The 58,942-nt window shown below is 42.0% G+C and overlaps 1 protein-coding gene across 4 annotated transcripts; it reads right to left on the reverse strand.

Moving 5' to 3' along the window:
* Positions 1-4,856: 4,856 nt before the first annotated feature.
* LOC115657801 (putative P2Y purinoceptor 10) lies at positions 4,857-18,446 on the reverse strand. 4 transcript variants are annotated; one of them, XM_030576047.1, is made up of 3 exons: positions 18,374-18,446; positions 9,374-9,458; positions 4,857-7,072 (listed from the first exon to the last, which is right to left on the reverse strand). In XM_030576047.1, exon 3 carries the CDS (start codon positions 7,026-7,028, stop codon positions 6,048-6,050), a length of 981 nt encoding a protein of 326 aa, XP_030431907.1. In that variant the 5' UTR covers positions 7,029-7,072; positions 9,374-9,458; positions 18,374-18,446; the 3' UTR covers positions 4,857-6,047. The 4 variants fall into 4 exon arrangements, with proteins under 4 accessions (XP_030431907.1, XP_030431909.1, XP_030431908.1 ...); XM_030576049.1 differs by lacking the exons at positions 9,374-9,458; positions 18,374-18,446 and adding exons at positions 16,967-17,048; positions 17,144-17,180; XM_030576048.1 differs by lacking the exon at positions 9,374-9,458 and having other exon boundaries at positions 18,374-18,407.
* Between the last annotated feature and the right edge of the window lie 40,496 nt (positions 18,447-58,942).

Genomic DNA, 58,942 nt, shown 5'->3' on the forward strand with positions numbered 1-58,942 from the left:
CTCGTTTAGGCCCTCTAACAAGGGCTGAAGTTCACCATAAAGGATATAAATAGTGTTTACAGGAGTGGCATTCATTTATACTTTAAAATAAATTTAAGTAATTAATGGCCAAGTTATTCTTTACCTTTTGTGTTTTGACACTTGCACACACGTTGGGTCAGGGACTGCAGAATTACCAACCTCAAGCATTCACAAATCATGAGTCAGGCCCCACAAATCATGAGATCTTCTTAAAAAGCATGAGCTTTTAATAAATTAATAAATTTGGGGTTCTTTTTATTTACCTGGTGGGTGATGAGCTTGTAGGGTGCACTCAGGTCATATTTTCATAGTTTTGCTCTGCAACAAAGGCTAGAAACTTGCATTTTAAAAAATAAATAAAACTGAGATTCTCACCAAAACCCTTGACTCCAGTAGCAGCAGCTTGAAGAAAAACACAACATAGTGTGACACCCATGATAAAATTGTCAGTTGGCAACACTCTCTTACTCTGTGTGCGCCTAGCACAACAGGGTTCTGATCTTTTGGGGGAGAGGACCACCACTTACCTCTGAAATTCTGGTAGTATTTCACCAGGTACTACTGAAATACTAAAGGGCACATCAGGTGAGAGATTGTGTGTTCAACCTGCAAGGAACAAGCCCTCTCATAAGTAGCCTATAGGCGTAGGTATTTTCTAGGTAAGGCCTGGGTATAAGTTAAGACTGTAATGTAATGAGCTTAAAAGGCATGTAAGACAAGACAGTAGCTTAGCTAAACAAGGCATAAGGCCCAAAAAGCCTCAGCATAAGCAGCTAACCAGGAGTAACTGTAGATCATAAGATATCACAAGATAGAAGGCTGGAGTGACTGAACTGCTGATAGGTAACCACAAGCTTACTAGTTTGTACCTGTTTGTGATATTTTACTTTAGGAACATCAACAGATGTCTGACCATAAGAATGCCATGGTAACTAATGATGTATATGCTAATAAGCTTGAGGTAAATGGACTCGTAACCTATGGGAAAAAGGCACCCCAACATTAACAAGGTAAGGAAGTACAAATAAGGAAAAAAGGAAAAACTTATAGAAAACTTTGTGTTAAGCCTTGGTATAATGTAATAGCTCCTAAGGATAGTTAAAGTAGAAGAAAAATGTCTTTTTGCTAGGAGTAGAATCAGATTCCCCCTTCCCACACTCCCTTAATCAATTGGCATGTTGAATAAATGAGGTGTGAATGAGCAAGACATGGAAGGCAAGCCTCTCCAGGCAGCTATTTGGAGAGGGGATGGAAGCCAGACCCAAGGACAATCAAACTTGTCAAGTGGGCTCACTAAAGAAGCCCAGACATATTGATGGCCTGCGGGGCGGGGAGTTAGAATCAAGCATCTTCTTTTGGAAACACCCTCTTTGAACAGTATTGGGACAACACCTAGAAGGAAGCAGCACAAAGGACCAATGGACGCAGATTTTGAATCTCGCACAGATTTGCATTAAGCTGCTATAAATGTGAGGTGTCTTGCAGAGGACCCTGGGTCTTGTCAACATTGGAGCATTGATCCAGATGGGCAGAAGCCCAGCTCTACCCCTCCCCAGTCTAACTCACCTGGCCAGTGAAGTTAAGGGGAACAACTTGTTGGTAACAACAAGAAGACAGAGTGTGTTTGTATGTGTGTATGTGAGTGCATGAGTGTAATATAGATCATCTGCTTATGATACAGTGCTGATTGATACATGTATTACTAATGAATGTGGCCTTTGCCTTATTCCCCCTGAAAAGATTCTGTGCAGTACTTTAAGTACAACAACCCCACCTCCCCTGCACCCAGATTCCCCACACACATACCCTGGCTGAGCTCCAACCACTTTCACTTGGTCCCCACTGCAGACTCCCATTGCCCCTGCACCTGGAACCTCCCTGTGCATCCAGATCCCCCACTGAGCTGCCTGCACCCAGACTGCCCCCCACAGAACCCTCTTACCCCCCACACAGGACCCTCTTACCCCCATCTGGATACCCCCACACTAAGTCCCTCTGTTCTTGCATCCTGCTGCTGAGCTGAGACTCCCTGCCCACATTTGGCGTGCCTGGCACAAAAGAGGCAGGGTCCCAGGGTGTTTCTGGGGCAGGCCTGGCCCTTGTGCTGTGTCAGGGTCAGGTTCAGTCTCACTGCCAAGTCCTTGTCCCAGGGCGGTGGGGGAGGCTGCAGAATATTCTCCCACCTCCATGCAGCCAGTGGCCTGTGCTCACCACTGCCATGGTGGAGCTTCCACATTTATTTATTGTAAAAAAAAATTAGAATTTTAAAATATTATGCACAGAGTTTGATGCAGAATTCCCTGAGGAATATGGGGTGCTGTACAGCTGTGATGGTGGGACTGTGAAGGGGATGCTGGACAGTAGGGGATCTGTGGGTGGGAGAGCTGGGCAGGGGGTATGGTGTGCAGGGTACTGTGTAGTTGTGGTGGGATGTCAGAGGGAGGGGTCTCTAGGCAGGGGGTACTGGGTATAGGGATCTGTTGGGGAAGTCTCTGGGTGAGAGGGCACTGATATAAGGGCAGGGCACTGGGCTGGGGGGTAGTGTGGAAGGGGCACGCTGGTAGTGCAGGGCTGGGCAGACCAGTGTGTGTCTAGCAGTTTGGGGGTTGTAAATAGTGCCCTTGTGCTGGGCTGAGTGAGGCCACTCCTGCTGCGCTGCATCTCATTGCCCCCAACCAGCCCTTCACTCTGCGGACTGCCCCCGTCACATGCCCTATTTCCCCAATGGGGCCCACAAATATGTTTGGTGCCAGACCCACAAAAAGTTAATCCGGCCCTGGTTCCAGGGAACTGAATATGAAAGCAATTTTCAGATTGCATATGAAGCAGACTTACTGTAAAAGGAGTGGAGGGAATGACAAGTAAACCTGCTGATGCAACCCACAAGGTCTCACCCATGGGATGTGTGATTCTAGATCATGTGATTACCATTTCCATTCATGAACCACCATCTCTCAACCAAGTAGGCGTAGAAATGCTGAAGTGTGAGCCATACTAACCAAAAGGGTCATGAGGCCTGGGCCTAAGGAGAAAATGAGTTGGGGATGCTGTTTAATGTTGTACGTCTAAACCAAATAAAAGCCCTTTCATTCCTGATTTTTACTTTCAAATTTTAGAGCAAAAGGAAATCAGTGCAAAACTGTAGATGGGACTTTCTAAAAATGAGAGGGGAGAGAAGTCAAGTGTTTTCCCATGGGGAAAGACATAAGTCTCATGTCATATTCACATATTGGGTGTAGACTGTGATATCTGACAGGGGTCACTTTTACTTTAGTCTATATAGGGTCAATATATGATCTCTTCCAATATGCAAGCCAAGGAGTGAGGCAGGCAGAGAGAGGAGCAACAGCTTTGAGAAGAGACTGGTGTTCTGGGAGTGCTGTCACAGTGAAAGGGGAGGATATCCCTTGCAAAGACTGCCGAGCTGTTAGCCTTTAGAGCAATGTAGGCCCATAACCCACAGGAATCGGGGCAGAGAGCACATCAGTTTACCAGTGTTGAGAAAACTTTGTGAGAAAATAGAAGTGGCCTCACTTTTCAACTGCAGGCCTATAAAAAGGAAGTGAAAAAGAAGAGACGACATGTCAGAAGCTATTACTGGGATGGCTGCTCTCAGAAAAAAATGGCAAGAGACCTTGAGTCTCACAAACAAGAAGCTTCGTCTTTAGTTCTCCTTCTGGCACTCACAAAGGGCCTTTTGGACAACAGGGCAAGAATAAGAATGGGCAATTTTATTTGCTGACACAGAAATTGTAACATTAAGAGAAGTCATCAAAATTTTCTGCAGAGCAAATAAAAGCAGACATTCTCCCTAGAGAGATCAGCCTGTAACTTTATTTTTCTATAGTTTAGCAATCTCCACCTTATTTGAAGTGATGTTGATACATTTTTAAAAGCACAATTTGAACACTGCTGTTTCTGCAGCGACACAGATTCTGATCTTCGCTGATTGTCACTCCAAATACGGACCCTTTCACTGCTGAGGCCTTGTCTTCACACAACAAATCTACTGCTTTAATAATACTTCTGTAGTTACAATAATATAACCTCCACTGGTGTCTATATCAGTATAAAGGTACTTATACTAGTGTTGCTATTCAGGGGTGTCATTTCCTGTGGAGCAGGGGAGTAGAAGGGGGAGGAGCAGCTTCCCTCTACCATCAGACTTTTCACAGGTCTATATGCTGCACTTCCCCCTCGCTACCCAAAGACTTTGCAGCTTACAACATAGCCACATCTAGTGTTCTCTATGCTGATACAGCTCTCATCCCACCCCAGAATTTCTCTGAAAGGATGCCCCAGTTGCAATTCCTGTACAAGAAAGGCCATTAAAAATATCAGTAAAAAGCACCTGAAATCCACACTAGGGGTTGCACCAACTTAACTATTCTGGTAGAAAAATCAACTTCCTGATAGAAACAGTTAAATTGGCATAAAAATGGTGTTTACAGTTTAAATGCAGCTAAGGTTGGTAGTAAATCAAATGTGTAGCCCTTTGCAGTCTTTGATCTATATGACTGAGTGCTGGTCCCAGTCCTATTCTAAGGCCTGGGCTACACTAGCAGGGGGGTTCAAACTGAGATACGCAACTTCAGCTACGCTATTTGCATAGCTGAAGTTGAAGTATCTTAGTTTGACTTACCTGGCCTTCCTCATGGCAGCAAGTCAACTGCCACGGCTCTCCCATCGATTCCCCTTACTCCTTCTGCCGAGGTGGAGTACGGGCGTCGATTAGCGGATCAATTTATTGCGTCCAGATGAGACACAATAAATCGATCCCTGATACATTGAACACTACCTGCCAATCCAGCGGGTAGTATAGACGTACCCTTAATTTGTGTATTGGTCCTGAGCTGGCCTTCTCCACAGGGAAGAATTTCACTCATAGTGAATAGGCTGTTGGAACTCACCAGCAAAACTGTATTGTAAATAACCAAGGATCGGAAAACACACTGTTGTCTGAGACATTAACATACCTTTGTGAAACTTGTGTTACATTTGCAAATGTGCATTTATTTTTAAAGCACGATTTTGCAAAGAAAAATGGAAGACAAGCTGTTTGAATGTCATTGTGATACCTTAAACATTTGTTTCTCCACCAAACAAAGCGCAAAACAGAAGCTTGAAGGAAATTACACTAAACACTCCCCAATAGCTGACTAAGATATATAAACATTCTCAGAGAAATAATTACAACTATAGGCTGAATCCACATAGGATAGTAAATAGAACAGTTGATAGCACAGGAGAAAAAATTGATTGGAAAAAAACCCCTAGTAACTGCATTGTACAGGCTTGAATATACACTTAGTCCCCAGGCCTGCAAAGACTTATGCATGTGTTTACATTTTGTTTCAGTTGGAGTACTTGTAATGCATAAAGTTAAGTGTGTGTGTATGTCTTTGGCAAAATACAGTGTCTAGTTAAGGCAATGGGAGTCTTTCCATTGATTTCAGTGGGCATTGTACTGGTTACTTATTGAACTTTGCCACTAAGAAGCTAGGAATAATTCCTTTAATTAAAATATATTTCCTTGTTACATGTGTGAACACTGAAATATCCCTTTAAAAACAGCTGCATGTATATAAACTATAACATTTATCTTTGTTGCGCTATATTTCTGTTGCAGAAGAGCAGTTGCTGAGAGGAGGTCACATTGGGCCTCAGTGGTTGGAGTGTCTTTGGCTTGATCCTAGAACCACACAAATTAGGAAAGAGCTACTAGGCCATTCAGGCCATCTCCCTGCAAAGGCAGCACTGCTCCCTGCAGCATTTTCTAGTTCAGGTAGACCAGATGAGGCACTCCACCAGTTCACTCCAGTCAGGGGTTCTCCAGTCTCAAACACCCATAATATTTGACTGCTGATTTTAAATGAACATTGTTTTCTATATTTCAAAAGATTTTCAGCATCACAAACCCCATCAAATAAAGCTGCAGGTGTTTCTATTCTACCTGCTTGACTACAGGGTTATAGAGCAGTCCAAGATTTCATATGTTATAAGGTTAAAAAAAATGCTTATAGTTTTTATTCCTTAATCGACGAGGCACTCTCCTTGCTCATCAGGCGACTCCTGATGATTGCGCTGCTGTGTCTTGATAACTGATCCTGAAATTCTGCTGTTGTAAAGAAGTACAGGATTGGATCCAAACAACAGTCCAGACTTGCTAGGCTTAAGCAAAAGGGCTGAGAGTAAAGAGTGCTTCTGCGTATGGCACAGTGTGTAATAACATTCTCTTTCACCATCATGTAGAAGAAGAAGTTTATGTGATATGGTGTGAAACACACAAAGAACACAGCTGCACACATAGAAACCATGCGTAAAGCTCTCCGTTTTTCTCTGGTATTTTGCAAAGGCATTTCGTAATTCTGAAGCGACTCTTTTGTTTTCCAGGTACAGTATACAATAATAATTAGAGGGCCCACAAATCCTAAAAGCTCAGCTGTTGTGACCATAATCACAGAAGCTGTCTTACTGTCAATTTTCCTGACTCCAAGATCTGCAAAGCAGAAATTTGAATTGTTGGTTAAATCAGAGTTTCTCATAACTGGAAATGGTGAGCAAGCAGCCCCAACCACAATCCATACTATAGCACTAATGGTGGCATCGTACCTGCGTTTCCAGTCTTTGGCTTTGAATGGATGGAGGAGGAAGTAGTACCTTTGAATACTTATGCAGGTAAGGAAACAAATGCTTGCGTACATGTTGAGATACTTCAGGTAGAAACATAACAAGCAGAGGAATCTCCCAAAAGGCCATGTGTGGTTTATATAATAATATATTCGTAGCGGTAACGAGAGAACATGAGCAAGATCAGCTGCAGCCAAATTAATCATAAAAATGACAGCTTTGTTTTTCTTGCTGATGAAGCGACATAAAACCCATAATGCAGCACTGTTTGCCAGAAGACCAGGAATGAATATTATGGTATAAGCGGTTGCGTATAGAGAGTTTTTAAATGTTATATTAGGATCAGCACAGTTTTCTGAAGATCCGTTGCTCTGCATCTTGATTGTGTCTGAGCAATCATTTGGAACTGGATGGAAGATTTCTGTAAAGAATAAAAAGATAATCATAACATCTAGCTCTTACATAGCATTTTTCATCAGTAGATCATGATCTTCATTTTGCACATTGGGAAACTGAGGCTCAGGGAGGTAAAAGTGACTTTCCTAAGGTCTCCTAGCTGGCCAGTGGCAGATTCTGGAATGGAACCCAGAGCTCCTGAGTCTCAGTCTAGGGCTCTAGCCTCCCAAAACAATTACTGTAAAGGCAAAGACAATGCAAGATTGATCAATATTAATATTTGCATCACATGTATTACATATCTTAGTTACATTAGTACATTTTGTACAGTGTAGAGCCTAGAACATGTCCTCTGTAAATCTTCTTCTCACTCTTCAATGCTTTTTCACAAGCAGTAAGATACTTTGGGGCTTATGAAACCTCAAAGACTGTTCCCTCTATCTAAGGTATTTACCTAGTCCCAATTACCATAGCATCTGAGCACCTTACAGTCAATAACATAGTTATCCTCACGATGCCCTGGTGAGCTAGGGCAGTGCTATTACCCCCACTTTACAGTTTGGGAAGTGAGGCACAGTAAGACTAAACAACTTAGCCAGGGTCACACAGGAAGTCTGTTGCAGATCAAAGAATTGAAATTGCGTGTCCCAGGTATCCAGTGCTTAATTTGTAATGAAAGATGTGCCGGAGCTCAAGCAATTTTTTTACTTTCATAACTGATGTGGCAAGCCCAGAGGTGCCAGGGCTATGAACTGCCAAGCCCAGAGATGCCAGGGCTATGAATTTCCGAGACCAGAGGTGCTGAGGCTATGAACAGCCCGTCCCAGAGGTGCCGGGGCTATGAAGAGCCAGGCCCAGAGGTGCCGGGGCTATGAACTGCCGAGCCAAGAGGTGCTGGGGCTATGAACTGCTGAGCTCAGAGGTGCTGGGGCTCAGCTTTGGCACAAATTAAGCACTACAAGTATTAGTCTAGTACCCTAACCACTTAATTATTCTTCTCAAAGAGAGCCAGGTCCATGGGACCCTGACAAAGCTGTAACCATCCATGAAGAGAGGATTGATTTCCAAGCAACCTAGAAAAAATGCCTGTTTCTGACGGCCCAGGATAACCTACAGTCTGGGCTAGACAAATGGAATTTACTTTGTTACTGCTCACCAAACACACTGAGGTACACTTAGGATGTGGTCATCCTGGGTCTCCCCACCACCTCTACACAAACCTGGGTCATGATTTTTATTTGAGCAGTTTAATTTTGAGGTGATATTTTCCTTTTTCAGACTCTCCTTTGAATCAAACTGCAGACTGATCAGGGTGGGGTGAGGAACTTCCGATTAAATTGTTAAATTAGGTGTACTTTTCCTTCTTTAAACCAGACTGGGATTTCTCCTCAGAGGGGGTAATACAGGCAAGAAAAGTGTGGTTTGGGGATATTTCTGTACTCAGAATCCTGGGTGAGCTTGATTTACCAGCTCATCCAATGTAAGGGTAAAAATGAAAACTGGCTTCCTGTTTCCATGTAAATGTCACATGATGGCTGAAGAAAGGGATGAGATTCTCACTGCTTTTCTACATTCCTTCCATGGCTCCACTCAGGGGAGTCTCTGGCAGCAGGATTTTATTGTCTCCCTTTTGCCAGGGAATGAGGAGCACCAGAGGCACAGAGCCAGTAGGAAAGCACAGACTTTCTGCATGGCAGCTGCAGGCCTTCTGCTGATTCCCATCCCCCTATGATCCACCAGAATCCATAGGATCTTCTAGGTATAGAGGTGGGCATCCCAATGGAATGACGGTGGAGGGATTCTGTGAGGAAATTTTCTCCACCTTAACTCCCTGCAGGGAGTTTTACTGTGAGGATACAGCATTGGAGATACTGATTCACTGCAAATGACTCATTTTCTGCAAGGTACCACCTACAGGAGGCATCTGCCAGCAGAAGTGTCTCTGTAAGTGAATGCTGGCCTGGTAACTTGTAGCATGTTACTCATACATGACTAAGAAGCATATGATCTATTACAGGCTATGGTCCAAATTCACCACTGGTGTAATCATTGGCCTGCTATGCCAACAGTGCCTATGACCACCCATTTTCTATGCCAGCAGGGCCTGGGAGCAGCAGTTGTTGCTCACTCTCTTTTTTGCCCTTCATCTGAAACGTGTTTCTATTCCTCTGGCTTTTCTTTTCTCTCAGTCTTAAAGAGTAGCCCAGCAACAGACTAACGCCATATAGCACTGACAGCCACCTACATACACCCCACCCAGGAAACAGCCCTCTGAAAGGGCTGACTGAGATCAGTGGGAGTTAGGCATTTTGAAAATACCACTAACCTGCTCTGTGTCTTTAGGCATCTAAATACCTTTAGCAATCTGGCCCAGGGACTGCTGTTCTTACATGAATTTCAATTCCATTGACCTGAAATTAAATCAAAATGGGATATTTCTGTTTCAGTTACTTTGCATGCAGATGCCCCTAGGTGCAGTTAGCCTTCATTAGATTTTATGTAATAACTAAGGAATTAGAGTTCATAAGCACTATTGATGTAATCAAGCACAGCCTCCTGGCTCACCAGTGAGACCACTCCTGCTGCAGGTCTTAAAAAGAACCCATGTATTAAATAAGCATTTGAGATAACTTATTATCATCCTTGCTTCAGCAAACCATTGTCTGCACACAAGTGATTTCCAGCAATGCAGCCTTCATTTTCTAATGGCAAAATATACCTTCTTACAAGCATTCCAGGCATAAGGAAATACCTATCCCTCCAAGGTTTTCTCACTGTTTGAGTTGCTTCTTGTCTATGTAGAATCATGTTTTCTCAGAGAAAAGCTATAGGTGCAGAATGATGCAGGTCTAGCATTGCGGATGGATAGAGAATAACGGAATTTTTGTGCTATAGTTTTCATCTCGTCCTCTAATCTGTTCTTTAAATGGCCACAAGGTGTCAGATTTAGACAATGTTTCATTTCTTTTTGCCTTTTCTTTAGAGATTTCTAACCTTGCTAAGAGAAAATAAGGTGTAGACACCTGGATAGATATGGTATGATTATTTTTAAATTATGTTTTATTGGTTTTGTGTGCCTTGATGTCTTCTGGGATTATCTCAAATTGAAAAGCTTGTGTTCTGATTTTAGACAATTGACAGCAGAATAATTTCAGAGAAAAATCCCCTAACTTCTTGATGTTAGGGGAAAGTCCTGATTTAGGGAAATTAAACAAAGATAGCTGTTCAGAATCATTGTGGGCACAGCCACATGGTTACAAAAATACCCTTAAAATGTGGTTAACAAAAAATAAAAATTTAAATGTCTGTATTAAATTAGCAATTGAATGATGGGCCTGTAAAAGGCTCTTTATTGATTTCAGTGGTCTCTGGGTCAGGCTCTGTATGATGAAATATGGACTAAGGAGTGTGAAGTGATTGGCAGTGCAAAATTATGGGTAATATTTATACAATAACAATGCTCAAGTATAGAGCATTCTCACACACCAATTCCCTAGACTTGCCAATAATTAATCACTTTATTTAAAACATGATAGAACTATCCTCTAAGCTAAAATACAGAAGAATCCTGCTCAACACCTAGCAGGACTGGACCCTTACTGCAAAGCTACTGACAAAGCAAGGGCACCAACAGCATGTTGCATAGCACCGGTGGCAAGCTAACATATTCCATTCAATTATCTCTTTTCCCGTATAGTGAAGACATATCACAGTAGTTTGGAAATCACGAATGAACAGTGAAAGCCTCTGCTAAAACAAATTCCTACTGGATCATTTTTTTCAGAATGTGCCATTTCAATAAAACCAATAATGAAGAAATACAATATTGACGTTTGCTTAATTGATTTGCATTTGTAAGACTGTGGCAACAAGGAAAGAAATGGTCTGTACTGGTGCACACTGTTACTTGTAGATGGAAGTCTGCAAAATATTATTTCCATGGCAATATCAAGAAAGGAATGCTCAAGCTGAGACCAGCAAGTGTAGGACTGTTATTCCTTGGCCCTACTGTTTTTTTGTTGTGCCCAGCAAGTGGTGACCAGACACTATAACTGCTTTAACTATGTTGCAAAATCTTCCCTCTAGAATTGCTCCTGAGTGTTCCTGTATCTTGCACGTTGCAGCAGTTACAGTGAAAACGGAAACCTTCACAGTCAGCAGTGAAAAGCTCTTCAGTTGAACCAAAGAGAGGCTGCCTCTGGCTGAATGCTGCTTGCAGCTTCTTAGCTGTGATAAATATGTATGTCTTGCAGTGTTATGATGCATGGCTAGAAAGGGTTAAACAGTTTGCAGGCTGAATGACCCAAAGCTCACCTTTAAAGTCATGTTAGAAAGGTATGCAAATAATAATTAGGGCCATTCATGCTAAATAGGCTTGAAATGCAAACCTATATTGTTAGATGTAATACTAATTGTGTGTATCTTAGATATTACCCGTAAACAGACAGTTCCTGCCTGTCACTATAACTATTGATTCAGAGATCAAAAGGGAATATTAACATGTGGATGAATCTTGGGCAAAATGATGTCATTGTCTATATGTCTCTTTGAAGCTTGTAATTGATTACCTAATGGATAAATTTGTCCTATGTTAATTTATGTAATGAATTACTGGTGGTGTTTAGAAAGCAAAAGGCTATATCAAAAGCCTATTGTTTAACCAGGACTATGTGGTCAAATGAATGCTAGAACACTGTATAAAATGATCCTTGGGTCCTGATTCTGTCATCTCAGATCTGCTTAAACTTCATCAGGGAAAGTTTAAGTTGCAAAACTGAGGTCCAGGTTATGCTGGTACACCCTGAATATGAGATTTGGACATTGGACTATAACCTATGAACTATTTCTGAAAGAAAAGAACTCTTTGCAGCTACAAAGCTCACCATCTGAATCTGAACCTCAATGAATTGAACTTATGTCTGTATGTATATTGATCTTTTAATCATACTCTCTACACATTTTAGTTTAGCTAATAAGAATTGGCTGTAGCGTGTATTTGGATAAGATCTGAAACACTCAGTGATATGTCTGATCCTTTGGGATTGATAGAATCTTTTCTTTTTATGATGACATAAGATTTACAGAAATGTTCATCATATTTGACGGGGTTGGATGGAGGCCTCAGGCTGGATCACTTTAAGGGAACTGTGTTGTTTGGACTTCTGAATAACCAGTGAGGTAATAAAGAAGCTGTTTTAGGCTGGCTTGGTAAATCTAAGTATTGGAATATCCACCAGCTTTTGAAGGATTGTCTGCCCCATTCTTGGCAGTTCACTCTAATTGAGTGATCACAGCTGGCTGCCTACTAGGACCCCGGTCACAAGTGTCAGTATGAATCAAATGTCCACTAATGTATTCCATTATTCCCTTATGCAGTGTTGTTGTGTAGCTGTGTTAGTCCCAGGAAATTAGAGAGACTAATAACTCGTAGACTTTAATGTCAGAAAGGACCCACAGTATGGAGAAGAGGTGAGCATCCCTCAGTGGTGAAGGAACAGGTTAAGGACTATTTAGAAAAGCTGAACATACACAAGTCCATGGGGTGGATGTGATGCATCTGAGGGTGCTGAGGGAGTTGGCTGATGTGATTGCAGAGCCACTGGCCATTATCTCTGAAAACTCTTGGCAATAGGGGGAGGTCCCACATGACTGGAAAAAGGCAAATATAGTGCCCATCTTTAAAAAAAAGAAGGAGGAACATGGTCCTCAAGGAATCCATTTTGAAGCACTTGGAGGAGAGGAAGGTGATCAGAAACAGTCAGCATGGATTCACCAAGGGCAAGTCATGCCTGACCAACCTGATTGCTTTCTATGATGAGATAACTGGCTCTGTGGATATGGGGAAAGTGGTGGACATGATATACTTCGACTTTAGCAAAGCTTTTGATACTGTCTCCCACAGTATTCTTGCCAGCAAATTAAAGAAGAATGGATTAGATGAATGAACTATAAGGTGGATAGAAAGCTATCTAGATTGTCAGGTTCAACAGCTAGTGATCAATGGTTCAATGTCTAGTTGGCAGCCAGTATCAAGTGGAATGCCCCAGGAGTCAGTCCTGGGGCCAGTTTTGTTCAATATCTTCATTAACAATCTGGATGATGGGATGGATTGCACCCTCAGCAAGTTTGCAGATGACATTAAGCTGGGGGGAGAGATAGATAAGCTGGAGGGTAGGGATAGGGTCCAGAGTGATGTAGTCAAATTGGAGGATTGGGCCAAAAGAAATCTGATGAGGTTCAAAAAGGACAAGTGCAGAGTCCTGCACTTAGGACAGAAAAATCCTATGCACGGCTACAGGCTGGGGACTGACTGCCTATGTGGCAGTTCTGCAGAAAAGGACCTGGAGATTACAGTGAATGAGAAGCTGAATATGAATCAGCACTGTGGCCTTGTTGCCAAGAAGGCTGATGGCATATTGGACTGCATTAGTAGGACCATTGCCAGCAGATCAAGGGAAGTGATTATTCCCCTCTTTTCAGTACTAGTGAGGCCACATCTGGAGTATTGCATCAAGTTTTGAGCCCCCCACTACAGAAGGGATGTGGACAAATTGGAGAGAGTCCAGTGGAAGGCAACGAAAATTATTAGGGGGCTAGGGCATGTGAGGGAAGGCTGAGGGAACTGGGGTTATTTAGTCTGCAGAAGAGAAGAGTGAAGGGGGATTTGATAGAAGTCTTCAACTATCTGAATGGGAGTTCCCAAGAGGATGGAGCTCGGCTGGTCTCAGTGGTGGCAGATGACAGAACAAGGAGCAATGGTCTCAAGTTGCCGTGGGGGAGGTCTAGACTGGCTATTAGGAAAAACTATTTCACTAGGAGGGTGGTGAAGCACTGGAATGTGTTACCTAGGGAGGTGGTGGAATCTTCATTCTTAGAGGTTTTTAAGGCCCAGCTTGACAAAGCCCTGGCTGGATTGATTTAGTTGAGGTTGGTCCTTCTTTTAGCAGGGGGTTGGACTAGATGACCTCCTGAGGTCTCTTCCAACCCAAATCTTCTATGATTCTATGATCATCATCATCTAGTCTGGCCTCCTGCACATTGCAGGCCACAGAACTCACCCACCCACTCATGTAATAGACCTGTAACCTCTGGCTGAGTTACTGAAGTCCTCAAATCATGATTTAAAGACTTCAACTTACAGAGAATCCACCATCTACACTAGTTTAAACCTGCAAGTGTCCCTGTCATAAGCAGATTGTTAAGGGTTAATGTCTCTTGTACCTGTAAAGGGTTACAAGAAGGGAACTGGACACCTGACCAGAAGACCAATCAGAAGACAAAATACAAGATTAGCAAAAACAGGTGGTTTAGGCTTTTTGATTGTTTTTACTCTATTTGCAATTGTGGATCTGGCTGGTTAACTTTTATATGTGTAGTTGCTGGGAATATTCTGATTTGTATTGGTACTGTGAGGGGAAAGTCTCTTTTTGGTGTCTGTAAGCTATAGGACCCTGTAATATTTACATCTTGAAGTTATAGAGATAATTCTTTACTTTTTCCTTCCTTTAATTAAAAGATTTCTTTTTTTTTTTTTTTTAGAGAACCTGATTGATTTTTTCTTCCTTGTTTCCCTTGTGTTATTCCAGGGGATTGGGATAACTCACCAGGATGGGTTGGGGGGGGAGACGGGAGGGGGAGAGATAGAATCTCCCTTTGTTTTCCTTGAATCTGTTTGCCTCTTTGTGGAAGGGAAGGGAGATGCTTCTCTGTATGGTGATTTAGAGGTTAGATCAGTATCTCTCAGGATAGCCCAGGGAGGGAAATTCTGAGAGGGGGAAAGGTGGGGGGGAATGGTTTATTTCTCCTTGTTTTAAGAACCCAAGGGATCTGGGTTCTTGGGGTCCCCAGGGAAGGTTGGGGAGGTCAGAGTGCCCCAAAACACTATATTTTTGGGTGGTGGCAGTGCTATCAGATCTAAGCTGGTAATTAAGCTTAGAGGATTCAGGTGCTAATATCTCATTTTCTGAACTCTAAGGTTCAGATCTGTGAAGGAATGCTATGATAAGGTGTTAGCGGTGGGATAGATAAGAATCAAAAAGCCTAAACTGCCTGTTTTTACTTACTATATGAAAAGAAACTTAGAGAGCCTGTAGTAATGTCTGGTCTCTCTCAGACCCTCCGAGAGAAGAACACACAACACACAAAGAACACACACAAAAGCTTTCCTCCACCCAAATTTAAAAGTATCTTGTCTGCTGATTGGTCTTCTGGTCAGGTGTCCAGTTCCCTGCTTGTAACCCTTTACAGGTACAAGAGACATTAACCCTTAACAATCTGCTTATGACAGTCTCATGCCGCATGTTGCAGTAAAAGGTGACCCCTACCTCCCCAGGGTCTCTGCCAATCTGACTCTGGAGGAAAATTCCTTCCCAGCCCTCAATATGGTGATCAGTTGGACCCTGAGCATTTCAGCAAGATCCACCAGCCAGTCACCTGGGAAAGAATTGTCTATAATAACTCAGAGCCCTTGTGATGTTCCCCTGGTTCCAGATAACTCTGGACCAGTGATCTGCTAGGTCACTCCAATCCTCGACTCTGGGAGCCGAGCCAGCCTTACCCTGCTCTGCTTTAGGAATCCCCGCTCCTGGGCTGTTCATGCACAGCCTCTAGCATGTAAGCTGCTTGGATTGTGCAACCAAATGACACTAGCCAATATATCCAGTCCCAGACACAACCCTAGGAACCTCCGTCTTGCGGTGCCCAGTTATGCCCACTGGATGCTGCAAGCTTATACGAGTTCATCAATTTAACAAAGAAATTGATATTTACCAGGCTTATTATCCCAAGGGGAGTCTCTGATGCACTTCAAACCAAACACACTGCTTCAGGTAGAATAAACAAACAAATGTATTGACTACAAAAGATAGATTTTAAGTGATTATAAATAAAAGCACAATAAGTCAGGTTTGGTCAATGAAATGAACGCAAAACGCATTCTAAGCTGATCTTAACACTTTCAATGCCCTTACAAACTTAGATGCTTCTCACTACAGGCTGTCCGGTTGCCTTTCAGCCAGGCTCGACCCTTTGATCAGCGCTTCTGTCACTTGGTGGTGGTGATGTAGATGGGGGTAGAAGAGAGAGAGAGCATGGCAAATGTCTCTCCCTTTTATCACGTCCTTTCCTCCTTCTTGGCTTTGCCCCCCCTTTAGAGTCAGGTGAGCATTACCTCACTGTAGTCCCAAACTGACCAAGAGAAGGGGAGGGTGACTCTCTTGAGAGTCCAACAGATCCTTTGTTGCTGTCTAGGCCAGTGTCCTTTGTCCCTGGGAGGCTGGGCTGGGTTTGTCCCATACATGCCCTGATGAGGTGTTAACTGCCCCTCTGCTCTTGGAGAGTTTTGCCTGGGCCTCTGCTCCTGGAGAGTTTTTTCCTGGTCTTGTTTTAAGCCATGAGGACACATTTTCAGCCTCATAACTCTATATATGAAATTACAACCTATAAGATTACTATAACAACAATGCTCAGTGCATCATGAGCCTTCCGAAGACACCCGACATGACAAACTTTGCATTGGATACCACACAATCATATTATAAGGATGAACATGGGGGTACATGGTGTTTCCTCAAGGTACAGAGCATCACAGCCCTCCCCATCTAGTGTCCCATCACCGGATGTTGGAGGATATTTGCTGCTAGCTTTCACAGACCAGCTACATACCATGGTAGGCAGTGTCATCATAGCAACCCCCTCAATATCAAGATCAGTCTTGGAGTCAGTCAGTTAGGTTAATGGACTACTCCTACCTTGTTTGGTCCCTTACAATATGTGCAGACTACTTATGCTAAACAATCTGATTCACTTGGCATTTTGCTGTGACACAAGGAATATCTTTCCCAGACCTGGAGAAGAGCTTTGTGTAGTTTGAAAACTTGTCTCTTTCATCAACAGAACTTGGTCCAATAAAAGATATTACCTCATCAATCCTGTATCTCCATTATTCCACTGGTCACTCATGCTGATAGGGAAAAGTATGGCCCTGAGGATTTCACAGGAGCCTAGGGCGACCAGACAGCAAGTATGAAAAATCGGGACGGGGGTAGAGGGTAATAGGAGCCTATATTAGAAAAAGACCCCAAAATTGGGACTATACCTTTAAAATCGGGACATCTGGTCACTCTACATGGGCCGCAGCTATGTGCTGATTGGGCCGCAGGTTGAGAGCCACTGCTTTATTCCTTTTAAAAAGAAAACCCCAACATCCTTATTTCATATGCTAAAATCTCATGTGAAAGCTAAAGGTGTCTCCCACTCGAGTCTGTGGCAAGACTGGCTTTGCATGCTAACTGACTCACTGGAAAAGGAATTCCCTTTTCATTTACTTAGCTTTGGAACCCAGCTGTGCTGCTGAGTTTTGTCTGTAGTTACCTTCAGGATGCACAAACTTGGTCACCAGCCACCGGACAAGGGATTGCACTATTAAGTTCCCTCCGATGTCTAGCCACCTGTTGGAGCGATTGCCACGGTAGTGAGGAGACTTAAATAAACAAGCTTTAGAAAGCGTGATTTAAATGCATCCATCAGAGATCAAGCTATGTCTAATCCAGTTTAATAATTGCAAACCTAATCCACGCTGCAGTTTCCGTATCAGTGGCAATTGCCTGATAGTCTCTGAGAACATTGAGCCCCACTCTTCAGACTTTTGTCACATTGTATTTTCCACCACCCAGCTCAAAGGAACACTATAATTCTGCTCTCACAATTCAATTACAAAGCCTCATAGATTACATATAAACAGCAGCTGGGACAAGGAATCTTTTCAGTCTAATAAAAATCCTTCTCTAGATGAAATAGCAGTCTGCTGGAATTTCCGTTACCATCAAATACAATTTAAAAATAAAAGAGTTGTGCTGATTTTGACTCTGAAATTATACCACAGAACAAAATGACCTCTTCTAACAACATTTGATAGTAATTAAGGCACTATTAATTGCAAGAGCATAAAATTTCACTCTCTCAGGCACCAGTGGTTTATTACAACTACTACTTTAGCTCTTCCATGCTTGCAAAAATTTGGCGGGCAAACATCAAATCACCAGACTGCTTTTGCCTGTGCTTCTGCAATCTCTGTCTGTAGCTTTATCTTGATGGAAAGGCTATCTTGAGAAAACACTCACTGCAAATTTTTTTTAATAATATAAAGTTAGTAAAACAAAGAGCGCTGCAACAAATTTATCTCATTGTAATTTTCCTGCTTTGACAAGAGAATGGCCACGATGAAAAGCACAAGGAAAGCATTATTTTAATGTAGCATATTCCAACAGTGCAGGTTCATTAGTTTTTGCTTTAATACACGAAGTCAAAGCTTGAAAAAAAGCCTTACCGTATTGCACAGCAATCCTGCTGATAACTGAAGACTCGTGCAGTTAGAAGAGGAAGTAAAATATGAAAGCTTGTTTACATCTCAGAAAGTAACCTGAATGACGCCACTGACTGGTTGAAATAAGGTTAGACTGTGACCGCATCCAATGCAGCTGTAACAAACTTCACTGAGCACATATTTGGACTGGTGTACACAACTCGGACTATATACATGCTTGAAATCAAGACGCATCAATCTCACGTACACTGTGGCAAACCCTGCAAAGTGCTTATCACCTTAGGAGCACTCGCAACTCTCATTGCGATCTATTCCCATTAACTTCTACACTATTCCATTAGCTCTCATGGGCTCTCTCTCCAGGACTGTTCCCGTGCAGCCTCCCAATGTCACCCTTCCTCTCCCAAGAGCCAGGCTGCCACGGGAGACCAGGCAGAGCTATCACCCAGGATGAAAGCTTTTCTGTGGGCCAGGAGGGTTCCTTCCTCTGTAGGTCTCTGAGCCTGGGATTTGCATCTCCTGCCCTCCTCTACAGGCCAAACTCTGAACTGATGTTTACAGAGTTCCCAGGGCCTTGCCTCACTCTCCAAAGGGAAGTTAACATTTGGCCCAGGGTATTTATTTTTTGGGGGTGGGGGCACCTAGTCACAGAATGTATCCAGCTATTGCCTTGTATTTGTCGCTGCTGTTTGTGCAGTGTTTATTTCTTGTTCCATGTGTTTGTAATGTACAGGGCCTACTCCTGCTCCTACTGAAGTCAATGGCAAAGTTCCTAGCAGCCTCAGTGGGAGCAGGAGCTGGCCCATCATTGCTCTGCAACCTGAATAGACAGAGAAACTAAAACAGTTTTAAATTTACGGTGACAACCCAGCACTAGAATCATCCTGAAATGTGTCAAGCTAAGGGGTGGAATCTGGGCACCAGTGAAGTAAATGGCAAAACTCCCATCACTTCAGTGGGGTCAGGAGTTCACCCAAGATCACTGACGTTTAAAGTGTCAGAGGGCCCAATCCTGAGTCCCTTTGGGAAGTCAGTGGAGTTTTGCCTGCACAGGTGCTGCAGAATCAGACCCGTGGTTTGTAGCATGTAACTGTCACTATGAGTCAGCAGTAAATGCTCTACTGCATCCTGTTTAGGGCACAGCATTAGAGCACTGGTGAGAATATCCCAAGCCCTGTTTTCTCATGGAACAACAATTTAGTCATTGATCTGTCTGCTCAGAAGTCTAAGGGCCATCCCATACGTATACCTGATACATACACAAGGGAGGAGGAAGATGCAAAAGCCTTCCTCTTTTTTTCCCTATCCTCACCTGAGACCCCAGTGCAATTCTTCCTCCTTGTGCTCTCGGGGTGCAAATCACTCCAAAGAGGGAGCTGTGCAAAGGAGGTGGGTCTAAGCCCTCCCTCTCCACATCATCCATGCAGCTGACGAGCCACACCTTTCAACCAGCAGCACATATACCACACCTTTGCCCTGGGAATTGGGCTGAATTACTCATTGTGGCTTTGTAAACCCTCTGCCATTACTGATGCTTTACTGTTTGGGGCTATAAAAGAGCTAAAAGTAATGGCATCTAATTCCGCAAGACCCTAGACAAATACCCTTTAACAAGCAGATCTCTGGTTTATAAATCTCTCTGTTTCAAAGAGTTGTTGAGAAGGTTGTTAAGACCTGAAAGCTTGCTTTGCAATTATTTGCATGACTTGGTTGAAGAGAGGTGTCAATCCTTTGGACAGTACTGCGACTTATCTGCAAATCCTGGTTTTGGTTTTATTAAGTTCCTCATGAGAAGAGGGGAACAAATTTGCTTCTGGGTGAATTCCATTGAGGTAGTTTTTTAAATTAAATGACCTCAGAATACCCAGTAGTACAGCATACAAAGCAGAAAATATTTTGGAACAGCTATTTAGAAATAACTCACTTATCAAAACTGAGAAACAATTTGTGAAACACAGATGTTATCAGCTCTATTGCAGATGCTCTCCAGCCTACATGCTTACAGTTACAACACCTTCTTGACCTCTCACGTTTGTCACTAATGGACTTGGTTTATTTAGGCGAAGGCAAACCTCTTTGTAGAAAAGAGACATTAGATTCATTACAGTTGCAATTGTTTAACTTACAGTTGTACAAATATAAAGGGAGTGGTTAAGTGTTCCAGAGACTAACGGATCTGAGTTCTGGGCTCTGTCACTAACTTGCTGTCTGTCTAGTCACTGAGAGAATCTCAGAGCCTGGGTAGACAGACTTGGGATTGCAGGGCTCATGCTATGGAGATCAGTCTCAGAAGCCCACGCTCCTTTGCAGGGGGCAGAGCAGACTCTAGCAGGCTGGAGCTTGCATTAGGCTCTAGCATCTGCATTACCTAATGCTTAAATAAAAATTATATAATTGTTTAATACAAGCTCTTGTTGCTTTTAATGCAGAGAACACCACAAAATCTGGCTGACTTTGTTAGGGGGCAGGGATTCAAGGTGAGGGAATTGTACAGAGATAGAACACTCTGCATTTTCTTTCATGCTGATTTTACATTCATGCTTGCTTTCTGTGTTGCTTTCCATAATATAAGACCAAAAGTGCATGACTGATTTATTGAAGAGGGAACAACATTAATGAGTTTTAGTTTATATAGGTATTTGAGGAATAGCTGTTTTTTACACAGATATGTATATTTTCACATGAACAAAGGCACTAACATGTGAAGGAAAAATATTTACTCTTCTGATTAAAAAGTTACTGTTGTACAATTAGGAACCAGACACAAAAACTCAAGACTTATGTTCAGTCAAACACTATGGATAGTGAATAATCAAAGTGAACAAATGCCCAGAGCTTGAAATTTACTCACAAAAACACTTTATCAAATGATTGTGAATAGCTAGTAGATATTTTTAAAATTGATCTGTTCACTAACAAGAAAAAAGCTAAATTTGTAGTGAATGTTATTAACAATAAATCATTTGTCCAGTTCCACTACAAATATTTGCTACTGGTTTTCAGTATTCCAGTTGTGTACCCATCAAGAACTACACAAAAAATTGATGCCAAGAACTGAAGATAATGCACTGATGTAAAAATGTATAAACATGTTTATTCTCAAATCCAGATCTGTACCCTAAAGGTAGAATTCTGAGAAATAAACATACGAGGCAAGAGAGCTAAAAATCAGAATATGTGAACAAAATATAGAATCTCCAAATGCGTGCGTGAGTGTGTGTGTGTGTGTGTGTGTGTGTGTGTGTGTGTGTGTGTGTGTGTGTGTGTGTGTGTTAAAGAAAAGAACAGATGCGTGATGGAGGCATGCAAAAAACTTTTAATGAGGGGTTCAATTTTTAATTTCCTGGCTATATTTTTTTATGACAACTGGAAGCTTGTTGATTTCCACTGGACCTTTTATTACCATGTAGCTGGAGTTATATGTATAGTTAAATGATTGTATTGGTGATTCTGTTTGGCCAGGTTTTCCCTAGCCATTGTGCAGGTGCACAGATTTTACTTTACTTTAATTTAAAGGATACTTTTTAAGATCTTAATTTACTATATATACCAGGGGTAGGCAACCTATGGCACGCGTGCCGAAGGCAGCACGTGAGTTGATTTTCAGTGGCACTCACACTGCCCGGGTCCTGGCCACCGGTCCAAGGGGCTCTGCATTTTATTTTAATTTTAAATGAAGCTTCTTAAACATTTTTAAAACCTTATTTACTTTACATACAACAATAGTTGAGTTATACATCATAGACTTATAGAAAGAGACCTTCTAAAAACGTTTAAATGCATTACTGGCACGTGAAACCTTAAATTAGAATGAATAAATGAAGACTCGGCACAGCACTTCTTGAAGGTTGCCAGCCCCTGATATATACAGTACTTACTCTGCACAGAGCCCAGTTCTGCACTGCAGTAGCATACCAGTTCCCTCTTGTTTAATCACTGGGTATACCACAAAAGTAAAACATATGCAAGAGGTGCTACCATATTCACAGCCATGCAAAATGCAGCATGCACCATGAAATCTGGTCTCCCCCTGTGAACTCTGCTCTTTTGTGTGCTTTTACCCTATACTATATAGATTTCACGGGGGGAGGCCAGTGTTTCTCAAATTGAGGATCCAGACCCAAAAGGAAGTTGCAGGTGGTCACAAGATTATTTTAGCAATGTCGCAGCATTGCCACCATTACATCTGCACTGCCTTCAGAGCTGGGCAGCCAAAGTGTGGAGGCTGCTGACTGAGGGCCTAGCTCTGAAGGCAGCAGTGCAGAAGTAAAGGTGGCAATACCATACCATGCTATCCTTACTTCTGCACTGCTGCTGGAGGCAGCTCTGCTTTCAGAGCTGGGCTCCCAGCCAGCAACTGCCATTCTCTGGCCGCCCAGCTCTGCCAGCAGCACCATTGCTATCAGCAGCGCAGAAGTAAGGGTAGCAGTACCGCAACCCCCCTCCCACAATAACCTTGTGACTCCTGCACAGCTCCCATTTTGGTCAGGACCCCTACAATTACAGCATCAAGAAATTTCAGATTTAAATATCTGCAATCATGAAATTTATAATTTTTAAAATCCTATGACCATGAAATTGACTGAAATGCACAGTGAATTTGGTAGGGCCTTAGCTGTAATGTGTCGCAAAGCCGTTTGTTCATATAAAAACTGTTGTGTACGTAGTAATAATACTTAGCTCTTATAGTAACTATGGACAGGATGAACTTCAAATGCTTCAGAGGCTGAGCTAGGTTCAGATGAATGCCCAAAATCTTGGATGCTCATCCAGAGTTTATTTAAACCACCTTCTGAGGCCTGGAGAGCAAGGCTTTCTCACAAGAAGTCTGGAACTTTTCTTCTGGTCCAGACAAAACAACCACACCATGAGAAGAGTTTTTTATTTGTACTATTTTGGTACTTCTGGTTTGGGGCAGAAACGGGAAGTGGGAAAAACACGTGACATACACTCTCTGAAAAAGATTGGTTTTAAAGTGGATTCTAAAAATAGATGAAGTTTCATGAGGTCTTTATTAAACTTTATTTGGCCATGCCTTATGTGACAGTCTGTATCCCTATGTCCACTCATTTTTTCAAGACTATGATAAATGTTGTACAAACTATGCCTTGTAAGGTATAATTTGAAACCTCATGATTTGCTGATCATTATTGTCCTGGTAAAATATGTGTGACCACATTGTATGTAAAGTTATATGATTCTACTGTATGATGTTACTAAGACATATTCTAAATCTGGGGAAGCAGCTACACACCAGTTCCTCAGAGACAAAAAGCAAATTGATGCCTGAGCCAGGTGTCAACAAAATCATATGGACTATCACCTGGTTAAATGGCCATTCTTTGGCAGGAAAAAGAGAATGAGCAAGAAATTTACACCTTGGAAAAGAAACTGCTGGAAATTCCTGTCTCCACAGACTTTCTGTCCCCTGCACCCCAGCTAGCAAGGATTCTTAAAGAAGAGGAAAAGGTATAAGAATGGGATCAAATGCCACAAATTTTTCTACCCTTTCTCTCTACCCACAGCAGCCACAACACCTGGAAGAACAAAGGAAAAAGCTTTGGCCTGGGGAAGGAATCCTGACTGAGAAACATTCAGCCAGTAAGACTGCTGAAGCATGTGGTGAGAGAGACTATTGCTTTGAATCCACATAGTTTGTTAAGTTAGTTATTAGTTGTGTTTTCTTGTAACCAATTCTGACGTTTATGTCTCATTACTTGTAATCACTTAAAATCTTTCTTTCTGTAGTTAATATATTTGTTTTATTGGTTTAAGCTAGTGTGTTTGAACCCCACATTACACGGTTTTTGCATGTTTGAAGTGTTTGGGAAATGCCTTTTGAGATAACAGGATTTTTGCATATAATTTTCTATTAATAAAATGATGGACTTTACATGAGCTTGTGTTGTCCAGGAGAGGGCTGGGCAGTACAAAATGCACATTTCTGGGGGAAAGTCTGGGACTGGGACTTTGCTAATGTTGTTCTGCAGTGTAATTCAAGAGTGGTTTGCCATAGCACTTAGACAGTATAGCCAGGAGTAATTTACATGCTAGAGGCTGTGTGTGAACAGACCAGGAGTGGTTGCTGTCACAGCAAAGCAATGTAAAAGGCACCCCAGGTTGGAGAATTGAGGGGAAACATCTGTTCAACTGTCCAGACTGTACTCTGGGGATGCCACACCTTGTCATCCAGAATCTCTTGCTGCATTGCATCAAGAAACCCGCACCTTTGGGAATGAACATAAGATTTTTTTTAAATGTCATGGTTTTCACACTAGTGAAAATGGGCAAACAGCAGCTAACCTACAAAATGTAATAGCAAATGGAACAGGTTAGTTTTTAAAAGAGAAATCTCTTGTTAAGGACAGCAAAGGACAGCAAAAAGTTCAGTCCTGGTGAAAGAAAGCAAAGCATTCACAGAGAAACCAATTGAGTCAACACCCAGGATAAAGAGTTCAAAGGCAAATAGTCATATTTCAAGCACTATTCTGAACAGTTCCCATCCAGTGAAAGATTCCAAGGAAAGGCTGATTCACTGCGGAAAACTGATTCACACAACTGCGTTTGCTATAAGATTTCACTAAGAAAACTGGAAACCAGCATTGACAACATCAACACACGAAAGCATCTAGCCACAAACCAACATGGGTTTTGTTCTTATGAAATTGCAAAAAGACAGGAGGGTCACCCAGTGCACAAAATAGTCCAAGATAACCAAGTTTTCTTTAGATTATATCTTCTTTAAATTTAAAGAACATTGTAATACATGGGTCAGCAACCTTTCAGAAGTGATGTGCTGAGTCTTCATTTATTCACTCTAATTTAAGGTTTTGCATACCAGTAATACATTTTAACATTTTTAGAAGGTCTCTTTCTATAAGTCTATAATATATAACTAAACTGTTGTTCTGTGTAAAGTAAATGAGGTTTTAAAAATGTTTAAGAAGCTTCATTTAAAATTAAATTGCTGGTGGCCACTGGTGAGTACCACTGAAAATCAGCTGGTGTGCCACCTTTGGCACATGTGCCATCGATTGCCTATCCCTGTTGTAATATATAATTTTTAATATCAGAGTGGCCTAACATTTGAATGGTAAAGCTGAATGTTAAACTGTGGTGTTTTATAATGCTCTGCTTAAGTTTCTCTGTAATTCTCTGAAGCTGAAATTCACTCAAAAAAGTAAGACTGAATCTTCCCGTGTGTGTTGACTGAGTCTGGAATGTTGTGGGCACCAGAATGCAAATAGTGGCTGGCTGACACAATGTCCTTGGCCCCATCTAAGATCTTCAGAGGGGGCTCTGGACAAATGGGCCTAGGCGGTTTGGGAACAGACTTGGTGAATACATGTAGAATCTACAAGTACATGGATTGGGTGGTCTGAAACTGGTGCAGAAGGGCAGGAATAGTAGCCAAAAAGGGGATGTGTTGTAGCCTAGTGGCCTGCATTCAGTGTTGGGGGTGAATTTCCTCACTGCCACCCCCAGCTCGTTTGCCTCACAAAGTCTGATTACGCCAACTTTGTGCTGAAGGGGGTGAGTAAATGTGTCTGCCCAGCAGTGGTATCTGGATGAGGAAGTCAAGTTTCTTAGCAAGAGGAGTAGTTTATTGGATTTCTTGACTTGTAGTTGGCCTTCAGAATCCATTTCTCCTTTTAAGGATTTCTATCTTCATTAGTGCTCCACTATTCACTGAATCACTACTTCAATTGTCTTTTCTGCCTTGCATTTTGCTCACATCTGGGGAGGAAGTACAACATTTCAATATCCTGTTTAAATACATAGTGTTCCACAGTTTATCTACACACAGAGCATTTATAGAACATGTCCTTGACACCTGGAGGTGATACATGTTCATTTATATACATCTTTTTATTTTCTGATCTTTATCCTTAACGTATTACAGTGGCCAGATTGTATTTTAGTTGCTAGATCCATACACAGTATCTTATTTGTATTTTTATTATTATCTATAAATCTCAAGTTTTCTGAGCAATCTAAACAATATACTCTCTTCTCTGGGTCCCCATTCTCCGAGACACAAAAGTGTATTAATTAAATTCATATTATTGATGAATATTCTATATTCATTTTGTGCTATGCCCATCACCAATGCATCTGAGCAAGCTCTTTAAAACCACAGCAATGCCCCATTTTATTGATCTGATCATTTCCACTTGGGGCACCCATACACAGATTAGGATTAGTAAACTGACCATGTTTATGACTAGTGCCAGAGTTATACCTCTAGAAGCTGAAGGTTTCTGTGCACAGAAATGATCCATCACAAGCAAGGTCTCCCATTCTGTCTCACCAATATGCCTTCATCACCAGCTGGACGTACCACCTTTTGAGATGAAAGGGGAGTCATCACTCTTTTGCAGTTCAGTTCCTACCTCTCGGAGGAGATTTCCAACACAAATGTCAGTCAGTGCCAAGTATGAAGGTGTATTTTTGTAATATGCCTGTTAGCGTCTGTATATTTTTAAATAACTGTTGCAGTCTGTTAAGGTTAAAGCTGGTTTAATTTTTTTCATCAAAACATTTAAATCTCTGAGTTCAAACGCTCCCAGATTTCATGGTGTTCAAAACTGGATCTGATCGTTAGCGTTGAAGCCCATATCTAGTCACTACTGAACTGCACTGACCTCGAAGTGAAAGGCTGGCTAGCCCAGTACTATCCCACACAATAACATATAAACTGGGACCCAAGAAATCTTCATGATTTTAATAGCTAATTTCTGTGGCTAATGTAGGAGAATTCCACAGCAGATATTGGTGCAGCATGGGCACTCTGTGCCTACAGCTCTTGTTGGTAGATTCCAGGGATGCACTCTGTCCTTTCTGCGTCATTCCTGTATATACAACATGTTGGCTGGCCATGCGAAGCAAGGACTTACATACAACTTCATAGCGTTTCTCTCTTTGTGTCTCTGTAGTGTGGTAACTTGTGAATGCCACATCCAATCAATTCCAAATTTTCAAGAAATATTCTAGGCAGAACCCTACTGATTTTGGTGAAAAATGAGAAAACTAGATGGGAAAAATGGCATCTAGTTAGCAGACCCAGCAGCTTCAACCACCTCTATAATTTTCTACAGATAAAAGAACCAGTTGATTGTAGCTGTCATAAACAGATGGTTAAGGGTTAATGTCTCTTTTACCTGTAAAGGGTTAACTAGCTCAGTAAACCTGGAACACCTGACCAGAGGACCAATCAGGAGACAAAGTACTTTCAAATCTCAGTGGAGGGAAGCCTTTGTCTGTGCTTTTGGGGTTTTTTCTTTGTTCTCTCTGGGTTCTGAGAGGGACCAGACATGTATACAAACTCTTCAATTTTCTGAAACAGCCTCTTCTGTTCAATTTAGTAAGTACCAGTTAGAAAGGCGGTTTAGGTTTAGTCTTTTGATTGTTTTCTTTATTTGCAAATGTGTATTTTGCTGGAAGGATTGTATCTCTGTTTGTTGCAACTTGTATTTGTGCTGGGGGGAGGATTCTCTCTAGTGTCTATAAGCTGAAAGACCCTGTAACATTTTCCATCTTGATTTTACAGAGGCAATTTTTACTTCTTTTCTTTCTTTTATTAAAAGTGTTTCTTTTTAAGAACCTGATTGATTTTTTTTATTTCTTGTGTAAGACCCAAGGGGAGGGGGTCTGCACTCACCAGGGAATTGGTGGGAGAAAGGAGAGAAGGGGGGAGGAAAAGCCTGATTTCTCTCTGTGTTAGGATCACTGTCTCTCTCTCAGGGAGAGTCTGGGAGGGGGAGAGAAGGGGGGGAAGGTGAATTTCCTCTCTGTTTTAAGATTCAAGGAGTTGGATCACAGGGATCTCCCAGTGTTACCCAGGGAGTGAAGAATCTGGGAGGAAGAAAGGAGGGGGGAATGGTTTATTTCCCTTTGTTGTGAGACCCAAGGGGTTTTGGGTCTTGGGGTCTGCAGGGAAGGGTTTGGGGGCCAGAAAGTGTCCCAAAACACTATATTTTTGGGTTGTGGCAGCTCTATCATTTCTAAACTAGTAATTAAGCTTAGAGGGGTTCATGCAGGTACCCCATCTTTTGGATGCTAAGGTTCAGAGTGGGGAATCATACCTTGACAGTAGCCATTAACACCTTCCAGAATACCAATACACCCATTTTAGCTCTGACCATCCTCCCAGTAGAGTTTTTCTCCCATACGGAAAGACAAGAAATAAGAATGATTGAGGGAAAGGTAGTAGGGGTGAATGGGATGAACACAGAACCCCGTCATGGAGGGAAGAATAGGGGACAATGGCAAGGTGAGGGGGTGACGTTGGAGAGTTACAGAGCCTCTGGCATAAGTGAGGGGAGGTTGGATGAATGCCAAAAGCCCTGTTGTGTGCAATGAGCTCACCCTATAGAAACAATGAAATGTGTCACCCTCAGATATTACACACAGAGCACCATTAACCTGAATCCTGAGCCAAGCCATCTAAGATAAAATGGTCACTTTTCATGGTGATAATGTCAACAGTAGATTATACTATGGCTGAGACTTTCCCCCTCAAAAACATCCATCCCTGTATACATACGTGTCTGTTTTTATTAATTAAAATTGAGTTGGCCCTGGATTTGGATAATGCCTACCCAGCAGTGTGTTTCACTTCCTTAATTGTGAGCTTTACTCAATAATTTAAAATACATGTGAAAAGTATTTTGAAGGCACCTATTTCCTTGGAGAACAAAAGAATGTTTTAAAAGTTTAGTGATTAATTTTTTATTTTGATGAAGAAACAGACAATGAAAACTTCAAAAAGGGTAAAGGGCTTACAGCTCGTATATATTTCCAAATACCTCATAGGTCACGCCTCTCCAATAGAATTATGCAAGTACATAATTTGATAACTTGTCAAGGCTGCAAGCCCAGGTGATACAAAACCAGACAGTACTACATAGACACCGCACGTTGAGGCTGAGTAACAGTAATAAAACAGGAGAAGACCTACATGAACAGAGAGTGGAGAGAAGGAGATGGCGGGAGGAGAAGAGGGCTTAGGTGGAACGGGGGTCTGACATTCTAAAACTTTCTCTCCTATCTCATTTTCAAACGTGCGTGTGCACACACACACACATGCTTACCACGCCCTTTTATTCTTTCTAAGGCTATGTTGACACTTAACATGCGCTTCACTGTAGCCACTCACTACGGCAACCGGAAGGGTTCTTCCATCACCATAGTTAATCCACCTTCCTGAGAGGTGGTAGTTAGGTTAATGGAAGAATTTAGTGGTGTCTACACACCAGGCATTAGATCTGCTTAACTCCAGCACTCAAGGGTGTGGATTTTTCACACCGCTGAGCAACACAGCTCGGTCAGTTTAGCTTTTGGCACATCTCCAAAGGAAACAAAGGAAAAGGGAAAGGGAGGGAGAAGGTCAGCATTGTCATTCATTTCTCCACATTTCTGAGGCTGTGGTATTGGCTGTGGAATCGTATTTCCTTATGGACTCTAACCATTGCTAAATACATTTGTCTACTGCCTTCATGAATGCTAGATTATTTCTAGGTAACAAAGAAAAAAGCCCAGTAGATAGGGTGTTTGTTTTTGTTTGTTTGTTTTTTTTTGTTCTTTTTACCCTCTTCAAACTGCTGTTGCACTGGCTTGAGGGGGTTTCCTCTATATTATAATACTAACCGGCTAGCTGTTTGACTCATAAGAAAACAGCACTGTATTGAGCCGTTGTGGTTTAATTCTGAGGTTTGTTTGTCAAAGTCATGTGCAAACTCCACTTGCACATATTTAATGGGTTGGAAAACTAGTTGTTTCAGACTTGGCACCAAGCACTAAAAAAAACAAAACACTTTTTATCGTTTTTTGATCTGAGTGATTAACCCAAGTTCAGGGCTCTGTGGATTGTTTCACTTAGGAGGAGACCGTGATGATAGAGCAAGGTATCTGATGCAATCCTGTTCATTACAAGGAGTGTAGACATGGCTTTAAACACAACGGGCCAAATTCTGACTCTGGAATGCACATGTGTAACACCCACCAAAGCCAATCAGAGGTCTGCAGGCACCCAAGGGCAGAATTTGGCCCTTTTAGTGATTTGTTTAAACCTTTATGGCCCATAAGTATCATGGTCTGAATTTTTTTCAAAAGTGACAACTGATTTTGGGCATCACAATTTTTGGTATTCAGGGTAAGACACATTAAAGGGGTCTGATTTTCAGGAAGTCTCAAGCCCTGAAAATCAGACCCAGTTAAAGTGTCTCCTACTTGACTATGCAAATATTGAGACAGTGACATCACTAGTCATTTTTGCAAATTTGGGTCATGGTTCCTGGCATATCACTGAAAATGTGTTCTTGTCAAATGGTTTGCAGCATGTACGATACATACTTACATCTCATATGATTAATTAGGGGCCCTATTGTGACAACTTTACTCATAATGAGCAGTACCTTAGTCCTAGGTAATTCCATTGGCTTCAAACTATTCAGGATAACTCTCTTGGTATCAGTGGGATTTAAATACATGCTTCAGGGCTTTCCTGAATCAGGGCCTATAATAACAGTGCTGATAACAATGCAACAATCAAATAGTGGTCCCTTGAAGAACTATCAAAGGGTTGCTAAAATTAAGTGAGGGGGAAGTTGTTGAGAGATTGGAGCCCTTCAAGAGAGGTATGGGGGCAAGGATAGCTCAGTGGTTTGAGCACTGGCCTGCTAAACCCATGGTTGTGAGCTCAGTCCTTGAGAGGGCCACCCAGGGATCTGGGGCAAAATCAGTACTTGGTCCTGCTAGTGAAGGCAGGGGGCTGGACTCAATGACCTTTTGAGGTCCCTTCCAGTTCTAGGAGATTGGTATATCTCCAATTATTATAAAAGATAATACAAAAGCAAGCTGTTGCAATTGCATTTGGCTGTAGTACACAGGTCATTGCTACTTAACTATGTAGCTGTCAGCATGTACTACATGTGCCATTGTGTAGCTGTGTGCATGCCCAGTGCAAATCTCTCCTGGTCACACTGCTGATCGTGCCCAGAACTGTGAGAACAGACACTGCACTGACTGATGTTCATTTCACTGTATGATCTCCTTACAGGGAGAGGAGAGGAGAGGTCATTTTTTTTTTATGTAACAGGCCAGAAAACACCCTGAATACAGATCGGTCTGAGCCCAAAAGTGAGACTCCATGATCTTTTGGGGAGGATGAGTATTTCACAACCCCAGTCAGATATGGGTTCCAATTTCAGCTCTGTCGCCATGATGGGGAAAACCAAGAGCTCAAACCCAAACATCCCAAAACATCCCAGACACTAACAAAGAGCCTGATCCTATGCCATCTAAGCCAATGGAGGGATTCCCAGTGACTTCAGTGGCCATAGGACTGAGCCCTACATTCTTAGGTGCCACTGCTGATTCATGATCATAAGTAAAATTCAAACCAATGCTAATCATGGTCCCAATAGTAGTTTGTAGTGTGATCAGACCAGTAAATTACATCTCGCATTGATTAACTGAATCTAACTTTTAACATTTTCTAATTTATTTTTCTTGCTTGCAAAGCTTTTGTGAAACATTTCCCGTTTTGCTGTTTAATTGTTAAAAAGCAAAAGCCAATTGTTTATCTCCCATATCTTTTAAGACCTTCTGCCACCCAAGTCTCCCACACCTTCAGTTCCCTCCAGCATTCCTGCTGCATCTCTGAAAAAAAGAAAAATTGAGAGTACATCTTTTCACCACACAGTTCTATGACTTTTGGCTACCAAAGTCACCTCACTGTGTGAGTTACTGTTGTTGAAAAAGTGTTGCATCTGGCAAACATTTGATGCAACTGTTTTTCTGAGAACTATTGCACAGTTAAGCAAACCACTGAACTGTGGTCAGAGCATGTACAGCAACACAGACTCATAGACTTTGGCCTTGGCTACAGTCACACTTTACAGCGCTGCAACTGGGGTGTGAAAAAACACCCCCCTGAGCGCTGCAAGATACAGCGCTGTAAAGCGTGAGTGTAATCAGGGCAGCAGCGCTGGGAGCGCGGCTCCCAGCGCTGCACGCTACACCCGTAAGGGATGTGGTTTACATGCAGCGCTGGGAGAGCTCTCTCCCAGCGCTGCCGTTCTGACTACACTCACACTTCAAAGCGCTGCCGCGGCAGCGCTTTGAAATTCCAAATGTAGCCATACCCTCAATCAGAAATTCATTATGATCATCTGGTCTGACCTCCTGCCAATTGCAGACCACAGAACCTCACTCACCCACTGCTGCAATAGACCCCAACCTCCAGCTGAGTTCTGAAGTCCTCAAATCATGATTTAAAGACTTCAAGTTACAGAGAATCCACCATTTACACTAGTTTAAACCTGCAAGTGACCCAGGCCCCATGCTGAAGAGGAAAGCAAAAAAAGTCAGGGTCTCTGCCAATCTGACCCCAGAGGAAAATTCCTTCTTGACCCCAAATATGACAATCAGTTAGACTCTGAGCATATGGGAAAGACCCACCAGCCTGACACGTGGGAAAGAATTCTCTGTAAAATGTGAATTCTCAATGTGGATTGAGAATTCTAGTTAATAAATAAAACAATTGTGTTAGAATGTAACAAGCAGTCGCACTAGTTCTCTTGTTTAGCAAGCACCTGGAAAGAGCACTAGATATTTACCATATTAGGAAATTCAAGTTTATTCTATTAGAGTACAATCATTAGATTAATGTAGAACAGAGATGCCATAGTGAATCAGACTTCATTGCATGTGTCCTGCCTCCTGCACTAGCCAATGCCTGATGCTTCAAAGGAAGGAAAAAAAGAACAGCCTACAATGCACCTGTCTACTTGTGTGATGTTATTAAACACTGGAGTGAAGAAGGGAATTCCTCCAGATCCCCATCAGGATCCGTTTATACCCTGAAACATAACTTTTAATTCCCCTTTTTAAGCTTTGCTTATCCAATGACCGATAGTTTGATTGGTCATGAAACAATCCAGATAAATAAGAAGTAACTGTGCACTATAGACTGGTTTCATGAAGGAGATGTAAGAAAACAAGAGGCAGGAGTGCTCCTGAACATTCCACAGAATAAAAAGAAGGGAGCAATTTTTAAATACAATGATGGCATTTAATGCTAAGAAAGGGGGCAAGACAGAGAGCATTGGAGACTGAAGTCCTCCATTTACCTAACCAATAGGCACTGTAGAACAGTGAAAAAGAGAATCCCTCTGAATTTTACAGTGGAGGGAGTAGTTCTGTCTTGCTGTTCATTCAACCCTTAGTCTTGACAGTGAAATATCAAGAAGGCAGACATTTAATGTTCTTTGTGACACCTTTACTCTAGGACAGTGATGTGCAAACTATGGCCAGGGGGCCACATTTGGCCCTCCAGGTGTTTTAATCTACCACAGAGTGCTGTGGGAAACTGCAGTGTAGGGGCCTCCCCCACTAGATCACCAAAGAGAGTGGTGAGAAAGCTGCTTCCTGGCTGAGATAGCCACAGTGAGTTGCACGTCACTTCCCTGGTGAAGACTCCAGTGATTCCTTCTGAGGCTCCACAGCCCATTTCTTGCTTTCTGGCTGACATGTGGAATCAACATGTCAGCCAAATGGGGGCTCGGCACTTTTAGGTTAGTGGCCACGCTTTTTCTTAGTGGCTCAATCAGCAAGAGACATTGGGGTCCCCCCTGCTTGCAGAGAGAGAGAGTGAGAGATCTTGTGAACTTTTATTTTTGATAGAATTGGTCAACAGCTTTAGAAATTGGAGGTTTTTCACTTGGAAGAAAAGACACACGTGTTTCACCAAAATGTTTGCAAAGAATGTGTTCCTTTTGCTTACCAGCTCTAATTTTCAACGGGGTGAATTCTGCTCCAAAACTGGCTTTTACTTTCTTGCTGTCTTTAATGCTCTAATGATCATTTTGAAAGTACCAATTGAATTTAGCACTGCTGAAAGATGCCCAGACAGACAGACAGGGATTCCTCCTCCAGCACTGCCACACTGCAGAAGAGGTCCAGCACGAGCATTGGGCACAAAGCATGCCTCAGCTCTGACCTGCTAGGACCAGCTGGAGGCCAGTCTCCTGGTTCATTGAATCACTGTTTCGGCTGAGACTGCCTCCTGTGAAGGTGTATTTCTTGTGTTTTGATGTGCAGGCCCTCTCAGAAGTCCAGAGAGGCCCAGGCCTCTTCCAGCTTTTGAGGCCCCTAGCCATAATAAAAATTAAAAAATGATGACACATGGTATAATCTTGTGCCATCAGAATTGATATATTTTTATTAATATTCATGAACACTTTTAACTCTTTAATGTGACAAAATCTATATCAAATAACAAAAAAATTGTCTTTTACCAGATCATAACTCTTATTTACTTAAATTTGCAGCTCTAAGCTGAGAGAGTGTGTCACATTTTGGTCCGATAGGGATGCACATAAAAACAAGTTGCAAAACTTATCAAATGTCAAAAAATTAACAATGTATCTAAATTTGAGGCACCCTTTGAGCTTGAGGTCCAGGCCAAATGGCCCTCCTGCCGATTGGCCCCGGTGATTTGAACTGGGCTGAGACCATCAATTCATTTCACATGGTACAGAAAATGATTTTACACACAGCAGTGCCAGACTGGTCTCCTACATTTTTAAAAGCTCTGGGCCCACTCTTATGTAACTGTGTTAACATAACAGATATTTTTTTAAATTGTGATATTTCAGTTTCAAATTCCAGCCAAAAGGACTTTCCTCTGCCCAAAATATCCATGCAGAAGAGGAAGGAAGTTGAATTTGTAAAGACTTACAAACTTTTAACCTAGTTACATGACTATTGGTAACAATAAGCTTCAATTTCACTGCAGTTCCCCAGAGCAGACATATTCTGCTGTCTCTACACAGTCATCTGCACCATGCAGACAGGGATTTATTGCAGACACTCGTTGAAATGAAGGACTATATATGTATAAAGACATTAAAAATCTGCTAAGCTATGGGCCCAGTTCTGCCCTGAAGTCAATGTAAATTGCCCCTCAGTATCTGAGAGCAGAACTAGGTCCTGTGAGTCTTTGTTTCCTTCATCCTCTCCTTATTTCTTTTCATATTTCTTTGTCTCCTTTCTGCCTATTTTGGTTTGTTTTTCTTCAATTAAAATATAACTGCAGAGGCAGTAATAGCAGGATCAGCTCCTTCTTGTCTCCATTCTTTCTCTTTTCCTGAGAGTCTAAAGTGGAGAGTTTTTAGGAGCTAATAAAGCCATGAGCCCAGCAGTGAGTGCAATCTATCCTTCCCCAGGGCCTACAGAATAAATTGCGTCTCCTCGGCGACTGTGTCTGTTATATGAGCAATGTACTAATTAGCATCTGATCCTTCCACAGAACCTACCACAGACCCTAGTGCTGCTCTGCCTCCAGAAAAGGAGCTATTCCAGCCTATTTGCACCCATGGTGCCAGATGATCTGCACTACTCAGGCTGCTTGAGAAGAAAACATCCAGCTGGTGCTCCTTGTGCAGCACTGTCAACTCTCAGGATATTTGGTGTCTTTTGTGAAGCCCCAGCTCCTGGAATCATGTCATTCTCAACAGCACTCAGTGGGGGGCAGGGAAACTATCACCAGGCTGTTTCTATGTAACAAGTTCCCTGATGAGCTGGCTAACATTCCTGATTTAGTCCTTTCTATAGAAGGGTAACTCGACTGCGTACATCACCGTGTTCACCCGTTTTCACTTGGTGAATCTCTCCTGGCAGGATTTCTTGTGAAAATTCATTTACCTCTACCCACTGCAAGGTTATTACTCCTTCCTCAGATGCAGCTGGTGCTGGTCACTGTCAGATGCAGGATACTGGACTAGATGGGCCAAGGGTCTGATCCAATCTGGCAGTTCCTATATTCCTACCAGGAACTTTTAAAAGCCAAATTCTCACCCTTCTAGTCAGGATCTGTTAGCTGCTATACTTCTACAGTGGGCTGGCTGAAAAAAAAGCAGATGAGACCTTGGAATGAAGAAAATATTTAAAGAGACAAAACTACTGTGATGGTCCTCGGTCCTCGCCAAATGGCTCCCAGAAGATTTGAGACAAGACTTTCACATCTTTATTTTGTTTGAGTTACTCATCGAGTGCCTCTTGGTCTGGCAGCTGGGCTCCTCACATATTTCCAAAACCACATCCATCCATAGCAATCCACCAAGAACAGTGGTATCAAGCTCTCTTTTAGGCCTTGTCTTCACTAGAGAAACAAAAGCTCTACTAACTTGAGGTAAACTCTTAGTGAAGACAAGGCAGTTAGTAGTTGTTGCATGTGTTAACAGGATGAGTTAAAGAGTATAGGGGAACCTAAGGCTGAAGCATGAAGAAGCATATGAATGTTTAGCATATCTGGCACATAAATACCTTGCAGTGCTGGCTACAAAAGTCCCATGCAAATCCCTGTTCTCACTTTCTGGTGATATTGTAAATAAGAAGAGGGCAGCATTATCTTCTGTAAAGATAAACAAACTTGTTTTTTCTTAGCGATTGGCTGAACAAGAAGCAGAACTGAGTGGACTTGTAGGCGCTAAAGTTTTACATTGTTTTATTTTGAATGCAGTTTTATAACAAAAAAATCTACATTTGTAAGTTGTATTTTCGTGATAAAGAGATTGCACTACAGTACTTATAGGAGGTGAACTGAAAAATACTATTTCTTTTATCATTTTTACAGTGCAAATATTTGTAATAAAAAATAGAACGTGAGCAGTTTGCATTTTGTATTCTGTGTTGTAATTTCCCACCAAGAGCCTAGTACAGTAGTAGTGCGATTAAAACTGTGATTAATTGTGATTAATTTTTTTAATCATTATTATTATTTTTTGAGTTAATCATGTGAGTTAACTGCAATTAATTGGCAGACCTAATAAAAATAGCTGTTATTTAATAAATTTATCTTAGATATTAATATTATCTGCTTCTGCCGGAGTAAAAAAGAACAAACAGCAATATGGCCTTCATCCAATGCCCACTGAAGTTAACAGATGGACTCCCATTCACTTCAATAGGCATTGGATCAAGCCTTGTTTCTGAATGTTTTAAAGTACTTTGTATACATGAATGTTGGTCCATTTTTCTGCCAGGATGTCAAAAATCACCTACTTCAGGCCCATTTAAATGCAGCTGATTCAGTTTGGTTTTATTCCTTTTGGGGGGTTTGATACCACACTTTTTACACAATGTGTTCCACCAACTTTCTCAATAAATATTCTGGCAGAAGTTGAGCAATTTACCCCAAAGACTGGGTTCCTTTTTTAGGGGGTTTTGCAAGTTCAACGTAGTGTTAATTTCTGTGGCTCTGACTGGGTTTACTACACATCCGTCAATACGGACACCCCTTATCTGGCCCCATCATCACAATATTTGGCTCCTGTGAAGTGCCTGGGCAGCAAAGCCAGGATTCACTAGATAGAGCAAGGCAAACTCTCCATTTGCCCAGTCAGGTCTGCAGGTGTGGGGAACTGCAAAGAGACTAGGAAGCAGATACAGCTGAGGCTCATTACCCTAGTGAGCCCAGCTGCCATGTATAAATCATGGTGGGAGAAGGAAGGCAGGGATAGCCTGGAGGAGGTACTGAGTGAGGTTAGAACCCTAGAAGGCTCTGATAGAGCTTTAGGGTGTGGTAGTGGTAGCTCCTGCTCCCTCTCTGCCTGGTCAAGGGATACTAATGCCAATGTGGAGGAAGAGTGCAGCCTGTGGCCATTATGCTTCTGTGCATACTAGTAAGTGTATTGTAAAAGGGCTTTGGAGCTGTGCTCCGGCTCTGCTTCAGCTCCAGGCAAAAATCTGAAGCTCTGCTGCTCTGTGCTGCAGCTCCAGGCTCTGCTCCAAAGCTCTGCTAAATGAGCTCAGTTATAGGATACCTGACTGTAACACTTCCATGTTCAATCTTTGCTGGAAAACAGGCTGAGATGATCTGGGGGGTTGTCCTGAATGAATGAACGGATGTGAGGTGGAGTTTTGTTTTTGTTTTTACTCTGTCTCTAAAGGCTAGAGACATTTGATGATCAGAAATGGCTCGACGTACTTGCAAAACACTGTCCTTGGCAATGGTACGTGCCATTTCTCCTACTGAACTTGTTAATTGAGTTTTCTTGCTCTTCCTCCCGCCATTCCTAAAATCCTCCACAAGAGGACAGTGCTCACCTTAACTACAAGCTAACTATAATCCTTAATGTGAAACTCAATGCATGTAAATCAAGTCCCTTTCACAATGTTAAGACACGAAATATACATCAAAAAGACCTTATCCTCAACAAATATACTTAATAACCAGCTCCTGTGTCCAAAGATATAATCCTTGCCTAACTTCTCCTCCTCCCATCCCTAGATTCAGTCTTTACTCCTAACTTCAATGGACCCTTTTCTGCTATGGTGTCAGCTACTGCTTTGAATTCTGGTGATTTTGCTCGGTCTGGAGCTTCCACTAAATGCCCAGTGCTTTTCAGGAGCCCTTAAAATGCTTAACCTTTCTAGGTCCATGTGGCAGTATTGGGGAAAACTGAGAGTGGATTTAAGGAAAGCAGCGAGCTTACAGGAAGCAGATCTTTCAAGGCTATTTTCTGTATGTATGTACAGCACATAGAACAACAGGATGGAGACTCTGATCTGTCTGCACTCGAGATATGATGGCAAAACGTAAACTTCTAATAATAATGAAATTGGTCAAAGTGCGCTCCACTCTGGAAAGCTGCTATGTAAAATGACACCTCCTAGTCAGCAGAGCTCTCTGTCTTTTCAGAATCACTTGGGGATGAAAATAAGTTTTTAACCACTGGTTTTTTGCTCCTGTTAACTCTGCAGAACCAACACCTCTAGGCTCTATGGGAAGGTGAGCTGGATTCTAGTCTAATTTGTGCATTGTTAATACATTTGTTAAAGTAAATTCTGCTTTGTAGGGCCAAATCCTGGTCTCAGTGAATTTTCTGCAATTCTGCTGAAAGACAATGAGGGTGGGTAGAGTCTGAAGACAAAGGGCTTATCCAGGTGTAGCTGAGGGCAGAATGTAGCCTGTTAAAGCTCTCCTACAAAAACGTAAGCTGGTGTTTGCAGTTTTACATTGATCTCAATGGGAGGCTGCAGCAGAGCAATTCTGCCATGAGGAGGGGCTGCGAGACTGTAAATTGGTTGCACTCCTAGCCTGATATACGTGGTTAGGTATGGTGTGTGTCAGCAGAAGCTGGGCCCCTGGGGGCGATGTGTTTGTCCTTCCCTAGTTCCTGATCACTAGCATAATAGGTGGTAACCAGTGTAGAATGCTGGACAGAGGAGAACTTTGCAGCACGTGGATTGTTCTGATTTGGCCAGTCTCCTCCTATTTTACCTTAAGTGTTTTCTCTCCTCCTCCTCTTCCACACTGTCTCCTTCTGTTTCTCCATTGTCTTTTTGCCCACTAGCTAGTTGTCTTTCTCCCTCCTCCTCCTCAGCCATCCCCTCCCTGCTCTTATTTCCCTTCCCTTGGCTTGTCCAAACCAGGCTATCCAGTTCATTCACACACACTCTCCAAGTCTCTCCACTTCCCTCATCTCCACCCGTCCCCATGGGAGGAGAAGTATTTGCTCCCTCCTGTTGTTCAGGTTTGGAAAGTGGTCAGGTGGTTGTGAGGCAGTTAGTGCTCACCTCCCCCTGACTCCCTATTCTCCAATTGTGCAGGACTCTGGGGCATGGGAACCAGTGAGAGGAACATGAAAGGGGAGGTAAAAGAAAGACCTGGCTGCCTGCTCACCTGCCTCCTAGCTGCTCAGAGGGGGAATGGCATGGGAAACCTTGTTCTTTCCATGAAGCTCCACTGTTGCATGACACTTGTCAGATATTACCATCCCTCATCCTTCAAATGTGCACATACTGGGCACTCACAGAAATAAATCAGATGCATCATCACCTGCATAAGTAGATTTTGTTATGTTATCCTTAATGTGGCAGAGATAATTTCCACTTGCATTGTGCACCATCAAGTGCTGTAGGCAGCTTTTGCATATAATAATGCAAGGGTTCCAGACCCCACTTCAGATTTTTCTTCACTAGGTAAAAGACTGAATTTGGATTAGGTTTAGCTAACATGTACTAGCTAATCCAGACCTGAACTCAGCCACTTTCCCTAGTGTACAGCAGGGTAATGCATATAGCTCAATTTTTTTAGCAGGGCAAGTTGTAGATTGGGGAGCAATGAGCCAAGCACAGGGATTCCAGATGTTTGTGTTGTGGCAGTACCCAGTTGAATTTTCTGTGGCTGGAACACAGGGGCAGAGCAAAGGCAATAAAACTTTTGGCCTTTAAGGAAAGTCTTGAGCATGCACGCACGTGCGAGTACACACACACACACACACACACACACACACACACAGCAGTGCCCTAAGAGTGGATGAATGGCACCGCTTATATTCGTGGAATGTGAAGGATCTGTCAAGTCCATGTCATGTTCAGTCCTGATGAGTGTGTTGATTCTCAGGATCCACCTGTAGATGACGAGGAGGAGCGTGTTTGGATGACCCTTGAACATGATCACCTCTCCTTGCTCCTCCTGATGTGTGGAGTGGAATTCCCTTCCACAGATTCCAGCTAGTGTCGTCATCCTGCATTGCATGCTAATTCTTGCGCAGAGTCAGACACCTCAGGTCATTGAGAGGTAAGAAAAAATGTCCAACTGCCTAATTCTGAAAACTTCAGTCACTTTGCTAAATGTTGTGATTTTTTGTTCATAAAGTGTAAAAGAGAGGATTTTTTTTCATGTGTTATAGTGGGAGATTTAGGGCTTGTCTATATGAGGCCACTCAGGAAAGTTTATCTGAATTAACCAAAGGTGTGAATTTAAAGTGAATTAGTTAAACCATGTTCTACCTCTGTATAGACACTCTCATGAAGAATTAAAGTGGCCTTCATTTGGTTTATCCTTAATTCAGATTAATTTTTCTGGTGACCCCCTTTAGACAAGCCCTCAAACAGATGAGCAGGAGAACTCTGAATTCTTGTTTGTTACAGTGTTAAACACAACACCACAGAGGCATTAAAGGAAACTAAGGCAAGCAGCAGTCAATGGCAGTTCTGTGTGCAGAGTGGGCCCTGTTGTTTATACTGGTCCGCATCTGTTCTAATTCTGTCACAATGAGCACCACAAGAAATCGTGATATTCCTCACTTCATTCCCCCCCATGCCCAACCTCAGTGAAATGCTAAAATGTGAAGTCGGACACATCTCCCCCTCCTCTTCAACATCAACAAGTATTCCCAATATGTCGACTGGCCCATGCTTTGGACATGCTGATCACAACGATAAGACAACCAGACTTTCAAAATGAAAAATAGAACCCGTGTGTGCTTATCTCTTGCATCTTTTCCTCTGCCACATAACACCCCTGCCTCTTCTTTGCCAACTTGGATTTAGTTCAAGGGCCTGTGTTACGTGTGTGAGAAACAAGGTGCTGGCATACAACAGCTCTTTTGGGGGAAGGCCCCTAAAGGACACCTGCACAGAGCCACCCTTTCAGCTCAGCTGATGGTTGGTTGTTTCTTCGGGTGGCCATTCTGCAAGAGTTCACAGAACATGGGATGTAACACTGTAATGTGTTTGGGGTGAGTGTCTCTTTTGTAAAACCAACAAGGACAGTGTGAAGGGCCCTGAAAAAAGACACATTCCTGGTTGTTAAGGGCTCATTGTGACACTACACAGAACTGACAGAACAATCAGTGCTCCTTGCTTCCAGACTAGAAGTTTTGTAATTGTAATGACACATTTCCTTTTGGTAGTTTTGGAAAAGAGGCACTATTTGCCTCCAAAGGGCTTTGATAAGGACTGGTCAAACAAATTCTGTCACAAATCAATTTTCCATTAAAGCCCCGTTTTTGACAAAACAATATTTGGCAGAAAATGTCTGCTTCGTGGAAAAATCTGAACGTTCTTGGGGTTTTGACACAAAAGTTAGTTGTTGGCCCCCAAGTTTTTTCCGCTTCTGTCATTTTTATGTTGGCTGGGGAAATAATCATTTTCTGACCAGCTCTAGCAGTGGTATAGAAAGTGCTCTTGATTAGGCCATGGGTCTTTGGGAACTCACCATTTCCCTTCATCATAACAGCCTGAGCGCATTAGCCTTCCAGATATGCTACAAAGTCCACCTTTTCTCCATGGCTCATGAGCAAATGGGAGTTGAGGAGAGCTGGGTCTGGGGATCAGTTTCATAAGAATGGTCATAATGGGTCAAACCAATGATCCATCTAGCTCAGTATCTTGTCTTTTGACAGAGGCCGGTGCCAAATGCTTCACAGGGAATGAATGGAACAAGGCAATTTGAATGATCCATCCCCAGCTGTCATCCAGTCCCAGCTTCTAGCAGTCAGAGGTTTAGGGACACCCAAAGCATGGGACTGTGTCCCTGACCATGAAGTTACCTAATCCTTTTTATAACCCGTTTATACTTTTGGCTTCACAACATCCCCTGACAAGGAGTTCCACAGGTTGATTGTGCGACATGTGCATTGTGTGAAGAAGTACTTATGTTTGTTTTAAACCAGCTGCCTATTAATTTCATTGGGAGACCCTGAGAGTTGTGTTATGTGAAGGAGTAAATAACAATTCGCTATTTACTTTCTCCACACCATTCCTGATTTTATAAACTTCCTATCATATCTGCCCCTGAGTCATCTAAACTGAACAGTCCCTGTCATTTTAATCTCTCCTCATTAGGAAGCTGTTCCATGACTCTAATCCTTTTTGTTGCCCTTTTCTGTACCTCTTCCAATTCTAAATATCAGTACTTCAACACATGGAGAACATCCAAGTCCTCTCACTGAAGGATTCATTTCCATGACTGTTATCAGTCCTGCCTTTCCCCTTGCAGGTCAGTGTGACTCTAAAAGGGAGCCCAGCCAACAAACCAGATGTGCCGACTCCATGGGTGCTCCGGGGCTGGGATTGGCAGCCAGCTCCCCTCCCCCGCCCAGTGCATCCTACCTGCTGGCAGCCCCGCTAATCAGCGCCTCCCCACACCTCCCACCTTCCGCAATCAGCTGTTTCGCAGCATGCAGGAGGCGCTGGGGGGAGGAGCGAGGGGATGGTGCCCTCGGGGGAGGGAATGGGGCAAGGGCAGGAAGAGGTAGGGCAGAGCCTTGGGGGAAGGGATGGAGTGGGAGGGTGGCCTAGGACAGCTGGGGCCAAGCACCCCCCGGCAAATTGAAAAGTCATCACCTGTGCAACCGACTGTAAGGACCTAAAATAGAGAATGCTTATATCAATGTGATCCTGTGTGGTTCTCCGTAGCATATACCAAACAGAAATTAAAGCCAGATCTACACACAAAAAATCCACAAGACCTGAAAAAAAATCCAGTGAAAAAGTATGTCTCGCCCAACAGGAACCACTAGGAATGTTTTCCAAGTGAACTGCAGGTGTGTAAATGAATCTGCTGAGGGCAGGCACAGGATTTGCAGTTGCTATAATAAAGGGTTTCCTCCATATGAAAATCTTTTTTTAATAGAACAGATTTTGAAATAAACCCAATTTTCTTTTCATGTAGCACTCATCATTTGTCTTGCCTGTTTTTGAAAGTTTTCATCAAAAATATTTGTTTTTAAACAATAGTCTCTCCATGAAGTCTGTCTGTGGTGCAGTCCCGATGTGAGCTCATAATGATGAATTTCCATGGTAACCCATTATAATACCATAAACACTGGATTATAATTTGATGAAGGCTCAAGCAAGAGAAGTGGATTTGGCTTTTATTCCAATACCCTCCTTCATTAGTGGTCACTTGTATACAAACACATTCCTTCTGGAGCACCATGGAATGGAATATAATATACATGGTTTGTAAGTGACTTGGAATGCAATAGGATCAAATGTGGATCTATTTTCCCTCTCCACGCTGCCACTGCAGCTTGATCTAGCAGATGCAGATTAACATAGAGATTACTTCTGTATCCACCCACCTCCCATTTGTTGTAATTTATCCTTCACTGCCTCCGTTAGAACAATATTTTCCAGATGTAGATTTGGCTTCCTTCCTTTCCTTTAATGCTCCCAGTGCACAAAATACGATGACTTAGACATCAGGGCTATCCACCAACACAGGAATCCTTTCCCTTAGAAGCTAAGCGAGCCGTGGCTGCCTTTGTGATCTTGATTTGAGGTCATTCATTTTTGGTCTATCACTTTTTGAGGCCTGGATTCTCTATGTGAAGTGTTGGGCTGCAGAAGGGCTTTAGTGATTCCTAGATAATCAAACAAGAAGGGTTCACTGGGATCAGCTACTCTGACCTCCTGTATAACACAGGCCATTAGACTTCCCTGCCTCGTTCCTGTTTGAACTAGAGATATCCTTTAGAAAAACATCCATGCTGCATTTTAAAATTACCCTGAGGGAGAATCCACCACAACACTTGGTAAGTGGTTCAAATGGTTAATTGCCCTCACTTAAAAATTTGCATCTTATTTCCAGTCTGAATTTGTCTGGTTTCAGCTTCCAGGCTTTAGATCTTGTTATTCCTTTGTCTGCTGGACTGAAGAGCCCACTGTCTAATTTTTGTTCATCTTGTAGGTAGCTATACATTGTGATCATATCCCCCCCTTACCTTTTTCTTTGTTAAGCTAAATAGATTGAGCTCCTTGAGTCTCTCACTATAAGGCTATCTTTTCCCATCCTTCAATCATTCTCGTGGCTCTTCTCTGAACCCTCTATAATTTAACAAAGCTCTTCTTGAATTGTGAACACTAGAACTGAACAGAGTATTCTAGTAGCAGCCACACCAGTGATAAATATAGAGGTAGTATAACCTCCTGACTCCTACTGGAGAGTCCCCTGCTTATATACCCAAGAATATGTTTTCTGGAGATTGCTATTGGAATCATTCTTTACTATCCATGTCAGAGGTGGTTCCGGCCTATATGAGAGTCAACACACCCCCACCAGGCAATATCTGAAACTGGATTTTCCATTTGGCTTTGTCACAGGGTGGCTGGCCCCTGTAAATGAAGCAGGTTCAGCTTCCCTGTGCCAAGACAGGGGTTCCCAGTTTGGTCAATTAAAAGGGCAGGGCAGCACCTAGGGCTATAAAGAATCAGGGAAAATCTGAGCTGGGAGGACAGAGATTCAGTGAATCAGAGCTGCATGTGTGACAGACAGCCAGGAAAAGGAGCAGATGAAAAATGCCATAGCCAAGAGATTGTATGTGGTTCCTGGGAGAAGGCTGAAGGCAGGGGACCATTGAGAGGGGCTTGTTGTTGATGTCCCCGAGCCAGACTGGATCTGAAGGCCAGAGAGCAGCAGGAGTTGCGTGCTGAATTCTGAGCTGGAGTCGAGGGCTGAAGGCAGGGGAGCAGCGGAGGGACTTATCTGCTTGTATTGCCAGGGCTGGAAATCTGGACCCAGGGGAACAAGAGGGCCGTGGGGAGAGAGGGATGGGTTCCCACTGGAAAGAGTGGGGTTGCACTCCAGTTTGAAGGGCTGGGGTGACTCCATTGGCAGGACAGTGGAGGATTGATAGAGCCACATGTGGCAGAAGGCATTGTTGTATGTTGGCATCATTTCATGGGATATATACACTGGGGTGATAAATGGACTATGTTGGGGACTTTTTATGGAATACTGGCCCCAATAAAGGATATTCCTGAGGCATGAAAGCTCATGTGAAGTTACTGGTGACTCTGAAACAGGAAACAGAGGCTGGAGTACATGTTGTACTGCTGCAGAAGGGCATCCCAGATGCCCTATAACAGACCTTGAAGTGCCAATTTAATTAGGAATTTATTCAGCATTAATATACTTGCTACTAGATGTTAAAACGAGAAGTAATGTTGCAAGAACAGAGTCCTGCCAAGTGGCTGATCTTCATCATTACAATATTGATTACAGAGAGAGGATTTTGGAAAATTTAGTCCTGAAGCCTCAGGACTATATTGGTCTAAGTGATCTAAAGATAGATCTCAAGTTCTTCTGCACTGTGAAGTGTCAGACTACACAACTTCCTCTATCACTAATCAGAATTAGAGATGACTTCAAGCTGTAAAATTTGCATCCTGGTTTTGAGACGCACACACTATCACCCCTGACCCCCCAAGTCTGGCGGTTTGGTTCCAGCCCACGATAAATTATTAGCAATATTTGAATCTGAATAGCAGGTCTGATTTCAAATGCTCCTGAATATTCAGATCCCACATGTAGGCTTGTGCACATTTGTAGTCAAAATTGGTTCCACTGAATTTCTAACCTTGGACAGAAGTTCATTGTTAGGTGCCAGTAATCATTTAGTGCAGCTCCAAAACCTTTGTGAGAGGATTGTACTATAGCCCAGTCAGAATAATTCCAATGATGCAGGTAACTGCCAGACACTGTCCATTGACTGTCTCCGACATGTCCATGGATCCAGGTACAGTGTTTTCATTCAGCCTTCCCGACAGCAACCAGCTCCAGCCTCCTCTCACGTAGGGTTAAAAGAAAAAACAAAATATTTTTACTAACTGCCTTTTACAAAATGTAGCAATTTCATCTCTAGCATCTTAAAACCTACAACAAAAGGAAGTAAACACAAACGCTGACCATATCTTCAAGCCCTCTATTTCCTTTCTATAGCGGCCAAGTGAGACACTAGTAATATATATATATATATATATATATATATATATATATATATATATGCTACAACTGTGTATTTAACGTTATCAGATGAGGGTTTACTGCCTGAGCTGGCGCTATGGAAACTGAGTTGATGTTACGAGGAACCACTTTATAACTGCCAGCATTACCTTCAAGTGAAATATCTAGCAGAGTGGGAGCTGTGGGCAAATACCACCAGCAATTGCCATTAAAAAGTCAGATTTTATCTATACTCTATAAGACCACATGGTGCTTTCTGAGATGACCAGCCTTTTCCTCTATGCTTAAAATAGGAAGCCTCCACTGTTAGCAAATGATGTTTGGAAGTAGGGTTGGTATAATCATCATCAGCCAATTACATTTTTTTAATTTACACTGGCTATTAAATAATAATTATACATAAAATATTTGACATTTCTATTAGATTGTAAGCTGCTTTGGGTAGGCACCATTTTTATTGTGTTTGTACAGTGCCTGCCACAGGGAGTCCTGATCTCTGACTGGGGTTCAGAGGTGCTATCACGATACAAATATGATAATAATACACTAGTGCCCAAAGGCTCCTGTCAGGACTGGGGATGTGCTGGGCTCTCTGCAAACACATGCAGAAAAACAGTACCTAATTTGAGCATTTACGTAGACAGGATGAGGCCTTCTGGTGTTGAAGGATAATTCTAACTGAACTTTTTTCAGAGTAGCAGCCATGTTGGTCTGTATCAGCAAAAAAAAACCAGGAGTACTTGTGGCACCTTAGAGACTAGCAAATTTATTTGAGCATAAGGTTTTGTGGGCTAAAACCCACTTCATCGGATGCATGCAGTGGAAAATACAGTAGGAAGATTTATATATATACACACACACACAGAGAGGACATGAAAAAATGGGTGTTGCCATACTAACTATAATGAGTAATCAATTAAGGTGGTCTATTATCAGCAGGAGAAAAAGAACGAGAAGTACTTGTGGCACCTGAGAGACTATAAAGAACAAGAATTTGTTAGTTTCTAAGGTGCCACAAGTACTCCTCGTTCTAACTGAACTGTTAACAATAGAAATTGATTTCTTTACATTAGTATTAACCTATTTTGCATGTTTGTATACATTGGCTTACAGCCTCTTGATTTTATTGCATTAAAAAGGAGACTTGTGGTAATATAACCCCCTCATCCCACGATCATGCTGGCATACATATTTTCCTTGATTGTATCCCAGGTTGCTGTTTCATTACCACAACACACTATCCCAGTCCCAGAGCCAGACATGTGGCTTTCTTGAAATCCTTGCCAATTCTAATCTGTAGCTCAAGTGGCTTGGCACCCGTTTCTCACAAAGAATTTTGGTATCCTGCACCTCAGTGAAGGTCTCAGCTACTTGTATTTATCTTTGCCCATTTAGGGTCTGTTTGCTGCAGAGTTACTGGTGATGTTTCTTTATTTAAACTTGATTCTGCCAAGGGCAGGAAAGTGTGACAGACATGCAGAGGAAGAAAGTGTAGTTCATATCATTACGTTTATTCTGAGGTGACTGCAATGCCAGGAAAAATGTGCACACTATTACTAATTTGTTTTTCTGTCCCATTTGAATTTTTTTTCAAAACAGGAATTCCTTGCTTCCTCAGTTACTAATTAAATCTCTTCACTTACAGCAAACCAACAAGGGCTTTCAATGCCATGGTGCGTAGCCAACTAATTGTAGCTTCTTAGCAGGAAACTTGATAGGGAAATGACTACTTGACTGGTTTTATTTTAGGGTGCCTGAGCTTGTTTAACTTGCATACACAAAGAAGCAGATGTCTATTATTGTCATGTGGCTTAATGTACACCTAAGTGTGTAATACTACAGACTCATGGGAATGGATGAGATTGGGGATTTGATTCCTCCATCTAGTCTGAGATCCTGCATCACAGCACTGGTTTGGAAAATGAGTGTCTTCTAACTAGTTCCATTTAAAATTCAAGCTTGTAGTTAAGGTGATCCCATCAAAAGGAAATCTGTATATTTTATCAGAAGCATGTAAGCCCCTTAGTTGGTCTTGAAAATTTTATCTTATCTGAAATAAAAAATGAAGCTAAAAATGACATTGAATTATATGAAGCACATTCTTTGAGATTGTGGGCATGATTCTGACTCTGACAGTGGTGTAAATAGGAATAATTCCATTGATTTAGCCTGGTGTAAACCTGGTAGGAGAGAAGAATCAGGCCCATACGTTTTTAGAGGCAATTTGAGTTCTAATGTTGGCACAAACAAACATCTTTTTCAGCATGTAAATGAGTCATTACAAACCCAGAATCATGAGTTTATAGAAAATGTTATCTGTGACAAATAAAGGTCTGATTATTTTAAACCTCTTTTCTGTTTTTCTCACATTTTGAGAACTTCATTTGGATATGGTTAGGTTGGATAATAAGTGAGATGATCCTTATATCTATGCATGTCAGTGCTAAAGAAAAGCTTATGCCATCTGAGGGTTGGGTGGAGAGGTTCCCTTGCATGCTCTGAAACAGTCCTTAGGGTATGTCTACACTGCAATAAGCCACCCACAGCTGGCTCGTGTCAACTGACTTCGGCTCTATAAAACTGCAGTGTCGACATCCAGGCTTGGGCTGGAGTCTGAGCTCTGGAACCCCATGAGGGGTGAGTCCCAAAGGCTCGGCTCCAACTGGAGCTGGATGTCTACACTGTAACTGTATATACCCATAGCCTTAGCCCTGTAAGCCTGAGCCAGCTGACACTGGCCAGCTGCAGGTAGTTTATTGCAGTGTAGACATAACCAGAGAATCTGGTGCTTTGCTGAGAGTGGCATTGAAGTGTAGGTTTGATGGAGCAAGTCAGGGCTGACACAACCAGTAAACATTCTTTTACCTAATGACTATGTGTGATGATGTCCAGTTCATTCTAACCTGTAAGCACTTTGAAGGCAGCAAGCTATCTGTGCTCATTAAAGTCACCAAAATGCTTAGGTTATTCGTTAGGCTGATAGAACCACATAAGTTCTTTACAAATTCACTTGAAACTATTCTGAAGGGACCAGATCCGTTATATTGCTTCCATGGTACCACAGTCCTGAGAGACACTTGTACCTAATGATTCATAATCTTGTTAGGTGAGTGCATGGCTCAGCGTATTAGTCATTATATGCACAGGCATTCACTTGGATTGGATTGTCACCAACAGAGATTTATGCCTCAGTGCATGATTAAAATGACTAAAGAGGCCAACTTTGATATAATGTAGCTTAGTTGCATTATTCCTTAGACCTTGCCTAAATGAAAACAATTGCACTGCTTTAAATCTCACTCTTTTAGTTAGCTAACCCACCGCAAATCCCTGGGTGGGCATTATTTTGGTTTAAAGCATTATTTTAGTTTAGCATAAGTTGATCTAGGAATTGGAACTGAACGAAAAGGGTCCACCGAGGAGTTTGCATACAGCTAGCTAAATTAGTTTTTAAAATACTATTTAACTTAAACCGGTACAACTTCTTTATTTACACACAGTCTTAAATGCTTTACTACTGTGTTAGACTGCATAGTACTTGGGAGGTTTTCGTGTCAAAAATTCTCTGAAACATATGGATCTATCTAGTTAGTCAGAATGTCCGATCCTGCAATCGTTGTACAGATCAAAATTCATCTGAAATTAATGGGAGCTTGGCCTGCACAAGGATTATGCAAAGCAAATACAATATTCAGCACTTTTTTTTTTGTATCAGCAGAGGTATCAGGTCACTGTTACCTTGGATGTTCTCTTTCTCTACACATACAAACTTAACACAATCCCCTACCATAGATGCACACACATACTCACCCTGAGATTCTTAGTAAATCAATCTAATCCCCCAGTGTAGACGCAGCTAAGTCCATGGAAGAATCCTTCTGTTAACCAAGCTACTACCCACCCCACAGGGAAGTGGATTATCTACACCAGCAGACAAAACCACTTCCATCGATGTAGGAAGTGCCAACACTACAGTGGCATAGCTGCACCACTGGAGCTGTGCTGCTGTAGCACCCATAAATAGACATGCCTGTAGCATGATCACAGGGGTTTGCACTGGTTTAACTAAGACTTTGTCTAAGTTAGAAAAGTTTTGCTGGCATAACTATCTTCAGGCAAGCCCTTCTGGTGCAGATACCACCTATACCAGTATAAAAGTGCTTCTGCTGGGATAGCTTACATCAGTTCCTTGAGAAAGATAAGCTACACTGGCAAAATCACTTCCATGCTTGGATAAATGCATCTACACTAGGGGTTATACCAGTATAAGTAGTAGTAGGCATCCTTCAGTCTTGAGAGACCATGGGTATGCGCCCCTGAGAGGTAAAGAACGTACTCTGTTGGTTTTATGGCAGCCACAAACATGGCTGAAGAGACCAACTCGAGAGAGACAATCTCTGCCACATCTGTCACATTTAAAGGTGATGTTTCAACCCTTTGCACTCTGCCTTCTGCGAGCTCTTTTCTCTCTGCTAAGCTGGACTGCTTCCTCTTGTAACTCCAGAGACCTTTGTTAAGCTCGTTTCCAAAGGCTGCAGTCTTGAGTGTGATCTTTTGTCCACATCCGTGCCTATTTCTTTGAGGTCTTGCTTGCACATATCTCTATAACTATGTGTTTTTAAAAGTCACACCCCCTAACTGACATCACTAGGCTACATTTTAAGTGTAGACCTGCTTTTTTAAAACATTTTATTTAGGGCTGATCTACACCCATCTTTTGTACACTTAATATATTGGTTAAAGTGGTACAACCTGTTAGTGTGGATGAGGTAAGGGGGATATAAAGGTGCTTGTACGGGTATTACTTATTTCCATAAGTACGCATAGGTACTCTTAGTTGTTGTTGTTGTTTTTTAAGTATCTTATTTATCTGTATCCTGGAGTCTGAATTCCTCCTCCAAAGCTATTCCATTTTAGCAGTTAACATATTGTTCTGTTTGCTCTCTAAAATTGTGCAGTCCTCACCCAGCCTAAACCTCACTGAAATCAATAGGAATTTTGCCTGTGCAAGGACAGCAGTACTGGGCCCTTAATTACTGAGCCCATTCAAACTGAAGAAACCATCCCTCTCTATTGAGTGTGAAGTACCTAGTACAGTGGGTCCCAATTCCTGATCGAGGTCTCTAGATGCAATTGCAATACTGTTGTTTAATTATGATAATATATTGGAATCAGTTTCCTGCCTCTGAAATGCAGGCGCCTATAGCGCACTGATAATACACTAAGAATGAGCTCCTACGGATGTTTCACCCCATCTTAGCTTGAGAAGCTCTGTGTTCTAAGTATGCATGGGCCTGCACACAGGAAGGATGTGGGACAGGGCAGTCTATTTACTTGTTTTTTCCATTTAAAGAACAATGCTTTTTCTCAAGCATTACCAAGAAAAGAGGCAACACAATCACCCAATTCTCCCTTCAACCTTTAGTTTAGTGATAGAGCATAGTCAAGGGAGCCCCAATGAGAACTTTCCAGCCAGTAGTGCTGTAGAGTGTAATATGGCTACTGGTTACTAGTGAACAGCTACACTACATAACGTAGGACAGGAAGTGAAAAAGTATCTGATGATATTGTACAGGAAGCTTTTAGAAAGGGGGAATGTAATTGTCAAAACTGGGATGAATTTTGGCTTGCAGAATATCTGAGAGCAAATGAAGATCATGGATATATTTGTCATCCAAATTTATTCAGGGATCTATTTTACTTTCTGGTTGGATTACAAAACCAGTTCATTGTGAATGTTACTTGAGATTTAAAATTTGTCACATGGCATAGCTGAGATAAGTCAGATGGTGATTACCATGTAGGAAGGGTTGTCCCTACTTCAGATATTTGTGCAGTTTTCCTTCCCTTTCTGAGCTGTGAACACCTAGTGTGAGAGACTGGGAATCTTTGGGATGAGCGCATGCAAAAATGGAAATTTGATGGTGACCTGCAAATGTAAAATGCAACCCCCTGCCAACATTAGAATTATGTGCTGATTGGTAAATGTCCTCAAGTGAGCAGGATAGTAAAAGGAACATTCAGCGCATTTCAAACTTTATTCTGTTGCAAGTATTGATATACATACACAAACTTGGCAAGAAAAAAACTGTAGGGTTACTTGAATGCTATAGGCCAACTCCATTTTCCAGTTCAGTTCTGTGGTGGGTTGGTATGATGGGATGTATGATAGGCCCTTTGAGATTCAGAGGGGGTCTGCTTATTTGGGCTGTAAGCATCCTACACCAGCTGGTTCGCTGGAAACATCCTCCAACACTTCTGCACCTCCTGTGGCGCTATATCCAGGATCAGCAGAGCTTAAGAAGTGGTTTATTTGGCAGGTGTCAATCCTGCCAATTCCTCAAGCAGGAGGTAAGGAAGAGGGTTGAATGTTACATATAGAACAGAAGGACTCTTCTCCAAACAGGAGTGCAGAGGGAGGGCTTTACCTGTGCTCACATTCTTGTTTCTTATGATTTGATAAGGAAAAAGGCACCTGAATTTGATTCTAGAAAAAAGTCCTTATTGCAAAGCTCATCTTTTTGATCAGATGATTGAAAAATGTGGGGAACTGTTTGAAGGGCGACTTGACTTCTAGCTTGTAAATCACCTGGTTTGCTGATGATGGATTATATGAAATTGTACTGCTGCACTTTAGTTACCATTGAGTATTAATTCTGTTGTATTTTTAAACACTATATCAAGGTCATTATGAGTATATACCTAAGTGCTCTTCTTTAGGGGTGTTTTTGTAAATCTAAATACTTACATGCTCAAGCCTTGCAGAATTAGGGCCAGGAGGTTTAGCCCCTGACTTTGAAAAATCACACCTGACATCAGTAATCCCCAGAGATGATATTCTGGTGATTTACTGTTTGTCTTATTCTGGCCATATGAAGTCTGACAGGGGAGGTTATGTTTTATCAATATTATGAAGCTGCAAAGACATGACCAACTGAAAAGTTATCGTTCTGACACCAGTAAATCAGTGCAGGGATTTGGTTGTCTTTCACCAGTGTTCCTTTTGCAGAAGTTGAATTTAATGTGCCTGAGTTTATGTATAAGAGTATCATCCAGACAAAGACACTCTTGTAAAAGGCAACACTGGAATGATCTCGGTAGCTAGGTTCTGATTTCACTGATTTTTCACTGAACAATGGGATTCTCTGGTGTGAAGCATTCTCTCTCTGGTAGTCTTATTGCAGCTAATATGAATTTAGCAAAATGAAATAATTCAGAAAGGCCGTTTATTCCTAGATGACTTGATCACAGAAGTTGATATAGGTTTCAGGTGCACTGCCTGGGACTCAGGTTCCCTAGGGAAGAGCTACTCAGGGTCAATCTTTGCTTTAGGGTCAGTCATTTTTCTGCTAGCTCACTTTTTAAAGAGAACATCTGCAAAATGCTGACTTTGGGTAACACGTTCCATCCAATTTCTGGAAGAGTCTTCAGAATTCATTGAACAATAGAATCCAGTCTTCATACCAGGTCTGGGCCAATGTTCTACTTGAAATCAATTAAAAGGCCAAGAACTAAAACAGTGGCTGTTGGAGGAATCTCCAACCATCATTATGGAGCAATACTCTCTTTCTGGTTTACATAGTGGTATTGACAAGCTCCACAGGAAACATCACCCAGCAATTCATCAAAAATAGCGAGTAGGAGTGAAATGGGGAAACCAGAGATCCGTTTTCCCCCGGGGGAAAAAATTAACATGTTATACAAATGATGACAAAATGGTACTCTGGTCTTCAGACACACTGCTGTGGTCCTTTAGTGTAGTACATGTTTGATTCTACTGTCCTCTGCCAGACAGACAGCTGGGAATTAAAAGAAATAGACTACATCAAATGAGTTCTCTCTGGCAACTACTCTGGATGCGTCATCATCTGACTTCTGTGGACTTGTGATCCCGACTTTCAGAAGTGGTTTAATGAATAAGAGCAACATCAAAGGAAGTGTTGCTTGGTCCTGGAGACCTAAGGCAAATGAAGTGCTACCACAAAAAAAAGACTTGGGTATTTATATAAAACAACAAGATGAGAAGACCAGATTCCCATGCCAATGCTCTCCAGGAAATTCTGCTTGCGTGATAGACCTTGTTTTTTCAAATGGATTATAGAAAAGCTTCAGTTTAAATGTTGTTCTGGTTAATCTGTGTGGGATTAGGCCTTTAATCGTAATCAAAATAAATACTCCTTGTGTGTGTTCATATTAATTTATTTTGCTGAATATACTCTACTTTTTTTCTGAAACTGTGTTCCATCTTCATTATACAAATATAATAATGAACACCGCAAAAAAATCAAGATGCTAAATAAAATTATATACAATATTTACATGTTTATAGTCAAAATTCCACAGACAGAAGTGCTAATGCAAGATTTTTCTTGGCGTCTTTGGGAAAACTTGCACTACCTAATCCTGAAGGGGAAGCCAGCTACTTTCCTTCTTGCATTCATATATTTTGCATCAGTTAGTACTGTTAGATGCAAGATGTACTAATATGATAAGGGTGAAGTTTAAAGATTCATAAAGAGAACTGCATGTAGCATTAAGTTTAATAAATATTATTTCAACTGGTGTTCTACTCTGAAAAAAAAACACCGGAAGCTTATAAAAATGTTAAGGGCTAGTCTACACTGGTAACGCTAAAGTTCTGCTGTGGCTCTCCCAGTGCTGCAAAAAAAAAACCCACCTCCATGAGGGGCATAACTCCCAGTGCTGGGAGTGCAGCTCCCAGCGCAGGTGCACTGTCTACATTGGTGCTTTACAGCGCTGAAACTTGCTGCGCTCATAGGGATGGTTTTTTCACCCCCCTGAGCGAGAAAGTTGCAGCGCTGTAAATTGCCAGTGTAGACAAGCCCTCAGATACTAACTAGCTGTTTTTTACTTTTCAGGTCTTGAGTGCATCATTTTAAATACAGTGATCTCAGCTAAATCCTTGGTGCATTTAATTCACAAAATAAAACAACTCCAGTACTCATCCCCTTATTCAGCAAGTGGGTACACTTGGCACTTACAGCCCTGGTTCTGAGAAGTGCATCCGAGTCCCAATTCCCAGTTCTGAGTAGCTCTCTATTAGAGAGCTCTGTCAGGTCTCAGGGCAGTGTTTGGTAGTTCAAATTACAGCTGTTTCCAATCTGGAGAAAAGGAGGGTTTCCATTTCCAAACGGATTAGGCCTTTAATCTTAATCAAAATAAATACTCCCCTCCTAGTCGATCAATGGAAACCAACATCTCATACCCCATGAACAGATCATTGCTTTGACATGTGTTCTTGAAGTGAACTATGGACCACACATCCCTTCAGATGCAGCAAAGCCTTTGTAGTTGCCTGTTCCTAAGATACTAAATATACAGCTAGGTCCTGATCTGATTACCTCACTAGTCATTCTTTATTCTGTAAACATTTGGGGCACTGTATGGCCCACAGAAACTTCTTGAGAGCAGTCACTGTTACCTATTGTCATTCCCTGTCCTGAGATGACACTTCCCCCAGGAAGCAGCTGTCTCCTTCCTAAATTTATAGCAATTGAGCCCATTGGGAATGGCAGAGGAGTTACTGAGAAGCCAAATCGAGACAGCATGGCTGGTGCCTCCCCAGTGTGCTGGCTGGGAATAGGGACCCATATTGCTGAAAATATGCCCCTCTTTAAAAGTTGTGGAGAGAAGGAAGAAATTCCCCGCTGGTGGGGAAGCCCTTCAACGGCTACAGCCCACTGCCTTTGGATGTGTAATAAGAGTAGGCTTTCCAACTTCCATTGTTCCTGAAGCAGTGTAGTATGAGAGGCCCTTAAGAATGTTATTGGGATTATTAGAGATGCTTAGGGGTTGGAGTCCCTCCCCACAAAATCTGAGAGGGAGGTATGGCTAATAGGGTATAGTGGTACTCATGGGGCAGAGAACTTACTTTCATATATCAGCTGTGTAACTCACCTGTTGTGTGGGTGCTTTTTACCCTTCTTCCTTATTCACCAAGCCAGCATGGCCTCTGGGTACCTTGACCCAATGTACAGATTCTCTATGTGACCTTCTGGTGCCTGTCTGCTCTTGAAGGCCATTTAAAATTTGGTCTGGATACTTTCCCTTCATTCTGCAAAGCCAATGAAAACTTACCCCCATCAGATAAACACACACCTTTCTTCTGCTATGAAAGTAGCTCTGTCTTGCGAACTACCACATTAAATGTGGTCCCACCGCTGCGCATAATGGCCTTAATATAATCAACCTCTTTAGAAATTCACATTGCTATCCAAAACCCTTAGATGAGATTCGTATGGTATTTTATATAGATATGCATATATACACAAGTGGAAGATATTCTTCACACATCAGTGTTTGCAAATGCTCCAGCATAGCACCAGAGTTACAGAAAGATTAGTGGCCCAAAATTACGTGGGAAGCTGTAGTTTAGTGATTCACAGAAGTGGCATTTTTAAAAAGGAAAAGCTGGTTGCAAATAGATGGAATCCTTGACTAGGTTTATAGCCTGAGTCCCGTCTCTCAAAGGTTCAGCTAGATGAGAGCATCAACCTCCTTAATTTGTTTCTTGCATCTAAATTAAATGTTTCTGTTTTGTGCTATTGTTTAACAGAAGCCCTTTGCTGGCCAGGGGTGGTGTGTGTGTGTGTATGGGGGAGGGGGCGCAGAAGGGAAGAGGGAGAAGACCCAGCTGCAAGTTATCCAGGCAAACAGAATCCATTTTTTCATTTGCCACCAGAGTTCCTTCCAGCCTTGCTTACTAGCATCTGAAAAATTATTTTCCTCCCTTTCAATGCATAATTGGTTTCTTAGATACAAACCATACAGACATGGTATACCTGACCTAGAAAAAAAAAAATCAGTCAAAAAAATGTCCTACTAGATATGTCAGTCAGCATATGATCTCCATATAACTTATAACATATTAAATTACAAAATAATGAATCTTTTCAGTTAGCATTTTGGCATACGATGATAGTATTACATTTTATGTGAGAGTATCAACCACAGCTCTCACCCCATAAAACTGCAAACAGAAATTTGTAAGCATTGGCACTAGTTTCACTTAGAAAAAGACAACCATTATACTAGCATTACAGTTAAGCTATGCATGTACAGGCTGGATGGTATCCAGTCACATACAGTTCTTTCTCTCCTCTTTTAACATTTCCTTAAGAAGGCTAGACAGTGGTTTCTAGGTTTTTAAAAAAAAAGTCCTGCAAATTTAACTAGTAAAAATATAGAGTTGAGTAGAGCATGAGGTTTCCCAAGATCATTTGAAACAAGATACTCCTTTGTAGTCAGCTTTGACACAGTGGGCCAAATTCTGTTCTCACCAATGAAACTCCCTTGCCTTCATTAGCTGAGAACAGATTTTGGCCTAAGAACAGCCCAACTACCCCCACATAATTCAAGAATCATGCTTATTGCATGGAAGTAGAAAGAAGATTTAATGAACAGAGCATCACAAGCTGAAAGTCAAAGCTTTCCATTAAGAGTGAGCTGGCATCTAGACAGACGTTTCCATTTTCTCTTTTGTAAGACTGAAATAATAATATAAATGGACCCTGCCTCTGAGATCTGAACTTACTTGTTTACCTTGGTTTTCCTTACTCAGTGGAAAAGGGCTTGATTAAAAGTTTAGAAATGCATCATTAATTCAGTCATCTAGCTTCCAACGATAACCCTTTCCTCTTTCATTCCTTGTTCCCTCCCACACACACAGTTCTGTCTCCTCGGTACATGCAGTTTTTAACATTTCAGGTATCAACATTCAGGAACCATTAATGGCAGGGGGGAGGGCACATGGAAAGCTGGAATACCTACTGTAAAGGCGTGCCAGACTTAATGATTTGACAGACCCGACTGTTTCCTTGTCAGTGCTCAGGTGTGCAAGATAGTTTGCCACAAACAAATCTCTCTTGCCACATCTTGGATTTTGATCTGAAGCGATGGAAGCAGCTTCTTTGAAATGCATACGACTTATGGCAAGTGTTGAAACAGGTTGATCACCCAAAGGAAAGAGAGATTGCAGAAATCCTTGTAAATGGTACAGTGCAAGT

Source organism: Gopherus evgoodei, chromosome 9 (genome assembly GCF_007399415.2).
Source record: "Gopherus evgoodei ecotype Sinaloan lineage chromosome 9, rGopEvg1_v1.p, whole genome shotgun sequence".
NCBI classification, from domain to species: Eukaryota; Metazoa; Chordata; order Testudines; family Testudinidae; genus Gopherus; species Gopherus evgoodei.

Coding starts and splice junctions, on each gene's coding strand:
- LOC115657801 (XM_030576047.1), bottom strand. CDS start 7,028: ATGCAGAGCAACGGATCTTCAGAAAACTGTGCTGATCCTAATATAACA.